This window comes from Zea mays, chromosome 10 (assembly GCF_902167145.1).
Source record: "Zea mays cultivar B73 chromosome 10, Zm-B73-REFERENCE-NAM-5.0, whole genome shotgun sequence".
Lineage (NCBI taxonomy): Eukaryota > Viridiplantae > Streptophyta > Magnoliopsida > Poales > Poaceae > Zea > Zea mays.
Genome location: NC_050105.1, coordinates 145,230,045 through 145,300,968, shown reverse-complemented (window position 1 = coordinate 145,300,968; position 70,924 = coordinate 145,230,045). Strand labels below are relative to the sequence as shown.

The following is a 70,924-nucleotide window of genomic DNA, read 5'->3' as shown; positions in this document are numbered from 1 at the left end:
AAAGAAACTTTGAAAAGGATTTACAAAATTGTTTGCAAAAACAAAACATGTGGTGCAAGCGTGGTCCAAAATGTTTAAAAACAAAGAAACAATCCATGCATATCTTGTAAGTATTTATATTGGCTCAATTCCAAGCAACCTTTGGACTTACATTATACAAACTAGTTCAATTATGTACTTCCATATTTGCTTTGGTTTGTGTTGGCATCAATCACCAAAAAGGGGGAGATTGAAAGGGAATTAGGCTTACACCTAGTTCCTAAATAATTTTGGTGGTTGAATTGCCCAACACAAACAATTGGACTAACTAGTTTACTCTAGTGTATAAGTTATACAGGTGCTAAAGGTTCACACTTAGCCAATAAAAAGACCAAAAGTTGGGTTCAACAAAAGAGCAAAGGGCCAACCGAAGGCACCTCTGGTCTAGCGCACCGGACTGTCCGGTGTGCCACCGGACATGTCCGGTGCACCAGAGGACTCCAACGCAAACTCGCCACCTTCGGGAATTTCCAGAGGCACTCGCGCTATAATTCACCGGACTGTCCGGTGTACACCGGACAGTGTCCGGTGCGCCAAGGAAGAGCGGCCTCAGGAACTCGCCAGCTTCGGGAATCTCCAACGGCTAGTCCGCTATAACTCACCGGACATGTCCGGTGTGCACCGGACTGTCCGGTGCAACTCCGGAGCAACGGCTACATCGTGCCAACGGCTACCTGCGACGCATTAAATGCGCGCTGCGCGCGCGCAGAAGGCAGGCGCGCTCCTACTGGCGCACCGGACAAGGAACAGTAGATGTCCGGTGTGCACCGGACATCCAGGCGGGCCCACAAGTCAGAAGCTTCAACGGTTAGAATCCAACGGCAGTGATGATGTGGCAGGGGCATCGGACATGTCCGGTGTGCACCGGACTGTCCGGTGCGCCCATCGCCAGCAGCTTCTCCAACGGCTACAAAATTGGATGGTGGCTATAAATACCACCCCAACCGGCCACTTCAACGGGTGGGAGTCCAAGCAACATTCCAAGTCATCTAGTTGACATACTCAAGCCCTCCCAACCACCTATATTCATTGATACATCCTATACACAAGATCTAGCCCACTACAACCAACACAAGTGCCACAAAAGAGAGAGCGAGCAATTGAGAGCTACTCAATTGAGTTTAGCCCTAGTGCCTTGTGAGATACATTGAGAGATAGTGTGTGCTTCATCCTTGTGTTCATTTGCTCGTGGAGTTTTGACTCCCATTCAAACTTCCTCCAAAGTGTTGGAGGCTTGTAAAAGCTAGCAAGAGACTCCAAAGAGTGTGGTGGTCCTTGCGGGATCGAGAGTGATCCTTGAGAAGAAGAAGAGCTCACCGATCCTTGTGTGATCGGTGGAGAGAGGGAAAGGGTTGAAAAAGACCCGTCCTTGAGTGGACTCCTCAACGGGGACTAGGCCTTCGAGGGCCGAACCTCGGTAAAACAAATCACCCGTGTTCATTGTGTTTCTTGCTTGTGATTTGTTTGCTTTCCCTTCTCTAAGTGTTCTTGCGCCATTCTCCGCTAACATCTTTTGGTGTTGCTTCAAGTTTAATTCTCATTTGGTGGAGCAACCCTTCGCAAGAAAGAACTTTACTTATTGCTCTTCTCATCTAAGCCTTCTTGCTTTACTATCCATATATCTAGTAGTTGTATTGTTTATCAATTCCGCATTATTTCATAGCAACTTTGGTTACAAGCAAAGGACTTAGTTCTTATACTCCGATAATCATATATCTTGTTCTAACCACTAATCAAAGGATCTAGTTGGGGATAAAGTTTTAATCTACAGGCTTCGCCTATTCACCCCCCCTCTAGGCGACTTTCACTTACGTGTACTCCGTCGTTTTCAGGATCCACTTTTCGAAGTAGTCAAAAAGCACGAAAGATATTCTGGCAGAAGAGATCTTTTTTCGAGGAAGATTTCAACGCAGAGGGGGTTCGTCCCCTTTTAGCCCCCGAGGGAGGGTCGGGCTTTGCCGAGGCGAGGCCGACCCTTCCTTGATGACTAAACTTTGCGTGGGTGCGAGGTATATGAACAACTTGAAAACATCTTAAGGGTAGAAGCGACGTAGCTGTTGGATGTTCCAAGCGTTGCCGTAGACCTCGCCTTGACTGTTGGCCAGCTTGTACGTTCCGGGCTTCAGAACTTTGGCGATGACGAACGGTCCCTCCCAGGGGGGCGTGAGCTTGTGCCTCCCTCGGGCGTCTTGTCGCAGCCGAAGCACCAGGTCGCCCACCTGGAGGTCTCGGGACCGGACCCCTCGGGCGTGGTAGCGTCGCAGGGACTGTTGGTACCGCGCCGAGTGTAGTAAGGCCTTGTCCCGAGCCTCTTCCAGCTGGTCCAGCGAGTCTTCTCGGCTAGCTTGGTTGCTTTGATCGCTGTAGGCCCTCGTCCTCGGGGAGCCGTATTCCAGGTCTGTGGGCAAGACGGCCTCAACCCCGTAGACTAGGAAAAACGGCGTGAAACCCGTGGCTCGGCTCGGCGTTGTCCTCAGGCTCCAGACCACCGAGGGGAGTTCCTTCATCCATCGCTTGCCGAACTTGTTGAGGTCGTTGTAGATCCGAGGCTTGAGCCCTTGTAGAATCATGCCGTTGGCACGCTCTACTTGCCCATTTGACATGGGATGAGCCACAGCGGCCCAGTCCACCCGGATGTGGTGATCCTCGCAGAAGTCCAAGAACTTTCTGCCGGTGAACTGGGTGCCGTTGTCGGTGATGATGGAGTTTGGGACCCCGAGGCGATGGATGATGTTGGTGAGGAACGCCACCACCTGCTCGGACCTGATGCTGTTTAGAGGTCGGACCTCGATCCACTTGGAGAATTTGTCGATGGCGACCAAGAGGTGCGTGTAGCCCCCGGGTGCCTTCTGCAAGGGGCCGACGAGGTCCAGACCCCACACAGCAAAGGGCCAGGTGATGGGTATCGTCTGTAGAGCCTGAGCGGGCAGGTGGGTCTGCTTCGCATAGAATTGACACCCTTCGCAGGTGCGGACAATTCTAGTGGCGTCGGCCACCGCTGTCGGCCAGTAGAAGCCTTGTCGGAAAGCATTCCCGACAAGGGCTCGAGGTGCTGCGTGATGGCCGCAAGCCCCCGAGTGTATCTCCCACAGGAGTTCCTGACCTTCGGTGACGGAGATGCATCGCTGGAGGATGCCTGAGGGGCTGCGGTGGTAGAGCTCCTTTTCTTCGCCCAGCAAGACGAACGACTTGGCGCGCCGCGCCACCCGCCGAGCCTCGGCTCGGTCGAGGGGTAGCTCTCCTTGGTGGAGATATCGCAGGTACGGGGTCTGCCAGTCTCGATCAGGCGTGGCCCCGCTTCGCTCCCCCTCGACGCGCAGTGCCTCACCCTCGGGGGCCGAGGGTACCTCGGGCTGAACCGAGGGCGCCTTGGGCCGAGCTGAGGGTGCCTCGGGCTGTGCCGAGGGTACCTCGGGTTGGGCCGAGGGTACCTCGGACTGGGCCGAGGGCGCCTCAGGCTCGGGCGTGTCGTTGATCTTGATGGAGGGTTGGTGCAGATCCCGGGAGAAGACGTCCGGGGGAACAGTTGTTCGCCCCGAGGCTATTTTAGCCAACTCGTCTGTAGTCTCGTTGTAGCGCCGAGCGATATGGTTCAGCTCGAGCCCGTAGAACTTGTCTTCCAAGCGCCGAACCTCGTCGCAGTAGGCCTCCATCTTCGGGTCGCGGCAGTGGGAGTTCTTCATGACTTGGTCGATGACGAGCTGCGAGTCACCGTGGGCGTCGAGGCGCCGGACCCCTAGCTCGATGGCGATCCGCAACCCGTTGACCAGAGCCTCATACTCAGCCACATTGTTGGACGCCGGGAAATGGAGGCGTAGCACATAGCGTAGGTGTTTCTCGAGGGGCGAGATGAAGAGTAGGCCCGCGCCGGCTCCCGTCTTCATCAGTGACTCGTCGAAAACATGGTCCAGAGCTCCGGTTGGATCGGATCCGTCGGTAGCTGGGTGTCGACCCATTCGGCCATGAAGTCCGCCAAAACCTGGGACTTGACGGCCTTCCGAGGGGCGAACGAGATTGTCTCGCCCATGATTTCCGCCACCCACTTTGCAATCCTACCCGAGGCCTCTCGGCACTGGATGATCTCCCCCAGGGGGAAGGATGACACCACAGTTACCGGATGAGACTCGAAGTAGTGTCACAACTTCCGCCGCGTCAGGATCACTGCATACAGCAGCTTCTGAACTTGTGGGTAGCGGATCTTGGTTTCGGACAGTACCTCACTGACGAAGTAAACTGGCTTCTGAACGGGCAATGCATGCCCCTCTTCTTGCCTCTCGACCACAATCGCGGCGCTAACCACCTGAGTGGTCGCGGCGACGTAGACCAAGAGGGCTTCTCCGTCAGCTGGAGGCATCAAGATAGGCGCCTTTGTGAGGAGCGCCTTCAGGTTCCCTAGAGCTTCCTCGGCCTCAGGGGTCCAAGTGAAGCACTCGGCCTTCCTTAAGAGGCGGTACAGAGGCAGACCTCTTTCGCCGAGGCGTGAGATGAAGCGGCTCACAGCCGCGAGGCATCCCATGACCCTCTGCACGCCTTTCAAGTCCTTGATGGGCCCCATGCTGGTAATGGCTGTGATCTTCTCCGGGTTGGCTTCGATGCCCCGCTCGGAGACGATGAACCCCAAGAGCATGCCTCGGGGCACCCCGAAGACACACTTTTCGGGATTGAGCTTGACGCCTTTCGCCTTGAGACATCGGAATGTCACTTCAAGGTCGGAAAGGAGGTCGGAAGCTTTTCTCATCTTGACTACGATGTCATCGACGTAGGCCTCGACCGTGCGGCCAATGTGTTCGCCGAACACATGGTTCATGCACCGCTGGTACGTCGCGCCCGCATTCCTCAAGCCGAACGGCATGGTGACATAGCAGTACATGCCGAAGGGCGTGATGAAAGAAGTCGCGAGCTGGTCAGACTCTTTCATCCTGATTTGATGATACCCTGAGTAGGCATCGAGGAAAGACAGGGTTTCGCACCCAGCAGTGGAATCCACGATTTGATCGATGCGAGGCAGAGGGTAGGGAACCTTCGGACATGCTTTGTTGAGACCAGTGTAGTCTACACACATCCGCCATTTCCCCCTTTCTTTCTCACAAGCACGGGGTTGGCAAGCCATTCGGGATGGAATACCTCTTTGATGAACCCTGCTGCCATTAGCTTGTGGATCTCCTCGCCTATCGCTCTGCGCTTCTCCTCGTCGAATCGACGCAGAGGCTGCTTGACGGGTCGAGCTCCGGCTCAAATGTCTAGCGAGTGCTCGGCTACATCCCTCGGTATGCCGGGCATGTCCGAGGGACTCCACGCGAAGACGTCGACGTTCGCGCGGAGAAAGTCGACGAGCACTGCTTCCTATTTGGGGTCGAGCCCGGAGCCGATCCGGATCTGCTTGGAGGCGTCGCCGCTGGGGTCGAGGGGGACGGCCTTAACCGTCTCCACTGGCTCGAAGTTGCCGGCATGACGCTTCACGTCTGGCACCTCCTTAGAGAGGCTTTCCAGGTCGGCGATGAGGGCCTCGGACTCGGCGAGGGCCTCGGTGTACTCCACGCACTCCACGTCGCATTCGAACGCGTGTTTGTACGTGGGACCGACGGTGATGACCCCGTTGGGGCCCGGCATCTTGAACTTCAGGTAGGTGTAGTTGGGGACGACCATGAACTTCGCGTAGCATGGCCTTCCCAGTACCGCGTGGTAGGTTCCTCGGAACCCGACCACCTCGAACGTCAGAGTCTCCCTTCGGAAGTTGGAGGGTGTTCCGAAGCACACGGGAAGGTCGAGTTGTCCGAGGGGCTGGACGCGCTTCCCGGGAATGATCCCATGGAAGGGCGCAACGCCTGCTCGGACGGAGGACAGATCAACATGCAGGAGCCTGAGGGTCTCGGCGTAGATGATGTTGAGGCTGCTGCCTCCGTCCATAAGGACCTTGGTGAGCCTGACGTCGCCGATGACAGGGTCGACGACGAGCGGGTATTTCCCCGGGCTCGGCACGTGGTCGGGGTGGTCGGCTTGGTTGAAGGTGATGGGCTTGTCGGACCAGTCTAGGTAGACTGGCGCCGCCACCTTCACCGAGCAGACCTCCCGGCGCTCTTGCTTGCGATGCCGAGCCGAGGCATTCGCTGCTTGCCCACCGTAGATCATGAAGCAGTCGCGGACCTCGGGGAACTCTCCTGCTTGGTGATCTTCCTTTTTGTCGTCGTCGCGGGCCCTGCCACCCTCCGCGGGTGGCCCGGCCCTGTGGAAGTGGCGCCGAAGCATGACGCACTCCTCAAGGGTGTGCTTGACGGGCCCCTGATGATAGGGGCACGGCTACTTGACCATCTTGTCAAAGAGGTTGGCACCTCCGGGGGGTTTCCGAGGGTTCTTGTACTCGGCGGCGGCGACAAGGTCCGCGTCGGCGGCGTCGCGTTTTGCTTGCGACTTCTTCTTGCCTTTCTTCTTGGCGCCGCGCTGAGTCGACGCCTCGGGAGCATCTTCCGACGGGCGGCCCTGGGGCTGCTTGTCCTTTCGGAAGATAGCCTCGACTGCCTCCTGGCCGGAGGCGAACTTGGTGGCGATGTCCATCAGCTCGCTCGCTCTGGTGGGGGTCTTGCGACCCAACTTGCTCACCAGGTCACGGCAGGTGGTGCCGGCGAGGAACGCGCTGATGACATCCGAGTCGGTGATGTTGGGCAGCTCGGTGCGCTGCTTCGATGTAGCATCCCAAAAATTCAAATCCTGAAATTTTCTCAAACTCGCTCTAAATTCAAAATGAATTTCAAAATTCATTTCAAAATGTTTGTTTGCGAGTTGATATCAGTAAATAAATTATAGTGGTCTATATTCTCTCCAAAATCCTCCTCAAAATATCCTACAAATGTTTCTCCAGTGATCCCCCTCGAATTCTTTCCAGAAATACCGCCAAGATATTTCCCCAGTAATCCCCTCAAGTTCCTTCCAGAAATACTGTCCAAATATTCCACCGATATATCTCCAAGTATTTTCTTCTTGAGAAATACCTTCAGAATGATTTTTCAAGTCACTACAAATATTTTCTTCAAAACTTTCCTCATGCTCATACGTATACGTATGCCTCCAGTGTCATACGGTGAGCTCTACAAGCAAATCTCACTTATACAAGGCAAATACATGCTAACCTCCCACTAATCCTCTCATCCCTCCCCCTAATCCCCCCACCATGGCTATAAATAGAGCGGCAAGGGCCTCCTCTCTTCCCACCCCAAGCCATTTCATGGCAACTCTCTCCCCCCCCACACACACCCACTCCATGTTCCACACAAGCACACACTAGCACGAGGATCGTTCGATCGTTCTTCGATCGTTCGTCCCCTGTTCTTAGTTTGTTCGTTCGTTCATCCAATCATTCGATCGTTCGTCCGATCGTTCATGGTTCGTTCGTCCGTTCGTCCGATCGTTCGATCGTTCATCCGTCCGTTCGTCCAAATAATCTTTTTCCTACCGTTATGCTGCCGAAATTCCGATCGTTCGTTCATTCGATCATTCGATCGTTCATCGTTCGTTCATAGTTCCTATTCATCGTTCATCGTTCGTTCATTGTCCCTATTCATCGTTCTTCCAGATAATCTTTGTCCTGTCGTTATGCTGCCGAAATTCCGATCGTTCGTTCGTTCGATCATTCGATCATTCATCGTTCGTTCATAGTCCCTATTCATCGTTCATCGTTCGTTCATAGTCCTTATTCATCGTTCTTCCAGATAATCTTTGTCCTGCCGTTATGCTGCCGAAATTTTGATCGTTCGTTCGTACGATCATTCGATCGTTCGTCCGTTCGTTCGTCCAAATAATCTTTTCCTGCCGTTATGGTGCCAAAATTCTGATCGTTCGTTCGTCCGATCATTCGATCGTTCGTCCGTTCGTTCATAGTTCCTATTCATCGTTCATCGTTTGTTCATACGAACTATTCACTATCACTATTCATCATTACTATTCACCATTACTATTCATCGTTACTATTCACATATACTATTCATCATCGTTACTATTTATCATTACTATTCATCATCGTTACTATTCATCGATGATATCTATAATTTCTTTTCCATCGCCACTATTCATCGTTACTAATCATCGTTACTATTCATCGGTCATCTAGTCATCCCAAATTTTAACTACTCATACATCATGTTGTCCAGTCCACCTAAGACCAGCCAGACCCATATTCCAGTCATACGAACTCCAGTGACTGTGATTTTCCTTCCAGTGGGAACTTCCCATCTGGTCACCCATCCCAGGTTTCTCCAAGTTGAGCACGCTTAACTTTGAGATTCCTTCGAACCAGGCTCCCAAACTCAGATTCCAAATAATTCTCGTTTCTAAATTCTTATCAAACTATTCCCTATCCAACCATGTCATCCCTTAAGCATGGTCCATATTCCAGAAAACTCCCAAAATACTCTTGTCCCATATTCTGCCTATAACTCTCTTGTTCATACTAAGTCAGACGATTCATTCGTCACTATTCTCACCAACAGTGAACTTCACTGTGCTACACCACATACACCCAGCTATAAATACACCCAGCTACCCTGTCCCTCTCCACACACACTCAACACCCTCGGCCAAGGCAAACACCCCACCCACTCAGTTACTCTGCTCTCCCGGCTACACGCCTAGTGTCGCTTCGCCTCCAGTCCACCCTCCTGGTAAGCACCTCCGCTCCACCACTAGTAGTATCTCAACACCACATGACACAGATTCTACTCAAGACTCTACCCATCCATATATCGCTATTCTGACCACTATACTAAATATTTGTTGCTATACTTGTTGGTTTGTATGTTTGCTTGTTCATGTTGCATAGTTATCGGAGCGTTCGTGTCGTCTCGTGGAGGCCAGATCTGCAAGTCTACGCTAGGCGGTGGAGCCAGAAGCCAGTTCCGCGAGCTCCCCTTCCCCCTTCGCCGAATAAGCACGGCAAGCTCACTGGATCCCTTTGGTGCATAAATTACCTATGATTTTTTAACCACAACCCTCAGCCTGTTATTTTATGCATGATATGATTTTGAGACAAGTTATTATGGCCACCCAGCCGCTTGCCGCAATCAATCCCTAATATATATGTTCTAAATGATTTGAGAACAGGTGTGAGTTTTCAAAAGAAAATGCTTTTCAAAATGTGTGTGATGAAGGGTTTTCACCCTTATCACCTTGTGAGTGGGATAATCAGGGACTCCCTGGTTTAGGGGAGGGCCTAAGGTGTTGGCTCAGCTGGTTTAGGCGTGAGCAGAAGGATTGTCCCCTCATATAAGGACCGGTTTGTCATCTTCACTACCTGTACTCTTTAATAGTACAACCACTCGAGACTGTGTGGGCAGTCACTCAATCTGAACTCGTGCGGTCCGACCCCAGGGTTATGAAGGCTGGGGAGCACCGGAAGGATAAGGAGGGGGAAAGTTTTGTCCGGTTTGGACATGGCGGTGGCCTGACTCCTTCCGGATAACCGTTAAGGTTAGGACGTGCGAGGAAAGAAAGAGATTCGGATTCGGGTCTCACTAGCTATGAGATCGCAGAGCCGGACTAGTGGGTAAAGTGTACACCTCTGCGCAGAGTTTGAAAACCTATTCGAATAGTCTGTATCCACAGGAATGGACGAGTCTGGTATGGTATGGCAATTAATGTTTTGTTTTCCAAAAAAGAGATGCTTTTGAGAAAAGTGGTTTCTAAAAAGGTTCGGCGATTGAGCCGTGAGCTACGGTGGACGGGAAGTCCAGTAGCTGTTTTTGAAAAGGAAAACCAGTGGGAAACTGCTGAGATACCTGGATGGTTTAGTCCAAGGGATTTTGTTATAATACTAAAAAACTTCCTGCTCCTTTTGGAGAGGATGCGCTTTGCAAAAATACAAAATGTTTTTCAAAACAACTCTGCATAAAATATTGTTGTTTCTACAAAATATCCTGAGCTCCACATATTCCATGCATTATATCTGATTTCCCCATTCCGCGGGTGAAGGTGGACTGCTGAGTACGTTTGTACTCACCCTTGCTTATTTGTCGTTTTTCAGAAAAAGGAGATCGGGTAAGAGTTACGACTGTTCCCAACCTTGCCTGTGGCTGTTGGACCGCTGATTTGCTTCGCTGCGTATATCGGGCTGCTTCAGCCCCACTCTGATGATATGTCCCGAGTTGTGGACCAACTCTTAAAGTTGTTCGCCACCTTTGTAGGTTTGTCTCGTTTAAGCAGATCTGAAATCATCTGATGTATAAATGTGTTTACTAGCCTCCTGGGACTAGTAATTGTATCACATTTGAGTCCCAGAGGATTGGGACGCTTCAGGTGGTATCAGAGCTGTTAGGTTGGCCGCAGGACGTAACCCTTAGCCTGATCCAAAAGTTTTTGAGTCCAAACTATTTTCTTAAAAAAAATTCTTGCTCTCATCCCTTCATTTCAAAAATGCTTTCCCCCTTTCCTTCTCTCAGAAGTCAGATGGAGGTCCACTGCCAAATTAGCTTTTGCCAGAATAAAGATGGTTTCCCCAAGTTGCTGAGAGCATGCACAGTTCGCCTCGAAATCAGGAGCCAACCAGAGTATGATGGTCGTGAATTCGTCGAGCAGGGCACAAAGAAGTGTGTCGTGACTGTATACATTGGTCCAGTCCACACCATGTGGAATGGAGTGTCACTGCTGCTGGGCACAGATTGAAAGACACCTGCCAAGTCGTCGCTCGCAAGGCATTGAGGGCCCTGTGTCAGATCTACGAAGAAGAAGTGGCCGACACTCCGCTCAGATTCTTTCCGCCCTTTCAGAGAGACCGTCCCGCTTGGATGGCCAGGATGCGTGCATTGGAAGGACAGCAGCTGCTTGAGGATGACCCCACAGTCGTGTACCTCACTGCATACCTGCTCACCCTTGATGCACAGTATGATTTCTTGGCTCGGCACCACCGTCAGATGATTGCCCGAGCAGAAGATGCAGAGAAGCGCAACCGTCAGCTGCATGTGGATCTCACCACAGCTCAAGCCCGTGCAACTGCCTTGGAGAGTCATGAAGTCATTGCTATTGAAGCCCTGAAGCAAGCCAAGGATGAGCACGTCCAGAAGTTGATGGAGGCCTACTTGGTGACCCATAACCAACGTACAGCCCTGCGGATCCAAGAGCCCGCTTCATCCAACCCAGTTCAACCCAGGAGAGTAGAAGACCCCCAGATTCTTGAAGGTCACCCGGTCTCTACCAGAGGAGAAAAGAAGGCTTGGGAACTCCCGGAAGGAGCCATAGTCTTGGAAGGAATTCCAGTCTTCCCTCAGGCTATGGATAAGCAAGAGCACCCTAAATCCTCCCAAGATCCCCCGCCAGAGTTGTTTGAGCCCCTCACCATGAAGAAGATTCCAACACCATCCCTTGAGGTCAAGGAAGAAGCTGCAAGCACCCAGCCAGCACCACCGCCCTCTGAGGAGCTACAAGAGCCAGTCCCGCTTGAAGAAGAGTTCGACCCCGTGCTGCCATCTCAGTCGCTGCCAGAAGAAGTCATCAACATCAGCTCCATGTTGACCCATCCAGGAGATGTCTCAGATTGAAGTTGTGTGCCAGCCCTGCCAGAAGAGAAGTTGTCTGGTCTGAAGTTAGTTATGCCCAGTCCTCTGCATGCATTGGGTAGTGAAGTTTTTCTTCACTTTGGCTAGAGCCCTGCATGTATGAGAGGTAATCGTGTAGACTCGTGTTTTGAAAAACTCTAATTGTGTTGCCCCCTAGGGCATTTCAAAATGAATTTCGCTTGATGTTTTCCTCCCTTTTGAGAGCATATGTGATGCTTTAACGTTAGTGATCATAAGTCCTGGTTAGCATAGTTCTCAATTCAGGAGCCGAGCAATAGTAGTTATGCTTAGCCCCCGAATCTGAGTAATCCGTGCTTTGGAAAAACTCTATCCTTCCCTTATTCAAAACATTCGATTTGTTTGTGCTTATCATTGCTGAGCTTGTGTGTTTTCTTTTTTTTAAGAAAGGTTTTCTCTAAAAACATAGATCACAAATTAGATCTAATCCTCACCTTATGCTTCCATTCTCATCTTAACCCATCTCAAGAGAAAAGTGCCTTACCCAAGAAGATACCGGGAAGCTTACCCTTGAAACATGGAATAAGCTACAGAAGAAACCACTCCAGCCGCTCAGTCAAAAGGACCGACCGTGAGAATCAAAGCACTGCCCCTCAGTCAAAGTAAACAGGAAAAGAGGACAGAAGGAGTTATTACCATACAGAGAGGCAAAGATTCTTGGAACCAGAGACCACAAACATCAGGGTCATTGACCCCACCACTCACCCGTGCCCCCCCGCACGCGTGCCTGCCTCCATGCGCACTACCACCGCCCCATGCCCCCTTTGCAGCGCACTACCACCGCCGCCCCGCCCCCTTTGCAGCGCACTACCACCGCCGCCCCGCCCCCTTTGCAGCGCACCCACCGCCACCATTGTCGTCGGCAACACCAGGCCCCCCCCTTCCCCTCCATCGCATCTGCTGCCACGTGGCACCTGCTCCATCACCACCACTCCGCACCCGAGCACCACCTCACATACCGCTCGCCTATAACCCCCCCCCACCAGCTCCCTCAACTCACATCTCGCTCAAAGCAAAGCACACTCTAGATAGACCCCCTGCCAAATAGCAAGCAACTCCATTTTCCACTCCCTCGCCCCTGAGATCACAATGCTTGGTGATTCTTGGGTTGAAGACTGTTGTATATGGTTCAACGTCTTTGGTTTCCTCCTCTGTATGATGGTAATACTCATCGATAGAATCCTCCAGTGGGAAGAGCAAAGAGAAAGAAAGAGGCAGTGAAAAGTGAAAAGTGAGAAGAGAAAATAAGATAGTGAAGAGAAGATAAGAAGAAGGTTCTCCAAGAATCAACCCTGTGCTAGTCATCTCTCCGCAGCCTGGTCAAGCAGCAACAGCAGCAGAAGGACCCGTAACACACTTGTTATGTGGTACTTCAAGGAGTTCAAATCCCCAAGATTCAAGAGTTCTACCCTCATTCTTTTTAAGTGGGGTAGTATTCCAGTAAGGTTCCTGCTATGGAGAAAAAGAAGAAGGCCTATAGCAAGCTTGTGGAGGACCAGATCGTCGAAGCTTATAAGTTTCTGGATGAGAAGTGGTCACCCAACTTTTGTTGATGAAGCACCAGAAGACCAATCAAGGAAGGAATCCATGTGGGAGTTCGCAAGAGAAAGGTTTGCGTGTTGGCATCGTTGCTTCTTTAGTAAGCTAGTCGCCAAGCAAAACCTAGAAGCCTGAAGATGATCTTTGAGTAGCCAGAATCAGCATTTGCAATCGGCAACCAGATGCTCCTCAAAGGCCGGATTTTGTTGAAGTTCCATCTCCTCGAAGAGTTGCAAAGTGAAGATATGTAGCTGAAGTAAAGCTATACCCATAACCCTTCTAAGCCGAATCTCGAGGACGAGATTCCTTTTAAGTGGGGTAGATTTGTAGCATCCCAAAAATTCAAATCCTGAAATTTTCTCAAACTCGCTCTAAATTCAAAATGAATTTCAAAATTCATTTCAAAATGTTTGTTTGCGAGTTGATATCAGCAAATAAATTATAGTGGTCTATATTCTCTCCAAAATCCTCCTCAAAATATCCTACAAATGTTTCTCCAGTGATCCCCCTCAAATTCTTTCCAGAAATACCGCCAAGATATTTCCCCAGTAATCCCCTCAAGTTCCTTCCAGAAATACTGTCCAAATATTCCACCGATATATCTCCAAGTATTTTCTTCTTGAGAAATACCTTCAGAATGATTTTTCAAGTCACTACAAATATTTTCTTCAAAACTTTCCTCATGCTCATACGTATACGTATGCCTCCAGTGTCATACGGTGAGCTCTACAAGCAAATCTCACTTATACAAGGCAAATACATGCTAACCTCCCACTAATCCTCTCATCCCTCCCCCTAATCCCCCCACCATGGCTATAAATAGAGGGGCAAGGGCCTCCTCTCTTCCCACCCCAAGCCATTTCATGGCAACTCTCTCCCCCCCACACACACCCACTCCATGTTCCACACAAGCACACACTAGCACGAGGATCGTTCGATCGTTCTTCGATCGTTCGTCCCCTGTTCTTAGTTTGTTCGTTCGTTCATCCGATCGTTCGATCGTTCGTCCGATCGTTCATGGTTCGTTCGTCCGTTCGTCCGATCGTTCGATCGTTCGTCCGTCCGTTCGTCCAAATAATCTTTTTCCTACCGTTATGCTGCCGAAATTCCGATCGTTCGTTCATTCGATCATTCGATCGTTCATCGTTCGTTCATAGTTCCTGTTCATCGTTCATCGTTCGTTCATAGTCCCTATTCATCGTTCTTCCAGATAATCTTTGTCCTGCCGTTATGCTGCCGAAATTCCGATCGTTCGTTCGTTCGATCATTCGATCGTTCATCGTTCGTTCATAGTCCCTATTTATCGTTCATCGTTCGTTCATAGTCCCTATTCATCGTTCTTCCAGATAATCTTTGTCCTGCCGTTATTGAAAGTCGCCTAGAGGGGGGGGGTGAATAGGGCGAAACTGAAATTTACAAATATAAACACAACTACAAGCCGGGTTAGCGTTAGTAATAAAGAAACGAGTCCGCGAGAGAGGGCGCAAAACAAATCCCAAGCGAATAAGCAAGTGAGACACGGAGATTTGTTTTACCGAGGTTCGGTTTTTGCAAACCTACTCCCCGTTGAGGAGGCCACAAAGGCCGGGTCTCTTTCAACCCTTCCCTCTCTCAAACGATCCACGGATCGAGTGAGCTTTCTCTTCTCAATCACTTGGAACACAAAGTTCCCACAAGGACCACCACAAGTTTGGTGTCTCTTGCCTCAATTTACAAGTGAGTTTGATTGCAATGAAAGAATCAAGAAGGAAGAAAGCAATCCAAGCGCAAGAGCTCGAAAGAACACAAGCAAATCACTCTCTCTAATCACTATGGCGTTGTGTGGAATTTGGAGAGGATTTGATCTCTTTGGTGTGTCTAGAATTGAATGCTAGAGCTCTTGTAGTAGTTGGGAAGTGGAAAACTTGGATACAATGAATGGTGGGGTGGTTGGGGTATTTATAGCCCCAACCACCAAAAGTGGCCGTTGGGAGGCTGTCTGTGCGATGGCACACCGGACAGTCCGGTGCACACCGGACAGTCCGGTGCCCCCTGCCACGTCATCACTGCCGTTGGATTCTGACCGTTGGAGCTTCTGACTTGTGGGCCCGCCTGGGTGTCCGGTGCACACCGGACATGTATTGTTCCTTGTCCGGTGTGCCAGCATGGGCGCGCCTGACTTCTGCGCGCGCTGCGCGTGCATTTAATGCGCCGCAGGTAGCCGTTGGCGCGGAGGTAGCCGTTGCTCCGGAGTTGCACCGGACAGTCCGGTGCACACCGGACAGTCCGGTGAATTATAGCGGAGACGTCGTTGGAGTTTCCCGAAGCTGGCGAGTTCCTGAGGCCGCTCCTCCTTGGCGCACCGGACACTGTCCGGTGTACACCGGACAGTCCGGTGAATTATAGCGGAGTCGCCTCTGGAAATTCCCGAAGGTAGCGAGTTTGAGTTGGAGTCCTCTGGTGCACCGGACACTGTCCGGTGTACCCGGACAGTCCGGTGCTCCCAGACCAGAGGGCCTTCGGTTCCCACTTTGCTCCTTTATTGAATCCAAAACTTGGTCTTTTATTGGCTGAGTGTGAACCTTTTACACCTGTGTAATCTATACACTTGGGCAAACTAGTTAGTCCAATTGTTTGTGTTGGGCAATTCAACCACCAAAATTAATTAGGGACTAGGTGTAAGCCTAATTCCCTTTCAATCTCCCCCTTTTTGGTGATTGATGCCAACACAAACCAAAGCAAATATAGAAGTGCATAATTGAACTAGTTTGCATAATTTAAGTGTAAAGGTTGCTTGGAATTGAGCCAATATAAGTACTTTACAAGATATGTATGGATTGTTTCTTTCTTATATAACATTTTGGACCACGTTTGCACCACATGTTTTGTTTTTGCAAAAAATTTTTGTAAATTAATTTCAAAGATCTTTTGCAAATAGTCAAAGGTAAATGAATAAGATTTTGCAAAGCATTTTCGAGATTTGAAATTTTCTCCCCCTATTTCAAATGCTTTTCCTTTGACTAAACAAAACTCCCCCTAAATAAGATCCTCCTCTTAGTGTTCAAGAGGGTTTTGATATATCATTTTGAAATACTACTTTCTCTCCCTTTTGAACACAAAAGGATACCAATTGAAAATATTCAACACTTAAGGTTTTGAAATTGGTGGTGGTGCGGTCCTTTTGCTTTGGGCTCTTACTTTCTCCCCCTTTGGCATGAATCGCCAAAAACGGAATCATTAGAGCCCTCGAAGTGCAATCTTCCCCTTTGGACATAAATAAATGAGTTAAGATTATACCAAAGACGAAGTCCTTTTGCTTTGGGCTTACTCTCTCCCCCAAAGACGAAGTCCTTTTGCTTTGAATTCTCCCCCTAAAGATGGAGAGAAGCGCGGAGTGGCGGCGAAGGATGAGTTACGGAGTGGAAGCCTTTGTCTTCGCCGAAGACTCCAATTCCCTTTCAATATACCTATGACTTGGTTTGAGATAGACTTGAAAACACATTAGTCATAGCATATAAAATAGACATGATCAAAGGTATACAAATGAGCTATGAGTGCAAGTTAACAAAAGAAATTCCTAGAATCAAGAATATTTAGCTCATGCCTAAGTTTGTTAAAAGATTGTTCATCAAGAGGCTTGGTAAAGATATCTGCTAATTGATCTTTAGTATTAATGTATGAGATCTCGATATCTCCCTTTTGTTGGTGATCCCTCAAAAAGTGATACCGAATGGCTATGTGTTTAGTGCGGCTATGCTCGACGGGATTGTCGGCCATTTTGATTGCACTCTCATTATCACATAGCAAAGGGACTTTGGTTAATTTGTAACCGTAGTCCCGCAGGGTTTGCCTCATCCAAAGCAATTGCGCGCAACAATGGCCTGCGGCAATATACTCGGCTTCGGCGGTGGAAAGAGCGACCGAATTTTGCTTCTTTGAAGCCCAAGACACCAAGGATCTTCCCAAGAACTGGCAAGTCCCCGATGTGCTCTTCCTATTGATTTTACACCCCGCCCAATCGGCATCGGAATAACCAATTAAATCAAAAGTGGATCCCCTAGGATACCAAAGCCCAAACTTAGGAGTATAAGCCAAGTATCTCAAGATTCGTTTTACGGCCGTAAGGTGAGCTTCCTTAGGGTCGGCTTGGAATCTTGCACACATGCATACGGAAAGCATAATATCCGGTCGAGATGCACATAAATAGAGTAAAGAACCTATCATTGACCGGTATACCTTTTGATCCACGGACTTACCTCCCGTGTCGAGGTCGAGATGTCCATTAGTTCCCATGGGTGTCTTGATGGGCTTGGCATCCTTCATCCCAAACTTGTTTAGAATGTCTTGAGTGTACTTTGTTTGGCTAATGAAGGTGCCCTCTTGGAGTTGCTTCACTTGGAATCCTAAGAAATACTTCAACTCCCCCATCATAGACATCTCAAACTTTTGTGTCATAATCCTACTAAACTCTTCACATGTAGATTCGTTAGTAGACCCAAATATGATATCATCAACATAAATTTGGCATACAAACAAATCATTTTCAAGTGTTTTGGTAAAGAGTGTAGGATCGACTTTTCCGACTTTGAAGCCATTAGCAATAAGGAAATCTCTAAGGCATTCATACCATGCTCTTGGGGCTTGCTTGAGCCCATAAAGCGCCTTAGAGAGTTTATAGACATGATTAGGGTACTTACTATCTTCAAAGCCGGGAGGTTGCTCAACATAGACCTCTTCCTTGATTGGTCCATTGAGGAAGGCACTTTTCACGTCCATTTGATAAAGCTTAAAGCCATGGTAAGTAGCATAAGCTAGTAATATGCGAATTGACTCAAGCCTAGCTACGGGTGCATAGGTTTCACCGAAATCCAAACCTTCGACTTGGGAGTATCCCTTGGCCACAAGTCGAGCTTTGTTCCTTGTCACCACACCATGCTCATCTTGCTTGTTGCGGAAGACCCATTTGGTTCCTACAACATTTTGGTTAGGACGTGGAACTAAATGCCATACCTCATTCCTAGTGAAGTTGTTGAGCTCCTCTTGCATTGCCACCACCCAATCCGAATCTTGGAGTGCTTCCTCTACCCTGTGTGGCTCAATAGAGGAAACAAACGAGTAATGTTCACAAAAATGGGCAACACGAGATCGAGTAGTTACCCCCTTATGAATGTCACCGAGGATGGTGTCGACGGGGTGATCTCGTTGGATTGCTTGGTGGACTCTTGGGTGTGGCGGCCTTGGTTCTTCATCCTCCTTGTCTTGATCATTTGCATCTCCCCCTTGATCTATGTCGTCATCTTGAGGTGGCTCATTTGATTGATCTTCTTCTTCATCAACTTGAGCTTCATCCTCATTTTGAGTTGGTGGAGATGCTTGCGTGGAGGAGGATGGTTGATCTTGTGTAGTTGGAGGCTCTTCGGATTCCTTAGGACACACATCCCCAATGGACATGTTCCTTAGCGCTATGCATGGAGCCTCTTCATTACCTATCTCATCAAGATCAACTTGCTCTACTTGAGAGCCGTTAGTTTCATCAAACACAACGTCACATGAGACTTCAACTAGTCCAGTGGACTTGTTAAAGACCCTATATGCCCTTGTGTTTGAGTCATAACCAAGTAAAAAGCCTTCTACAGTCTTAGGAGCAAATTTAGATTTTCTACCTCTTTTAACAAGAATAAAGCATTTGCTACCAAAGACCCTAAAATATGAAATGTTGGGCTTTTTACCGGTTAGAAGTTCGTATGATGTCTTCTTGAGGATTCGGTGTAGATACAACCGGTTGATGGCGTAGCAGGCGGTGTTGACCGCCTCAGCCCAAAATTGATCCGAAGTCTTGTATTCATCAAGCATGGTCCTTGCCATGTCCAATAGAGTTCGATTCTTCCTCTCCACTACACCATTTTGTTGTGGCGTGTAGGGAGAAGAGAACTCATGCTTGATGCCCTCCTCCTCAAGGAAGCCTTCGATTTGAGAGTTCTTGAACTCCGTCCCCGTTGTCGCTTCTAATTTTCTTGATCCTTAAGCCGAACTCATTTTGAGCCCGTCTCAAGAATCTCTTTAAGGTCTCTTGGGTTTGAGATTTTTCCTGTAAAAATAATACCCAAGTGAAGCGAGAATAATCATCCACAATAACTAGACAGTACTTACTCCCGCCGATGCTTATGTAAGCGATCGGGCCGAATAGATCCATGTGTAGGAGCTCCAGTGGCCTGTCGGTCGTCATTATGTTCTTATGCGGATGATGAGTGCCAACTTGCTTCCCTGCTTGGCATGCACTACAGATCCTATCTTTCTCAAAATGAACATTGGTTAGTCCTAAAATGTGTTCTCCCTTTAGAAGCTTATGAAGATTCTTCATCCCAACATGGGCTAGTCGGCGATGCCAGAGCCAACCCATGTTAGTCTTAGCAATTAAGCATGTGTCGAGTTCAGCTCTTTCAAAATCTACTAAGTATAGCTGACCCTCTAACACACCCTTAAATGCTATTGAATCATCACTTCTTCTAAAGACAGTGACACCTACATCAGTAAATAGACAGTTGTAGCCCATTTGACATAATTGGGAAACAGAAAGCAAGTTGTAATCTAAAGAATCAACAAGAAAAACATTGGAAATGGAATGGTCAGGAGATATAGCAATTTTACCCAAACCTTTGACCAAACCTTGATTTCCATCCCCGAATGTGATCGCTCTTTGGGGATCTTGGTTTTTCTCATATGAGGAGAACATCTTTTTCTCCCCAGTCATGTGGTTTGTGCACCCGCTGTCGAGTATCCAACTTGAGCCCCCGGATGCATAAACCTACAAAACAAGTTTAGTTCTTGACTTTAGGTACCCAAATGGTTTTGGGTCCTTTGGCATTAGACACAAGAACTTTGGGTACCCAAACACAAGTCTTTGAACCCTTGTGCTTGCCCCCAACATATTTGGCAACTAACTTGCCGGATTTGTTAGTCAAAACATAAGATGCATCAAAAGTTTTAAACGAAATGTTATGATCATTTGATGCACTAGGAGTTTTCTTTCTAGGCAACTTAGCATGGGTTGGTTGCCTAGAGCTAGATGTCTCACCCTTATACATGAATGCATGATTAGGGCCAGAGTGAGACTTCCTAGAATGAATTCTCCTAATTTTGCTCTCAGGATAACCGGCAGGGTATAAAATGTAACCCTCGTTATCCTGAGGCATGGGAGCCTTGCCCTTAACAAAGTTGGACAATCTTTTAGGAGGGGCACTAATTTTGACATTGTCTCCCCTTTGGAAGCCAATGCCATCCTTGATGCCCGGGCGTCTCCCATTATAAAGCATGCTACGAGCAAATTTAAATTTCTCATTTTCTAAGTTGTGCTCGGCAATTTTAGCATCTAGTTTTGCTATGTGATCATTTTGTTGTTTAATTAAAGCCATATGATCATGAATAGCATTAATATCAACATCTCTACATCTAGTACAAATAGATACATGCTCAACAATAGATGTAGAGGGTTTGCAAGAATTAAGTTCAACAATCTTAGCATGAAGAATATCATTTTTATCTCTAAGATTGGAAATGGTAGCATTGCAAACATCTAGTTCTTTAGCCTTAGCAATTAAATTTTCATTTTCTACTTTAAGGCTAGCAAGAGAAATGTTTAATTCTTCAATCCTAGCAAGCAAATCATTATTATTATCTCTAGGATTGGGAATTGAAACATTACAAACATGTGAATCAACCTTAGCATTTAAACTAGCATTTTCATTCCTAAGGTTGTCAATCATCTCACGGCAAGTGCTTAGCTCACTAGATAATTTTTCACATTTCTCAATTTCTAGAGCATAAGCATTTTTAACCTCAACATGTTTCTTATTTTCTTTAATTAGACAATCCTCTTGGGAATCCAAAAGGTCATCCTTTTCATGAATAGCACTAATTAATTCATTTAATTTTTCTTTTTGTTCCATGTTAAGGTTGGCAAAAAGGGTACGCAAATTATCTTCCTCATCACTAGCATTATCATCACTAGAGGTTTCATATTTAGTGGAGGATCTTGATTTTACCTTCTTTTTGCCGTCCTTTGCCATGAGGCACTTGTGGCCGACGTTGGGGAAGAGGAGTCCCTTGGTGACGGCGATGTTGGCGGCGTCCTCGTCGTCGGAGGAGTCGCTAGAGCTTTCGTCGGAGTCCCACTCCCGACAAACATGGGCATCGCCGCCCTTCTTCTTGTAGTACCTCTTCTTCTCCTTTCTTCTCCCTTTCTTGTCGTTGCCCCTGTCACTATCACTTGATAATGGACATTTAGCAATAAAATGACCGGGCTTACCACACTTGTAGCAAACTTTCTTGGAGCGGGACTTATAGTCTTTCCCTCTCCTTTGCTTGAGGATTTGGCGGAAGCTCTTGATGACGAGCGCCATTTCCTCATTGTCAAGCTTGGAGGCGTCTATTGGTTGTCGACTTGGAGTAGACTCCTCCTTCTTTTCTTCCGTCGCCTTGAATGCGACGGGTTGAGCCTCGGATGTAGATGGATCATCAAGCTCGTTGATCTTCCTCGAGCCTTCGATCATGCACTCAAAACTTACAAAATGCCCGATTACTTCCTCGGGGGTCATTTTAGTATATCTAGGATTACCACGAATTAATTGTACTTGAGTAGGGTTAAGGAAAATAAGAGATCTTAGAATAACCTTAACCATTTCATGGTCATCCCACTTTACGCTCCCGAGGTTGCGCACTTGGTTTACCAAGGTTTTGAGCCGGTTGTACATGTGTTGTGGCTCCTCCCCTTTGCGAAGCCGGAACCGACCGAGCTCCCCCTCGATCGTTCCCCGCTTGGTGATCTTGGTGAGCTCATCTCCCTCGTGCGCGGTTTTGAGCACATCCCAAACCTCCTTGGCGCTCTTCAACCCTTGCACTTTGTTATACTCCTCTCTACTTAAAGAGGCGAGGAGTATCGTTGTCGCTTGAGAGTTGAAGTGCTCGATTTGGGCCACCTCATCCTCATCATAATCCTTATCCCCTACGGATGGTACCTGTGCACCAAACTCAACAACATCCCATATACTTTTGTGGAGTGAGGTTAGATGAAATCGCATTAAATCACTCCACCTAGCATAATCTTCACCATCAAAGGTTGGTGGTTTGCCTAATGGGACGAAAAGTAAAGGTGTATGTTTAGAAATGCGAGGATAGTGTAGGGGGATCTAACTAAACTTCTTACGCTCTTGGCGTTTAGAAGTTACGGAGGGTGCATCGGAGTCGGAGGTTGATGTTGATGAAGTGTCGGTCTCGTAGTAGACCACCTTCCTCATCCTCTTTTGCTTGTCCCCACTCCGACGCGGCTTGTGGGAAGAAGATTTTTCCTTCTTCTCTTTGTGGTGAGAAGAAGATTTCTTCTCCTTCCCTTTGTTGGAGGAGATCTTCTTCTTCTCCTTCCTCTTGGTGCGGGACTCTTCCGATGAAGTGCTCCCGTGGCTTGTAGTGGGCTTTTCGCCGGTCTCCATCTCCTTCTTTGGCGTGATCTCCCGACATCACTTCGAGCGGTTAGGCTCTAATGAAGCACCGGGCTCTGATACCAATTGAAAGTCGCCTAGAGGGGGGGGGTGAATAGGGCGAAACTGAAATTTACAAATATAAACACAACTACAAGCCGGGTTAGCGTTAGTAATAAAGAAACGAGTCCGCGAGAGAGGGTGCAAAACAAATCCCAAGCGAATAAGCAAGTGAGACACGGAGATTTGTTTTACCGAGGTTCGGTTTTTGCAAACCTACTCCCCGTTGAGGAGGCCACAAAGGCCGGGTCTCTTTCAACCCTTCCCTCTCTCAAACGATCCACGGATCGAGTGAGCTTTCTCTTCTCAATCACTTGGAACACAAAGTTCCCACAAGGACCACCACAAGTTTGGTGTCTCTTGCCTCAATTTACAAGTGAGTTTGATTGCAATGAAAGAATCAAGAAGGAAGAAAGCAATCCAAGCGCAAGAGCTCGAAAGAACACAAGCAAATCACTCTCTCTAATCACTATGGCGTTGTGTGGAATTTGGAGAGGATTTGATCTCTTTGGTGTGTCTAGAATTGAATGCTAGAGCTCTTGTAGTAGTTGGGAAGTGGAAAACTTGGATACAATGAATGGTGGGGTGGTTGGGGTATTTATAGCCCCAACCACCAAAAGTGGCCGTTGGGAGGCTGTCTGTGCGATGGCACACCGGACAGTCCGGTGCACACCGGACAGTCCGGTGCCCCCTGCCACGTCATCACTGCCGTTGGATTCTGACCGTTGGAGCTTCTGACTTGTGGGCCCGCCTGGGTGTCCGGTGCACACCGGACATGTATTGTTCCTTGTCCGGTGTGCCAGCATGGGCGCGCCTGACTTCTGCGCGCGCTGCGCGCGCATTTAATGCGCCGCAGGTAGCCGTTGGCGCGGAGGTAGCCGTTGCTCCGGAGTTGCACCGGACAGTCCGGTGCACACCGGACAGTCCGGTGAATTATAGCGGAGACGCCGTTGGAGTTTCCCGAAGCTGGCGAGTTCCTGAGGCCGCTCCTCCTTGGCGCACCGGACACTGTCCGGTGTACACCGGACAGTCCGGTGAATTATAGCGGAGTCGCCTCTGGAAATTCCCGAAGGTAGCGAGTTTGAGTTGGAGTCCTCTGGTGCACCGGACACTGTCCGGTGTACACCGGACAGTCCGGTGCTCCCAGACCAGAGGGCCTTCGGTTCCCACTTTGCTCCTTTATTGAATCCAAAACTTGGTCTTTTTATTGGCTGAGTGTGAACCTTTTACACCTGTGTAATCTATACACTTGGGCAAACTAGTTAGTCCAATTGTTTGTGTTGGGCAATTCAACCACCAAAATTAATTAGGGACTAGGTGTAAGCCTAATTCCCTTTCAGTTATGCTGCCGAAATTCTGATCGTTCGTTCGTACGATCATTCGATCGTTCGTCCGTTCGTTCGTCCAAATAATCTTTTCCTGCCGTTATGGTGCCAAAATTCCGATCGTTCGTTCGTCCGATCATTCGATCGTTCGTCCGTTCGTTCATAGTTCCTATTCATCGTTCATCGTTCGTTCATACGAACTCTTCACTATCACTATTCACCATTACTATTCACCATTACTATTCACATATACTATTCATCATCGTTACTATTTATCATTACTATTCATCATCGTTACTATTCATCGATGATATCTATAATTTCTTTTCCATCGCCACTATTCATTGTTACTATTCATCGATCATCTAGTCATCCCAAATTTCAACTACTCATACATCATGCTGTCCAGTCCACCTAAGACCAGCCAGACCCATATTCCAGTCATACAAACTCCAGTGACTGTGATTTTCCTTCCAGTGGGAACTTCCCATCTGGTCACCCATCCCAGGTTTCTCCAAGTTGAGCACGCTTAACTTTGAGATTCCTTCGAACCAGGCTCCCAAACTCAGATTCCAAATAATTCTCGTTTCTAAATTTTTATCAAACTATTCCCTATCCAACCATGTCATCCCTTAAGCATGGTCCATATTCCAGAAAACTCCCAAAATACTCTTGTCCCATATTCTGCCTATAACTCTCCTGTTCATACTAAGTCAGACGATTCATTCGTCACTATTCTCACCAACAGTGAACTTCACTGTGCTACACCACATACACCCAGCTATAAATACACCCAGCTACCATGTCCCTCTCCACACACACTCAACACCCTCGGCCAAGGCAAACACCCCACCCACTCAGTTACTCTGCTCTCCCGGCTACACGCCTAGTGTCGCTTCGCCTCCAGTCCACCCTCCTGGTAAGCACCTCCGCTCCACCACTAGTAGTATCTCAACACCACATGACACAGATTCTACTCAAGACTCTACCCATCCATATATCGCTATTCTGACCACTATACTAAATATTTGTTGCTATACTTGTTGGTTTGTATGTTTGCTTGTTCATGTTGCATAGTTATCGGAGCGTTCGTGTCGTCTCGTGGAGGCCAGATCTGCAAGTCTACGCTAGGCGGTGGAGCCAGAAGCCAGTTCCGCGAGCTCCCCTTCCCCCTTCGCCGAATAAGCACGGCAAGCTCACTGGATCCCTTTGATGCATAAATTACCTATGATTTTTTAACCACAGCCCTCAGCCTGTTATTTTATGCATGATATGATTTTGAGACAAGTTATTATGGCCACCCAGCCGCTTGCCGCAATCAATCCCTAATATATATGTTCTAAATGATTTGAGAACAGGTGTGAGTTTTCAAAAGAAAATGCTTTTCAAAATGTGTGTGATGAAGGGTTTTCACCCTTATCACCTTGTGAGTGGGATAATCAGGGACTCCCTGGTTTAGGGGAGGGCCTAAGGTGTTGGCTCAGCTGGTTTAGGCGTGAGCAGAAGGATTGTCCCCTCATATAAGGACCGGTTTGTCATCTTCACTACCTGTACTCTTTAATAGTACAACCACTCGAGACTGTGTGGGCAGTCACTCAATCTGAACTCGTGCGGTCCGACCCCAGGGTTATGAAGGCTGGGGAGCACCGGAAGGATAAGGAGGGGGAAAGTTTTGTCCGGTTTGGACATGGCGGTGGCCTAACTCCTTCCGGATAACCGTTAAGGTTAGGACGTGCGAGGAAAGAAAGAGATTCGGATTCGGGTCTCACTAGCTATGAGATCGCAGAGCCGGACTAGTGGGTAAAGTGTACACCTCTGCGCAGAGTTTGAAAACCTATTCGAATAGTCTGTGTCCACAGGAATGGACGAGTCTGGTATGGTATGGCAATTAATGTTTTGTTTTCCAAAAAAAAGAGATGCTTTTGAGAAAAGTGGTTTCTAAAAAGGTTCGGCGGTTGAGCCGTGAGCTACGGTGGACGGGAAGTCTAGTAGCTGTTTTTGAAAAGGAAAACCAGTGGGAAACTGCTGAGATACCTGGATGGTTTAGTCCAGAGGATTTTGTTATAATACTGAAAAACTTCCTGCTCCTTTTGGAGAGGATGCGTTTTGCAAAAATACAAAATGTTTTTCAAAACAACTCTGCATAAAATATTGTTGTTTCTGCAAAATATCCTGAGCTCCACATATTCCATGCATTATATCTGATTTCCCCATTCCGCGGGTGAAGGTGGGCTGCTGAGTACGTTTGTACTCACCCTTGCTTATTTGTTGTTTTTCAGAAAAAGGAGATCGGGTAAGAGTTACGACTGTTCCCAACCTTGCCTGTGGCTGTTGGACCGCTGATTTGCTTCGCTGCGTATATCGGGCTGCTTCAGCCCCACTCTGATGATATGTCCCGAGTTGTGGACCAACTCTTAAAGTTGTTCACCACCTTTGTAGGTTTGTCTCGTTTAAGCAGATCTGGAATCATCTGATGTATAAATGTGTTTACTAGCCTCCTGGGACTAGTAATTGTATCACATTTGAGTCCCAGAGGATTGGGACGCTTCATTCGAGAATCGCCGGATGTAGTCCCGGAGAGACTCTCCCGGCTGCTGCCGGCAGCTTCGGAGGTCCCAGGAATTCCCGGGGCGCACGTACATGCCCTGGGAATTGCCGACGAAAGCTTGGACTAGGTCGTCCCAGTTGGAGATCTGCCCCGGAGGCAAGTGCTCCAACCAGGCGCGAGCGGTGTCGGAGAGGAACAAGGGGAGGTTGCGGATGATGAGGTTGTCATCGTCCGTTCCACCCAGTTGGCAGGCCAGGCGGTAGTCCACGAGCCACAGTTCCGGTCTCGTCTCCCCCGAGTACTTTCTGATAGTAGTCGGGGGTCAGAACCGGGTCGGGAACGGTGCCCGTCGGATGGTCCGGCTGAAGGCCTGCGGACCGGGTGGCTCGGGCGAGGGACTCCGATCCTCCCCGCTGTCGTAGCGTCCCCCACGCCTGGGGTGGTAGCCTCGGCACACCCTCTTGTCGAGGTGGGCCCGACGGTCGCGGTGATGGTGCTCGTTGCCAAGGCGGCCCGGGGCCGCAGGCGCGGTGTTGCGCGTGCGCCCGGTGTAGACCGAGGCTTCCCGCATGAATCGGGAAGTCGCGGCATGAGGTTCCGAGGGGTACCCCTGCCTTCGGGAGGCAGAGCTCTCGGCCCGTTGGACCGCGGCGCCTTCTAGGAGATTCTTGAGCTCTCCCTGGATTCACCGACCCTCGGTGGTTGATGGCTCCGGCATCGCGCGGAGAAGCATCGCTGCTGCAGCCAGGTTCTGGCCGACCCCACTAGATGCGGGTGGTGGCCTGACCCTGACGTCGTCGGCGATGCGGTGCTGGAAGCCCTGGGGCAGATGACGTATTTCTCCGGCCGGGGGTTGGCCCGCCCATGCCTGCCCGACGTCCCGGCGGATCGGCTCAAGCGCTCCTGCTCCCTCGTCGAGCCTGGCCTGCACCCCGCGGATTTGCTCGAGCTGTGGGTCATGGCCCCCCGCCTGAACGGGGACCACAGCTAGCTCCCGTGGGATGTCAACGCGGGGCACCGGCCTAGGGAGATCACCGTCCTCCGGCATGCCGAGATGATTGCCTTCGGAGGGACCCCCTAGATCGACGTGGAAACATTCGCGGCTTGGGCCGCAGTCCTCGTCGTCGAGGCTGCGGCTACCGTCGGAACAGTCGGAGAGGTAGTAGTCACACGCGGTCATGAAGTCCCGCATGGCACTGGGGTTGCCAGGTCCAGAGAAATCCCAACAGATGCTGGGCTCGTCGTCTTCCTCGGACCCAGAGGGCCCGTAGGTCGAGACGTCCGTCAGCCGGTCCCAAGGCGACCGCATGCGAAACCCCAGAGGGTTCGGACTCGCCTCTACGAGAGCACCCGCCAAAGCGAGGTCGCTAGGCGGGTTGAGGCTGAATCCAAATGACGTGGGATGGGAATCGATCGGTACCTCTCGGTCGACGAGCGGCGATAAAGTCACGTCGGGGACTGACTGCACCGTCGTCTCAGGTACGAGGGCGACGTCCAACAAGCTTTTCGCAAGCGCGCTGGCGTCGTCCGCTTGCTCGAGATTGGCGTGTCGCGGGGAGACGGCGCTCGTCTTCGTCTCAAACGCGAAGTCGATACCCGGTGCGCCCCCCGTTGGGGTGCCGGCGCCGTCGACTTGCTCGACAGCCGACGAGGCACTGCCTCCTGCTTGGCCTTGGTTGCCCTGCCTTCCCCTTCGTCGGCGGGGAAGAGGGCGGGATGAGCTCGAAGGTTGTTCTTCCACCACGCGGGGAAGACGTCGTCGATTTCGCCGCCGGCGGGCGGGCTGTCGGTCGCCATTGTCGTCGTCGCGCGGCGGGGGAAGGAGTATCATGTCGTAGCTGCCGTTGAAGGACATGAACTCAAGACTCCCGAAACGGAGCACCGTCCCGGGTTGGAGAGGTTGCTGGAGACTGCCCATCTGGAGCTTGACGGGAAGCTGTTCGTCAACATGCAGCAGACCCCTACCCGGTGCGCCAACTGTCGGCGTTTCGAGACCGGGGGGTCCCTGGGCCGACGAGTGAGTGTCGCCGCGTGCCCCAGCCTAGATGGGTCGAGCGCGAAGGGGGGAGAGCGAGGCGGCCGGAGACCGGCGTGAGAGAGGTGGGAATCCCGCGGCCTTCGTGTTCGTCCCGCGCCCAGGTCGGGTGCGCTTGCAGTAGGGGATTACAAGTGTCCACGCGGGAGAGGGAAGCGAGCGGCTCCCAAGCGAGCGCCTGTCTCGTCCTCGTCCCCGCGCGGCCAACCTCCTTTAAGAGGGCCCTGGTCCTTCCTTTTATAGACGTAAGGAGAGGATCCAGGTGTACAATGGGGGGTGTAGCAGAGTGCTACGTGTCTAGCGGAGGAGAGCTAGCGCCCTAAGTACATGCCGTCGTGGCAGCCGGAGAGATTTTGGCACCCAGCTGGTGTGATGTCGTGGCCGTCGGAGGAGCGATGGAGCCTGGCGGAGGGACAGCTGTCGGAGCGGTTGGGTCCTTGCTGACGTCCTCTTGCTTCCGTAAGGGGGCTGAGAGCCGCCGTCGTCATAGAGTATGCGGGGCGCCATCATTGCCTATCTGGCGGAGCTAGCCAGATGGGACGCCGGTCTTGTTCCCTGCGGCCCGAGTCAGCTCGGGGTAGGGTGATGATGGCGCCTCCTGTTGACGTGGCTGGCCCGCGCCCTAGGTTGGGCGATGTGGAGGCTCCTCCGAAGCCGAGGTCGAGTCTGTCTTCCGTGGCCGAGGCCGAGTCCGAGCCCCTGGGTCGGGCGAGGCGGAGGCCGTCGACTGAGGCCAGGGCGGAGTCCGAGCCCTGGGGTCGGGCGAAGCGGAGTTCGTCGTCTTCTGGGGTTGAGCCCGAGTCCGAGCCCTGGGTCGGGCGGAGCGGAGTTCGTCGTCTTCTGGGGCTGAGCCCGAGTCCGAGCCCTAGGTCGGGCGGAGCGGAGTTCGTCGTCTTCTGGGGCTGAGCCCGAGTCCAAGCCCTGGGTCGGGCGGAGCGGAGTTCGCCGTCTTCCGGGACTTAGCCCGAGTCCGAGCCCTGGGTCGGGCGGAGCGGAGTTCGCCGTCTTCCGGGACTTAGCCCGAGTCCGAGCCCTGGGTCGGGCGAAGCGAAGCTTCCTATGGTGCCTTCGGCAGGGCCTGACTGCCTGTCAGTCTCACTCTGTCAAGTGGCGCTGCAGTCGGAGTGGCGCAGGCGGCGCTGTCCTTCTGTCAGGCCGGTCAGTGGAGCGGCGAAGTGACGGCGGTCACTTCGGCTCTACCGGGGGGCGCGCGTCAGGATAAAGGTGTCAGGCCACCTTTGCATTAAATGCTCCTGCGATTTGGTCGGTCGGTGCGGCGATTTAGTCAGGGTTGCTTCTTAGCGAAGGCAGGGCCTCGGGCGAGCCGGAAATATGTTCGCCGTTGGAGGGGGGCCTCGGGCGAGACGGAAATCCTCCGGGGTCGGCTGCCCTTGTCCGAGGCTAGGCTCGGGCGAGGCGTGATCGAGTCGCTCGAATGGACCGATCCCTGACTTAATCGCACCCATCAGGCCTTAGCAGCTTTATGCTGATGGGGGTTACCAGCTGAGAATTAGGAGTCTTGAGGGTACCCCTAATTATGGTCCCCGACAGTATCGCTTAATGATCTTGGTTACAGAGAAGTATGGATCTAAATAAAAGATGACTACGTCTACCGGGAGGGCTCTACTTTTTCATAGGAGGTGCTTCTTCTGCATTATGACAATTGTATTCGAGTTTCACACATGGCCCGCACGATCGTTACCGGTCCATCCCAATCTACGAAACAAGCTCCGACTTATTGGGGAATCAGTGAGACTTTAGGAAGCACGTCGTACCCTCTACATGCGCGAGATTCGCTTCATGCGCTTTCGTGCCCACGTAGCCGCGCTTCCTTGTCTGCTTCTGGTCGCGCTTGGCTAACTGGCTTGTAAAGCCTAGACGCCCGACCCATCGAGGCCTTTTTGACGCCCCACATATCGTAACCGGGGTCAAGACAAGCTGAGGGATATTTACCCCCCATGGTCAGGCGTGACCAAACCGATTCTTGACTTAGTCATCATGACTAGAACACATAGACCAAAGCTTCCTTGGCCTATTAACCCTGACATGGTTATCTTGACTAGGTCGGACTCAGTCATAGCGAGCCTAATCTAGATATTACAACCAGATCGATCATGACCTTGGACACGTTGAGCAGCCTCGACATGATCACGTCGACCATGCCAAACCTAACATCAATCGCTCTAGGTGGTATGATTGTTAGCCAGAACACGAATAGTTAGAGAGGTTCGAACAAAGTGTATGTAATACAATATATTTTCTTATCAACCGTCGATCATGAACACAAAAGTGGATAATGTTACAAATCATATGGCACAACTAAGCATCAAAACCTTGTAGCGCTCCTTCACCCTTTGATTGCGGTGGGAATTATACCCTAATGGTTCTAATCCACCTTTATGTTTGCTTTATATGTAGAATGAATACAACCAATTTGAGAAGCAATCAGGTCTAACCTAGGATTGAACTTGTTGAACCCTCTGAAACATTATTGTCCACCCCTTTTATAGGGCAAGGGATGGGGGAGGTTACATAACCCTCAAATTCCTCCTGCTAAGACCCAACTACCATATTCTTATTTTTTATAAGATTTTTTCTATTAGATTACTATATTTGATAGTTATTTAGATAAGTTGCTGGAGAATGTTTTTTACGAAAATTCTGTTTATATGGATCAGGAAGAATATAGAGAATCTCTTGGAGTTGCTCTAAGTTATGAGGGGCTGTTTGGTTTGCCCACCGTCGAAATCGCCTGGCCCAAACAACGCTTCCAAGCGTTTGATTTTGAGTGTCTGGGGCTGGGATCGGCTTCCTGCGAGGGCATGAACCAAACAATCCCTGAATCTTGACACTGGATCCAACTTCTCGAACTAGAGATGGCAATGGGTAGAAACTCGTTGGGTATCACTTGCCTAAACTCGTACCCATGAAGAAAAAATATGTCCGCTAAAAAACCCATACCCATGGCGGGTATAAAATTTTACGCAAACCAATGCCCATGCCATGCGGGTCTTGGGTACCCAACGAGTTTCCCATACCCACTAACATCAACATAAAAAAATCATCATGTAGATTTTAGATAATGGAAAAATCATTCAACCTTGGCCTCAAATGAGGTTACGACCATTTATTACAAAAAACGACAACATATTGCCAAAACTCCTCCTATGACCACACCAGAGAACACAAACTAGCCATACCAAAAACTTCAGTTACCGAACCACAACTACTACATAGTTAAACGCAACGCAGACCCCCATCCAAAATTGCTGAAGAACTATAGTAGCACCCTCTCCACATTACGACATGAAGACTTTATTAACTCTTGATCCTCCCTTCTAGGCTGAAGATGAGACCAGATGTGGCACCAATATGTTACCCTAAAGGCTACCTGCACACATGATTTAGGAGATGAATTATTGAACACCACATCATTCATACTTAACCAAAATAGCCCAACAAATTGTTGATGTAACGGTTAATAGTAAGTTGCGAACTCTGGGAAGCCTCCCACTCGCCCAAACCCCAAACAAATCATTAACATCCCAAGGAGGTCTCAACCCCGTGCTTATCTGAATCAACCGCCAAATGAATGACACATACAAACAACTGAAAAACATGTGCTTTATTGTCTCCGGTCTGCTACAAAAGCAACATATCTTATTACTATTCCAATGTCTCCTAGCCAAGTTATCTTTTGTTAATGTTACCCCTCTTTTGAGGTACCACATACAAATCTTAATTTTAAAGGAAGCTTAAGTTTTCAAAGGTCCTTATTATGCACCCCACCCCATTGTTGAAAGATGCCAGATACAGAGACTTAACCGTAAACATCCCATTAGCGGTCAAGTTCTATCTGAACGAGTCCCTATTTGAATCCAATTCGGTATGCGCTACAAGTGAGACCAAATGAAACCATTGGACCCTCAACTATTGAGACAAACCACTACGATGTAGACGATAGTTAATATATTAATGAGGCAGGATAAAAGAAACAAGTGATAACTATCTTTAGCTTAAACTTTATTACATGAAGTTTATTTCAACGAGAACATATTCAATTAATAATACTATAAGACTTATATTTATAAGTTATGTTGATTTTAAGTCTTGTTTTAAAAACCTATGAATTTGCTAGTATGGGTAGTGGAGAAACAAATCTATACCTACATATTTATTGTGTTTCCATTTCAACTCATTGATAGAAAAATTTGTCTATACATATGCTCTAATAGAGCAAAAACTACTGGATTTCGGGTAGCGGCGCCGGCTAAGGCTATCCGCAACCGTTACCTCTAAATTTTCCCCCTATTCCCCCCTATTTTTTCATCTTCCACAGCGGTTCCCCCTAAATACTCCCCCTATACCCCACTACAACCATAAAATATCATTTTCTATACCTACTTTTTATCCACTATCAATTTTTCATCCACTAATAATTCATCGCGGGCCCACAACACAGTGCCAAACAGTGCAAGGACGCATGAACAGTGAACCGCCAGGAGTGGAGGGAGAGAGAAACGCTCCCCTCGGTAGGGGGCTCCGTAGAGGCAGGCGCTGCACCGTTGTTGTGAGTTGTGACCCTAAATTGCTACAGGATTAGAGGAGGGGAGATGTAGAGTGAAGCTTTGCAACTAGTCTAAGACTTACTTCAACGCTTTCCGCCAGGCGCCCCCTCCCCTTGGTTTAGGGTGTGTAGAGCAACCCTACGTGCTGCAGCGTTTGCCTCTAAAACCTCCTCTACCAGCTACAGTTAAAGAGGATAGCACAGTGCTACACCAGATTTAGGGGAGCGGTAGCCGGCCCCCTGCCCTCGAACGCTGTGCACGATAGTGGTTTTGAGTAGACAGAAAATTGGTAAAGGGTGAAGAATAGTTATAGAAAATAATATTTTATAGTTATAGTGGGTATAGAGGTTTGATATAGGGAGAACCGCTGTAGAGCGTGGAGATATAGGGGGAAAGAGAACGCTGACGTGGCACGTAAGTGGGATATAGGGGGAGAAATTTAGGGGGAACGGTTGAACACAGTCTAAGGCTACCCGCAGTGGGAAGCTGTGAGGAATACGCTATGAGGATAGCGTTAGATATAAAGTAAAAGAATGCTGCAGTGAAGGACTCTAAAGTCGGCTGTAAATTTAGAGCGGACCGGAGGAACGCTATTTACAGAGTCCTACTCGAAACTTTCTCGTGCGCGTATTGGATGGTAGACGCATGCTGTGCACGGCTGCATGCACATGCATGCACGCGTAGGTGGTGGAGGCGGGCCCACATGCATGCTGACGGTATAGAAAAGTGGAGAAAAAATATAATATAATATATGGTAGTTGGTATATGGTAGATATATAGAGTAATTGTGACCGCGGAGAATTGTTAGATAGAGTAGAAAACCTCGCTGACCAGGATAGAATATTCCTTTTAGGGTAGAGAAATAGAGTAGTATGAGTGCGGATAGCCTAACCATTGCCATCTCTATCTCCGACCAGACCACACGGCCCATACAACTTGTCGCTGATCTGGCCGGCCACGTGCGCAACGTGTCCGTCCCACGCGCCGATGCGCCACACGCCGGCCGCCGCCGTTCCCTTTCGAACCGTGGGCGTCCGTTCCCTCACTAAATTCCATCCAAAACTGTGAGCAGACAATCTCACCCCGCCATGTGGATCCCACGCACTCTTGGACCCACTCGACATTGGCCAACGCGGCAAACAACAGCGTACTCCTGGCACCTCGAGCAAAATTTTCCCTCCCAAAGGTCGCGCTCGCGCCTCCCGCTCGCCCAGCCCGCCTTCAAAACCCCCCGCTCGCCCCGCCTCCACCGCAACCGCAACAAGCGTCCAATCCATTCCGTCTGCGGTCTGCCTATTCACCCCCACCAACATCCGGGCTCCACATGGCTGCCACCCGCAAGCTCCGCCGCTCCCCGTCCGCCGCCGCCGCCAGCGGGGACCACCTCCGCTTCCTCCGTCCCGGGGCCCTCGCCCGCCTCCGCGACGACAGGCTCCGCCGCGCCACTCGCCTGCCCCCGCCCTCATCGCCTGCGCCTGCGCATGCGCCTGCGCCGGCGTCCTCCTCATCGCCTCTTCCTGCTTCTGGAGACGGCGAGGGCGTCGCGGCCGTGCCGTGCTTCGCGCCCGCCTCGAGGCTCCTCGCGCCCCGGTGCCCCCAGCGGAAGAAGATCGCGGCGGCCAAGTCCGTGGTGCTCTTCGCTCTGTCGCCTCCAAGCACCGATCTGCCCATCGATGCGGTTATCGAGTTCCTCAACGCGCCTGACATGGTGGTCGCCGCCCACTAGTGTCTCGCCGTACTGTTGTATTAGCCTTGTAGATCTCTATTCGTCGTTTATCTTGTTAGCTTAGTGTGCTACTGTGCTATAAAGTTTTCGTTGTTTGTTTGCACTGATCTGGATGTGAAAGCAAAAACATGTACAGAGGGCATGCTTGCTATTTAGTAATACAAGATACTATAAATTTGGTAACGAAAATTCATGATGTCCAATTCCTGTTAGGTTATGCTGTATACTTTGTGAATTGAGATCATTTAGCTTATGGTTCTTACATGGGCATATGTTTATAGAACTAGTCTCATTCAATTGATCGCTACGCGTGAATGCGACCATGTGATCAGATGCCTGCGGTTTCTGGTTGCTCTTCTACTCTGAATTTGGTATGGTTTATCGGATGCCACTTCAGAAATATGACAGCCAAGTGGCATTGGTGATTAGTCTGACTTGCCTATGGTTGACCATTGCTCATCTTCTCTTTTTATATTTGACCACATGATTTGTTGATATACTATTTCAACATCTATTTTGTACGAACTCTTTAATTAACAGTTCCTTCACATCTTATTGCTACTTAAGGTGTTTTTTCCTCCTACCTCAAGATGTTATTCTAGCGCTTGCCACCTGTCAGGCGATTGACATACACTCAACATTTTAGTTTCCTTGTTTGTTTGATGACAATTTTGGTATAATTCTAGCTTCATTATGATCTTTTTGATGAAGTGTCAACTAGGCTTATTCAATGACTTCTCCCATCCTCATCTCATGTTAACAAGGCCAGTTACCCACTACCTACAAGAAAAATTCACACTATTATGTTTGATCTTTTTGACGAAGTGTCAACTAGACTTACTCATTGACTTCTACCATGCTCATCTCAAGTTAACAAGGCCAGTTGCCCACTACCTGTAAGAAAAATTCACACTACCATGTTTAGTTCGTCTTGTGATATGTTGAATGATCTATGGACTGAATTCAATTTGCTTATGGTTCTTACATGGACACATGGATTAGAACTAGGATCATTCAATTGATGGTTACATCATTACATGTGAATTTGATGATCAGATGCAGTTTTTTTACTGCTGTGAATTTAATATGTCTACCAGACCGCACCTCAGAATTCACGTCAAGTGACATTAGTGATTAGTCAGAGTTGCCTTTAGTTGAATTCCTTGTGTGTTCATTTTCTTTCCTTGCTCTACTTTTTGGATTGGAAAAGAAAGAAGAGCGAAGTAAAACAATGAGTACCTGCCCTATAGGCAACAAAAGCCCTCAATATTTTTTTTTCTTTTTTCTATTTGATGACCACCATTTTTTTTCTTATTTCAACGTTTCTTCATAGAAACGACTTTCATCGGTTCGACATTAGAAGGAAAAGAACGATGAAATTTTCCAACTTACTTCACTCAGAGTAGACACTTCATCCTCCTAGCGAGCCAGCCGAACTCAACCTTTTCTTATCTAGAACTGCCAATAGTGGAAAGCATACCACATTATCTCCATTCCATTTTGAGTCCACAACCCAGGGCTTTTTTTAAAAGCGGCTATCGCCCGAAGAATCCTTGCATTTTGTTGAAAGGAATTTACTGGCCTCCTTGACATGATTTGCACGACCGAGGTCTTACTCTTTCGTTATGCTTTAACACTTCTATTTTAAATCTGAGTTTGATCCTGGCTCAGAAGGAACACTACCTATATGCTTAACACATGCAAGTCGATCATTGTTTTCGTGGAGCTGGGCAGAAGGAAAAGAGGCTCCTAGCTAAAGTTGTCTCGCCCTGCTTCTACATGGCGCGCGCTACGACTTTGACCTAACGGCCTCCGTTTGCTGGAATTGGAATAGTTGAGAACAATGTGGCGAACGGGCAGTTCAGGCCAAATCATGAAGAAAGCTATTGAGATATTCTTCCTATTAAGATATTGAATTGGGTCTTGGTCGTGGGGGAATGATGATCGATTCCGCTGGACGCAAATGTGCCGTAACTAAACTCTCCCTTTCTTTATCGATATACAAGAGCTGGCTTGCCTATAATCAGGGGTTGGCTACGGCTACTAAGTAGTTTACCAATTAATAGAACCTTGTTGGGTACGATTCCAGCTGCCTTCCACTGAACTTCACAGAGCACGGTCAATATGCTATCCTTCTTCCTTCTTTTCCTATTCTTTCCGCAATCAAACCAACCCATCTCTTCTCCATAGGCACTCAATCCTTATTTGAGAGAGCAAGACTGACCTATTATTTATTTGCACTTCCCCATTTCAAGAGGTTCTTACTTATCTTTGACCAGTAAGACACGAATGATCTACTCATCAAGGGATGTGATGGCCCATCAGGATCTTACGACGACTGGATCATCCCTATACTTAACTCAGCCCTGTGCCCCAAAAGAGAAAGGGAGACTTAAAGATAAATATGTGGGCGTATTGGATCAAAATAGAAGTTCAACAATCAAACTTTCCTTCAGTAGGCTCGCCTCCCGGTGGAGCCGCCAGCCCGCTCAGAAGTGGATTCGAACCACCGACACCATGGTTCGTAGCCACATGCTCTAATCCTCTGAGCTACAGGCCCACCCCGTCTCCACTGGATCTCTTCCCGGGGATACCCCCACCCTCACCTTTCTTAGGACCTCAGAATTTACGTCAACAAGTGATATTAGTGATTAGTCAGAGTTGCCTTTAGTCGAACACCACTCATTTTCTCTTTTATATTTGACTACTCTATTTGTTGATATGCACGAACTCCTTAATTAGAAGTTCCTTTACCTCAAGATGCTATTCTAGTGCTTGCCACCTGTTAGACGATTTGACGTATGTTCAGCATTTTAGTTTCCCTTTTTGATATTATCATTTCTGGTATATTCTGGATGTTCCCGTTTCTTCTTCTATTATGATCTTTTCAGTGACGTGTTGCCTAGGCTTACTCAGTTACTTAAATTCAGTTGCAACCATCATCTGCATCTAAAACTAACATGTCCACTCTCTGAGTAGAGGTGAATGTATATCCTGTGCTATTAGTGTCGAATTATGCCATTAATGGTTCATATCATTAGCATTCTTTCACCTCTGTTTTAACTTCATACTAGCTGTTTTCAGTTTCTGATGGACTGCGTAACGTCATCTTCTCAAAAGACGGCAACTGTGAGTGTTACTACTTTCCTTGTTACACATATCTTGTTATTTTATTAAAAAACAATTGCATAGTGAACCAGTGGGATTTCATCCTACCACCTTACCCCCCCCCCCACCCACCCACACATTACTCGAGTTGAATATAATACTGTCTTGAGTTATTTGTTTGCTGTTCATTGCTGTACTTTCCGTCAGAGGTTGATGCTCAGAAGTTCTCCAACTAAATGTAGTTGATATCCTACTAGACTACCATCGTGTTCAATCACTCAATCAGCCAAATAAATAGCTCAGTTTGTTTTCCTGCCATAACAAAAGTACTGACTACTTTTGTTAGGCACAAAGTATTGGGGTCATTTCCATGACTTTCATACTAGTAACTGTTCCATGCCTATTACTTTTTTTTCCGTCTAAGGGCTTGTTCGGTTATTCCCAATACACATGGATTGGATGAGATTGGAAAAAATTAAGAAGAAGTTTGACTTGTTTGGGATTCAAACCCATCCAATCCCACTCAATCCATATGGATTGAGAGCTAACCGAACAAGCCCTAAACAATTTATTCTCTCCTGGTAGTATAATCCATGAGTGGAACTAGCTGTGCTTACATTTATTGCTTTCTCCATAACCATTGCAACAAATCTCAAGTTCAAGTTTGAGTATAGCTTTGTTAACAATGTTAGAACTTGACATGCCATGAAACTTATTGAGAACTATGTTTTCTAGTTGAACTGTTTCTTGTTTGGGATGAAATATTTATCTTCTTGTGAACCAGCTATGTCGATATGCCCTTGAGTAATACTGATGGGATGATTTGACACCTGTTTTTTTGTGCTTTGATGGTCGTCATCTCTATAGAGCAATAAAAGGTTTTCAATAGAGCGGCACCAAACTATTCTTTTTTCTCCACTTTCCCTCTTACCTCCACTTCATAAATAATTAGGTAGGGTGATTTGGTCATTCTATGTTTGCTCTGTTGCATTTATTGCAGAGTGTTCTATACTCCTTGTGCATTAGCTATATTGCTGCACTGGTTGCTTTATGATCTGCTTGCTGAATTTGCCAAGCCGTCTTCTGATCAAAGAAGATACTGTTACTAGCAGTATTCAGTAAACGCTGCTGCTTTCATGGTCTTGGATTCTCTGATATCTGATATTGTTATGACCGGCAATGTGTACAGCCGGAGGTCTAAAAGGCCGACTGGCCGGCCCATTGTAAGGGACGGCGCAGATAAAGCATAGAGAGTTATTAGCAATTTCTGTTGCAAACAGATTAGATAAGTCCTAGAAGTAAGGAGCTGTTAGAGGGAGTTTGTTAGGATAGGGAGTTTGTTACAGATTAGATAAGTCCTAGAAATAAGGAGTTGTTAGGGGAGTTTGTTTCGATCAGGGACTATATAAGTCCTATCTCTGTAACCAGGATGGTCAGCGAGAAATTAATCTAAAGAAGAGATTATTTCCTTGCCTCTCATTGTGCCCAGCCGTGCGACAGCACGGCGTCCTCTCGCCCCCGTTCTTCCAGCCTGCGCTCTACCCCCCACCACTCATACAACCTAAGGAGTAGAGATCATACCAATCTGGTATCGGAAATGCCAGGGTCCAACACCGGCGATAGTTTGGCCTCCGCCACGGTGCCGCCATCGTTGGAGTCGATCACCACGATGCTCGCCGACATGCAGCGCCAGCTGGGGGAGTTCAACTCCCAGATGTCCTCCATCTCATCTCGCGTCACGACCATGGAAAAAAATCCAGGAACCTCAGCTGATACACCTCCATCTGGCTGCCCCTACGGCATGCCAGGGTACGGCGGCCTGCCGCCAACCACACTAGTCCCTGAGGGATCCTTACCCCCGCAGCCCATCCACACCTCTGCCGCCGCATACACAACCACCACCACACCCCTGCCAATCCACCTACTGCCCTTGCCGCACTCGCCATCACCTCGGCCACAAATGCCAAACATTCCACAGCACATGCCCAACAACCCATTCCCACCATCCATGGTCGGCGTTCCCCGTTTCCACCGACTGGAATTCGCCACTTTTGATGGCAAGGAGGACCCCATCCAGTGGTTAAACCGGTGTGACCAGTTTTTCGATGGCCAATGCACGATAGAAGAGGAGAAGGTCTGGCTGGCCTCATATCACATGACAGGGGTCGCCCGAACCTGGTATGGACAGCTCCAGCGTGATGCACCGCCATTATCATGGTCTCATTTCAAACAGCTCTGCCAGCAAAGGTTTGGACCGCCACTTCGCAACAATCCATTGGGTGAACTGGCACGACTACCCTTTCGCACGACAGTGGATGATTATCAGGAAAGATTTTGGGATCTGCTAGCCCAAACAGCACCTCTCTCCCAGGAGCAGCAGGTGCAACTATTCACTGCAGGACTACCGGATCGGATCAAGATCGATGTGGAGCTTATGGCGCCACGAGACCTTAATCAAGCGCTGAGCTTAGCGCGAGCATATGAAAGGAGATCCCAGGCCCTGGACATCCATCCAGCAGCAACACCCAGCAAGGCTCTGCGACAGCCCCATCGCCCATCAGTACCTGTCCCGACACTACAGCCACAAATTCCAACAGCAGTTAGTACAGCGCCGCAACGATCATTCAAGAAGCTGACACCGGCTGAGATGGCCGAGCGTCGACGTCAGGGGCTCTGTTACAATTGTGACGAGCAGTATGTCAGAGGACACCGATGCCCTCGGCTGTTCTATCTAGAGGTCACTGATTTTGAGGAGGGGGAAGCCATGGAGACCGATCTTGAGGGACCAGAACCAGTGATATCACTGCATGCTTTGACTGGTATTCAATCTGAGGGCACAATGCAGCTAGAGGTATCTATCAGAGGACATGCTCTCACAGCACTACTGGACACGGGTTCTACTCACAACTTTATCAACTTAGGCACTGCAAGCACTCTTAAACTGGAGTACAATCCCAACCAAGGTCTCCATGCTACGGTGACAAGGTCTCCTGCTGCAGGTTCCCAAACAGCATTAGCATGACTATCGGCCTCGAGGACTTCCTAATGGACGCATATGCCATTCCACTGGACTCCTTCGATATTATCCTCGGAGTCCAGTTTTTGCGCACCCTGGGGCCAACCCTTTGGGATCTGGAAGACTTGTGTCTTGCCTTCTGGAGACGAGGCAAGCGGATTCTATGGAAAGGCATGGGCTCCTCACGAGATGACATTCACATGCACCCGGCAGTTCGAACAGTCAATGCAGCAAGTGAAGATTCAAAACCTATGATGGACCGCTTGCTACAACAGTTCCAGGAAGTGTTTACCACACCTAGTGGGCTAGTGGCCTTCCCCCAGCTAGAAGGTGTGATCACAGGATCCATCTTCTGCCAGGAACAGTACTAGTAGCAGTTCAGCCATATAGGTACCCACAGCTTCAAAAGGATGAGCTTGAGGCACAGTGCATGACCATGTTAGAGCAAGGCATTATCAGATATAGCACCTCAGCTTTTTCAGCACCTGTCCTTCTAGTAAAGAAACCAGATAATTCATGGCGTTTCTGCATTGACTACAGGGCACTCAATGAGAAAACAGTCAAGGATAAATTCCCTATACCAGTGGTCGATGAACTACTAGATGAGCTTCAAGGGGCAAAATTTTTCACTAAGTTGGACCTCCGTTCTGGCTATCATCAGGTTCGGGTTCACCTAGATGATGTCCACAAAACTGCCTTCCGGACGCACCATGGGCACTTTGAGTTTTTGGTTATGCCATTTGGCCTCTCAAATGCCCCAGCAACATTTCAGGCTTTAATGAATGAAGTATTGGGAGGGTTTCTCCGTCGTTTTGTCCTCGTATTCTTTGATGACATTCTCATATACAGTGCAACATGGACAGAACATCTAATACATGTCAAGGCAGTCCTAGAAACGCTACACACCAACAAGCTCTTTGTCAAAGAGTCCAAGTGTAACTTCGGGGCTACATCTGTTGCTTATTTGGGACACATAATATCAGCCAAAGGGGTGGCCATGGACAGTAGCAAGATTGAGGCAGTAACATCATGGCCAATCCCAAAATCACCAAGGGGTCTGCGAGGATTTTTGGGACTAGCAGGCTATTACCGGAAATTCATCAAGGATTTTGGAGTAATCGCTGCTCCATTAACAAAGCTCCTCAAGAAAGAAGGCTTCAAGTGGTCAACCGACACAGACTCAGCATTCCAAACACTTAAACAGGCACTCTCCTCAGCGCCAGTACTGCAGCTCCCAGATTTCGAGTGCCCTTTCATAGTGGACTGCGACTAGGGATGAAAACGGTTTCGGAATTTTTCGGAATTCCGGAAACCGTTTTCGATTTTTTTCGATCGGAATCGTCGGTATTGGTTTTTCTCGGAATCGGAATCGGTCATCGGAATTTGACATCGGAATCGGTATCGAAATCGGTACAGCCCTTTACCGACCGTATTCTTCGGTTACCGTTTTGGATCGGAATTTACCGAATTCAAAATTCGGAATTTACCGAAATTCATGGCCCAGCCCAAATTCTAAAATGTAAAAATCTAAATTCAGAACTTATGGCTCATGGGCGGCCCATGGAGCAAGGCAGCAAGCAGCCCAGCAGGCGCCGTCGGTCTCTGCCTGTCTTCCACTTCCGTCGCTCGCAGTCTCTCTCGCAGAACAGAACCAGCAGGCGGCGGCACACAGCAAGCAGTCAAGCACCAGCCGCCACCGCCCACCGCCGGTCGCCAGTCGCCACTGCTCCATGGCGTGCCCCCAAATCCCGTGACGGGCTGACGGCGTGACTCATCTTCCTCCTCTCCTCTCTGTAACAGTAAGTAATCTGTAATCCCTAATCCCTAATCTAGCTTTATGGCCATGGATGCACTCATGCACGCACGGCGCACCCACTGGCAGACTGTCCGGTTTAGATGCCGAGCCGCCATGGATGCCTTAATCACTTCATCTCGATTGGATAGAAGCCGCCATGGATGAGTGATGCAGGTTTAGTCGATCTCGATTGGATAGAAGCGCACCAGGTAAGTGTAAGTCCGCCTCCGACTGCGTTGTTGCTGTCAGCCTGTCACCGCGACAGCATTATTAGAAAGAGTCCCAGCACAACACTCAACCAAAGCTTAAACAGCACGAAATGGTGGCTGAAAACAACGCCTGAAATGGCCAGACCGTTCCCAGTTCTCTGTGTTCTCCAGAGTTCAGAAAAATCATACTGCATGTAGCTAGACAAGTCGTGGATTTGTTGGCCACAACCACAAGCCACGGTCACCACTCACCAGGTAGACAAGTCATAGTCATAGTCATCTGGTGCCACAACCAGAGACCTGCAGATGGAGCACGCCTTCAAGAAATGGAGCTAGACAAGTCATAGTCATCTGGTGCCTCACGTCGTGGATTTGTTGGCCACAACCACAAGCCATAGTCACCAGGTAGCTTCATCTGCAGGTCGTCCTTGATGCTCAGCAACGGCTGCATGCACCAGCAGTCCAGCACTGTCTCACTGTCGGGCTGCACACACTGCCACACTGGCACACTGCACAGACGCACACTAATGTAATCTGTAATGCACCAGCACGAATCTGTAATGCACCAGCAGTCCAGCTCTAATGGCTACTCTAATGTCGTAATTTTTAATTGCAGGTAAAAACTGTGATCCGCTGTAATGGCTAGTGAAGGTGAAGCTTCACCTCCACGAAAGCGTATGTTGTTGGAGTTACCTAGTGAACATCAAAGTCAGAACTTGACATCCTCACCTCATGCAAATACAACTCAACCTTTTGGTGTGTCTGCATCATCATCAACACCTGCTGCAACATCTCATGAACAAGGTGCAAATCCAGAAGAAGGAATTAATTTGGATGAGGATGATCCTTCAAAATTGAAGCAAGCAAAGAAGTCCACTTCAAATGTTTGGCAGTATTTTGAAAAGTATGAGGTTGTCGTAGAGGAGAATGGCAAATCTGTGAAGCAAGTTTGGGCCAAATGCAAGTATCCGGGATGCAAAAACAAGACTAGCAAAGCTAGGGCTGAAAGTAGTAGAGGAACAACTGCATTTTGGTCTCATTTGAAAAATTATCATAAGATTGTGAAGGGGCAACAAGAGCTCAAGGCAGAAAAGGATCATGGCACAGGTATATGCATTGTCCAGCCATATAAATATGATGAAGAAACCAGTTTGAGAAAGTTTTATACAGCTATTATCATGCATGAGTATCCATTTAACATTGCTGAGCATGAATACTTTGTGGAATTCATTAAATCATTAACTTTTTAATTGCATGAATGCTTTTAGTGCGGGTGGTCGTGTACTTGATCCATTTCGTACTCGCCTTGACCCTACCATGGTAGAAGCGCTTGTCTGCACCAAAGATTGGATAACTGGAGCAAGAAAAGGTTGTATAACAGTAACTTATATTTATTTACAATTTATTTAGTCATTAACTTTTTACTAATGCACTAATTGATCTTTATATTTCTAGGTTCCAAGGCTAAGAGTGTTGCTATTCCTAATATGGTTTGTGAAATGGAGGAACTTGAGGCTCTTGCTAGAAATCTTTCACTTGAGGTTAATTTACCTTCATGTTCTATTCTATTTTGCATAAAACATTAGCTATGATTTAACTATATATTCCTTTAACAAAATGTAGGATGAAGACCTAGATGATGATCATGATGATGGACCAGAGGCATCGTTGTAAGCTTGTTGATGAAGACCTAGATGATGATAATGCAACATGAATGCTCTGAATGTTTTTATTGTACTTGTTGCGTAATGCTTTGTGATCTTGCGAACTTGGGACTTGTGGACTTGTGGCTGTGTACTTTGTGATCTGTGTGATGAACTTGTTATATTGTGAACTTGTGATCTGTGTGATCCACTTATTATATTGTGAACTTGTGATCAACTTGTTATATTGTGAACTTGTGATCTGTGTGATCCACTTATTATATTGTGAACTTGTGATCAACTTGTTATATTGTGAACTTGTGATATTGAAAATTGTGAACTTGTGTTTTTGTGATATTTGTAAACTTTGTTGTATTGTGATATTTTCATATTGATATGGTTACCGATTGTATTTTAGATTCCGACCGATACCGATGTTTTTTTGTACCGAACTTCCGTTTCCGATGATTCCGAAATACCGATGTCGTTTCCGTTTCCGGAATTACCGTTTCCGATTTCGTTTCCGATAAAAAATATGAAAACGGCAACGGTTTTAGTGTTTTCCGATCGTTTCCGACCGTTTTCATCCCTAACTGCGACGCGTCAGGGTCAGGATTTGGTGCTGTCCTACACCAAGACCAGGGACCTATAGCCTTCTTCAGCCGGCCCTTTGCAGCACGCCATATAAAGCTAGCAGCCTATGAAAGAGAGCTCATTGGATTGGTACAAGCAGTACGCCATTGGCGTCCGTACTTATGGGGTAGACAGTTTGTGGTGCGTACTGACCATTTTAGCCTCAAATATATGCTGGACCAACGATTGTCAACAGTACCACAACATCAGTGGATTAGTAAACTGTTTGGATTTGACTTCAAGGTAGAATATAGGGCAGGAAGACTTAACACAGTGGCGGATGCATTATCGCGTCGTGATACAACCAATGAATCAATTTATGCTCTGACAGCACCCACTTTCCAACTGTACAAAGATCTAGAAGAAGAATGTGCACACAGCGAGGAAGGGCAGCAGCTCAGTGCACAAATCAAAGAAGGAAGCTTGGGGGATCCATGGCATACACAGGAGGGACTAATAATGCATGGCAGCCGGGTGTTTGTACCAGCCTCCTCCACACTCATTCCAGCAATACTAGAGGCCGCACATTCTGCAGGACACGGTGGAGTACAAAAGACACTACATAGGCTCAGATCAGACTTCTTCATGCACAAAGACAAGGCACTAGTAAAGGATTGGGTGCGCTCCTTTGTCATCTGCCAAAAGAATAAAACCGAGGCTCTTCAACCAGCAGGCCTGCTTCAACCTTTAGAAGTACCACGACAAGTATGGGCAGATATTGCAATGGACTTCATTGAGGGTCTGCCAAAGGTCCATGGAAAATCGGTAATATTGACAGTGGTTGATCGGTTCTCTAAATATGCACACTTCATTGCCATGAATCACCCATACACCGCAGCCACAGTAGCTCGAGCCTTCTTTGAGGGCATAGTAAGACTACATGGCTTCCCAAGTTCCATAGTCAGTGATCGGGATCCGGTGTTTACAGGAAACGTTTGGAAAGATCTCTTCAAACTTGCAGGGGTGAAATTGAAGATGAGTACAACATTTCATCCCCAAACAGATGGTCAGTCTGAAGTAGTCAACAAAACCATTGCCATGTATTTGAGATGCATCACGGGGGATCGACCTAGGGCTTGGGTGGACTGGCTAGCCTGGGCTGAGTATTGCTACAATACATCATACCATTCAGCACTGAAAACAACTCCGTTTCGTGTAGTTTATGGAAGAGATCCTCCACCACTTGTTCCATATCAACCTAGGACTGCTGAAACTCAAATTGTGGACCAGATGCTTCAGGAACGTGACCTGTTCCTTGGGGAGGTCAGAGACAGGCTACTACAAGCTCAAGAACACGCACACAGGTTTTATGATGGGCGACACTGTGAGCTCGAGTTCAGCATTGATGATTGGGTTTGGCTCCGTCTCCTACATCGAAATGCCCAGTCACTAGTCGACCACCCTAAAGGGAAGCTGGGACCACGATATGCAGGACCATTCCGTGTGATTGAAATGGTGGGCACTGTGGCGTACAGACTGGAGCTGCCAAAAGGGACACACATTCACGACGTCTTCCATGTAGGACTCCTCAAGCCATTTCGGGGTAGTCCCCTCTTACTGCCTCCAGCCATGCCACCGATGGAAAACGGTCGACTGCTGCCATCTCCAGAGAAGATTATCAGAGCCCGATTGAAGAGAGGACAATGGCACGTGCTAGTGCAGTGGAGTGAAGCAAAGCCAGAAGATGCAACATGGGAGCCCCTGCAGCAGTTCACAGCTTCATACCCTCAATTTCAGCTCGAGGACGAGCTGTTCGTCGAGGGAGGGAGAGATGTTATGACCGGCAATGTGTACAACCGGAGGTCTAAAAGGCCGACTGGCCGACCCATTGTAAGGGACGGCGCAGATAAAGCATAGAGAGTTATTAGCAATTTCTGTTGCAAACAGATTAGATAAGTCCTAGAAGTAAGGAGCTGTTAGAGGGAGTTTGTTAGGATAGGGAGTTTGTTACAGATTAGATAAGTCCTAGAAATAAGGAGTTGTTAGGGGAGTTTGTTTCGATCAGGGACTATATAAGTCCTATCTCTGTAACCAGGATGGTCAGCGAGAAATTAATCTAAAGAAGAGATTATTTCCTTGCCTCTCATTGTGCCCAGCCGTGCGACAGCACGGCGTCCTCTCGCCCCCGTTCTTCCAGCCTGCGCTCTACCCCCCACCACTCATACAACCTAAGGAGTAGAGATCATACCAGATCTCTACCTGGTTAACTTGCACATAGGAAAAAATCGTTCAGAGGCAGAGCAACATGTCTTCTCTTTGATTATTTTTTTTTCAGGATTCTGAATTTCTGCTAATTGTGAGTGAGACGAGTTTACCAAGCCTATATCCTTCTTTTATTTGATAAAAAAAGGAGTTCGCCAAGCTGAAACATATAACATATATTTTTTCAAAGGCTTGTTCATACCATCATATTCTCCCATTCTCTGAGTTTCATTGTCATAGTGTGCATCTGACAGAATAAAATAGTCAGATTTCCAGTTTCCTTCGGATTATGGGTTTAATTGGGTTTGTTTGTCTTGATATGACATGTAGAAGCTGTCCTGGTCCTTGTAAAGTACTCCATTCATTCTAAATTATAAGATATTTTATATTTTTTAGATATATAACTTTTATTATGCACTTAGATATATATTGTGTTTAGATGCACAGTAAAATAAATGTATCTAGAAAGTCAAAATGTCTTAAAATTTGGGACGCAGTGACTATGATTTCTTTTGCTTAACTACAACATGCATTGATACCATCATTTACATTAGACAAGATGAGATCTAAGCAGGTTCTACAATCTACAGTACACAAATAAAACAATTTTCTTATTATAGGATGCCACATGTATAATTTTGTTCACCATGTGCTTGGATACGTTCAAGAACATTCTAATATCAGTATATCATGTTGTCTTGGCAGATGTCACGTAATGTTGCCTCCGCTTAAATGGATTTCGTCAGGTTTGTTTGTGTTGTATAAATGCAGAAGCTTTCCTAATCCTTTGAAAATATGGTTACCAGTAAATGAAAAACATTCAGCCTCAGAGGCTCAGACACATGCACAAAACTCTACCTCCATTTTTAGATGCTACTAGTAATATCTTTGTCCGATTGGGATGATAGACAACTGAAATATTTCTGAGAAGATGAGTAGGAGTATATTTTTGATGCTACACAGTTTTTATGATGAAGGAAGCTAATGATTTTGAAAGAATGTTCTTCTTCTTGCCACTCTTAGGTAGCGTTTTTGGTTCGGGAGTATTATGGTTGTGGAACGGAGCCGCTCTGTTTCTATTTTTTTTTGTTGTTTGGGTTGATTTCATATATAATGGAGTGGTTCTAAAAATAGAAAATTATGTTCAAAATGTTGAATTATTTGGCTCCCAAAATCTGTCGGACGAAACCGCTCTCTGGGACAGGTCGCTTCATCCAAACTGGTTCCGGAATTAAACACTGTCTTAGGCTCCCTTCGGAATACAGGATGGATAAGAAACACTTGCATCCATTTGCCATTTTTTTTCTGACAACTGGCGAGAAGAAGCTAGAGCTATTGAATGATGGTCAAGAAGCAGACAGCTCTGCAAGGAGAAGGAACAATTGGACAAACATTCTAGAACCAGAGGTGAGTCGACACTCGACAATCAGCTGATTCAGCTCACACCGCACTGTCTGCTAGTACTAATTCTACATAAACCTGTTTTTGTTAATACAGGATGCCACGTGTCTAATTTCCTGCATCATGTGCCTGGATATGCTCAAGAACACTGATCTCCGGTAGCATCTCAGTAGTGGTCACATACTCACATGCATGGTTCGTTCCTGATAACCCTAAACCAGTGTTACCCTTCGGATAGGCAGGGTGTTATTGCAATTTTTTTATTATTAAAAACCGGTGAGATCTAAGCAGAATGTTCCAGAATTCGGCAGGGCCGAGCAGAGGCATCAGCATCCGCAGGCGGCAGGCAGGCGAAAGCAACACGACTCGTCCTTGGCTCCTTGCACCTTTGCTCCGTTGATGCCGTGGCCGGTGGGCCCGTTCCCATATCTTCCTCGACCAAGAGCAGCCGTCCGTCGCGCAACCCTGGACCCACACCCCCTTTTTTTTTAACCTTGAATCGCGATCGCGAGGCAGAGAGCTAGAGATCCGGGTCCCCGAGTCGAGAGTCTGGAGCCGCAGCCGCTTTGGATCCACCTCTCTGCGCGCGGGGCCGCGCCTGCACTTCGCACAGTGGCAGGCGGCAGCCCCCAACGCCATCCACACATCCCCCGGCAAAATCCTTACCCACCGAAAAAAGGGAAAAATGGAGGCAGGCAGGCGGCACTGCGGCAGTCACACATGCGCACGGGCACGGTAAAAGTACGAGCCACCTTTTCCCTCTCGATCGAGCGGCCGAGGAGGAGGAGAGCCTCTCTGTCTCTGGCGAGGGGCGACTGGGCGAGCGCTTCGTCTAGACAGCCCAGCTGCGCATTTGGATGCAAATTACGTGTGGAGGATGGAGTAAAATACTGAGCAAGGGAGAGGGAAGAGGAGACGGTCTTTTCTTTTCTTGAGCCGAGGAGGGGGATCAGGTGGAGTGAGCGAGGGGGAGGTTTTGCCGCCGGCAATGGAGATGAATCTCCGGGCGGAGAGCCCACTCTGCTCCCGGGGCCGCCCCGCCCTCGTCGTGCGCCCGGCCGCTGCAGCCACTGGCCTCGCGCTGGTGAGTTACGGCTTTTCCCGTTCTCCTTTTCGCTTTCTGGTCCGTGTCGTTCGTTGCTGGATATTCTGATTGGTGGGTGGTTTCCGGAAAAAGCTTTTGATCCGTGGGAAATTGTGGTTTAGCAGCCTGCGTCGAAAAACAAAATGATTGGTTACAGAACTTGTTGTGATACCGAAGGATCAGTTGTGGAGCTCGTAACGCTGACACCTTTATACCTTCGTCTGCTGTTACAGTCTGTCGTAAGGTGCAGCAGATTTACGAGAGGCGGGCTCGTTCGATGCATGGTATCAAGTTCAGGTTTGAGGAATGATTCTGGTTACAGCAATCTCACTGCTCCTACTGCTTAGCTCATGTTTCTTGTTTTTTCTTTCTTCCTGACATTGCGTTACTCAGATTATCCCAAGAGGAATCCGAGGAGGGCATCGACTTCTAAGAGCAAGGGCGTTGCCTCTGGAGGGTATGCTTCGAGACCTACTGCTGAATCCAGTACGAAGAAGATAGAACAGAGCAGGAACAATGAAGGTGATTTCAGCAGAGCCAATGGGTCACTCTATGGCGAGGCAGCAGAGCAGGCAAGTACTGCTGAAGAATCGTCTCAGGTTTACATGACAGGAGACATTTTAAGTGGCGCAGAAAGGGACGGAGCTGGTACCGAAGAAGAGGCTGACCAAAATCAATCTTCAGCGTTGCCTTCCGCGTCCATGGATGATGACTCAATCGACCGGCAACTTGATGAGTACCGTGGTAAAATAAGTGCTCTAGTAAGTTCCAAACCTGAACCTTCGTCACTTGCAAGTGTTGCTGGACAAAACGAATCAGTTGGCGGTTTTCACGGCCAGCACGAACCAATAACTGGTTCTGAGGAACATGGCAGTTCAATTGTTGATGCACCAACAAAAGGCAGGCTATTTGCTGAGGCCGTTGTGGGTCATAAGGATTTTACTGAATCAGCAGCAGGAAAGGCAAGCAGCGAGAATGAGGAAGGGCAAGCTGTCTCGTTAGAAGATGATGTCGGGATAAGTACAGACGCAGATGAAGAGCTTCCGGTATCTGAAGATGATCCAGAAGTGCTACTGAGGAGGCTTCAAGAGCTTGCTGATGAGAATTATTCGACTGGGAACAACTGTTTTGTTTTCCCTGAAGTAGTGAAGGCTGATTCGATGATTGATCTTTACTTAAACCGCAGCATGTCGGCCTTAGCTAGTGAGTCCGACGTTTTTGTAAAAGGAGCATTCAATGGTTGGAGATGGAACCGTTTCACTGAAACAATGCATAGAAGCGAATTAAGAGGGGATTGGTGGTGCTGCAAGCTCTACATTCCCAAGCAGGCATACAGACTAGACTTTGTATTCTTTAACGGTGACACTGTCTATGAAAATAACAATCACAACGATTTTTTCCTGGAAATAGAAAGTGACATAGATGAACACTCATTTGAGGACTTCTTGGTTGAAGAAAAGCGAAAGGAACTCGAGAGGCTTGCTGCAGAAGAAGCTGAAAGGAAAAGACAAGCTGAGGAGCGGCACAGGAGAGAGGAAGAAAGGGCCGCGATGGAAGCTGACAGGGCACAAGCAAGGTCTGAGGTCGAGATGAAGAAAGAGAAATTGCGCCAGATGTTGAGTTCGGCTAGCAGATATGCTGAGAACTTATGGTACATAGAACCTAACACCTACAGAGGAGGAGACAGAGTTAGATTGTACTATAATAGAAGCTCGAGATCACTAATGCATAACACTGAGATTTGGATGCATGGAGGTTATAACAACTGGATTGATGGACTCTCAATAGCTGAAAGACTTGTCAAATCTCATGAAAAGGAAGGCGATTGGTGGTATGTAGAAGGTACACATAGTTACTTTTTTCGTACCTTAGGATTTATGTTACCCTTTCTATTCATTTACAAATTGTTGAATGCATAAAAGAGGTATGGTAGCCTGAAATCCTTATGCCTATAAGTTACCTACTGAAGGTTGTATCTTTAAGTACATACTTATCTCATGAATGAATCTGAAGATCTGTCATTTGCTTGATCTTTGGAGTTTAGTTGCTCTTTTGTCTGTTATGCATAAATCTTACTTTTGACTTCATGACATGTATATAGTTACATTACCTGAAAGGGCATTGGTGTTGGATTGGGTTTTTGCTGATGGACCACCTGGGAATGCATGGAATTATGATAACAATGGAAGGCAGGATTTTCATGCCATCGTTCCTAATAACATATCGGATGATATCTTTTGGGTGGAAGAAGAACATAGGATCTTTACAAGGCTTCAACAAGAGAGAAGAGAAAGGGAGAGTGCCGAAAGAATAAAGGTTAGCTCATAATAGACTTTATATATACTAGGAGCAATGCTTAGTTGTACCTAGTAACCTTGATACTTATCAAACAAGAAAGAAGCAATCCTTTTGGCACTCTTTCAACTACAGAACTGTCAATAAAGGCGAATTCATTGTTGCTTTGTTTCCCCCAATAGGCTGAGAGATCTGCAAAAATGAAGGCTGAGATGAAGGAAAAGACTATGAGAGCGTTTCTGCTCTCACAAAAACATATTGTGTATACTGAGCCACTCGAAGTACGTGCAGGAACCACTGTGGACGTTCTTTATAATCCTTCTAACACAGTGCTGAATGGAAAGTCAGAGGTTTGGTTCAGAGGTTCCTTTAACCGTTGGACTCATCCAAGTGGTCCCTTACCACCACAGAAGATGGTAAAGGCTGAGAATAGTTCACACTTACGAACAACAGGTGTGCAAAAAATACAACATATTGCAACTTTTTCATGGACAAATTTTTATATAATTAATATTACTATCTATCAAGTATTTCTAGGTGGCCTTCAAAAGTATTTTTTTACCCTAAGCTACTTGTGTAATCTATCCTGTATGGTTGAACTAGTTGGTATATTTTGGTATTGGATATGTCTCTATAAATCTAGGGTTTGAAAACTCTTCAGCACTTCAAACTCCTCACTGTTAACAGTAGCTCTAAGAGCCAATAATATGTGTGTGTGTGTATTGTGATAATCGTAAGGGCCAAATATACAAGCAATCTATTTGTACACATGTATGGAACCCTCCGCAGTCCTGAACTATGAGGAAATACAAACAAGTAAATATGTGATCTAATACTCGCATCTTCCCTGGTTATCAGAAGGGATATTGTAGGCATGTGCATATGTTATCGAGCTAAAACTAAAACAGACTTTTATTTTCCTCAAACCTTTTGAATTCATGTTCATCACATTGTTGAATCACTGTTGCCAATATTGGTCAATGTTTACTGATGTCCTTCTCTGAGTTCTCTCTAATTTATTTGTTTGTTTTTTCCCAGTCAGTGTTCCCCTGGATGCATATATGATGGACTTTGTTTTCTCTGAGTCGGAAGAAGGTGGAAGATATGACAATAGGAATGGGATGGATTATCATATTCCTGTGTCTGATTCGGTTGCAAGGGAACCTCCAATGCATATTGTGCACATTGCAGTGGAAATGGCTCCTATCGCAAAGGTAGATTTACATTTTATATTTTGTGACACAAATGATGATACTACTTGACAACTACCAATATCAATCAACACAGGTTGGAGGCCTTGGTGATGTTGTTACAAGCCTTTCACGAGCTGTTCAGGATTTAGGCCATAAAGTTGAGGTTATTCTGCCGAAGTATGATTGTTTAATCCTAAGCAGTGTAAGTTTTTCTATTGGTGTAAAATATCCAGCGTTTCTTTTCTTTCCTTATTTATCTATCTGTTAGAGAAACTGAAACCCTAACTCTAACCAGGATTGAGAGATGTATTAATAAAGAGGCAGTTGGGCCTAGCCACCTAGGCCCATTACATAGACAACACCCACATAATCGCAATCACAGCCCATTACGCTAATCAGTACACAGTAGCTCTAACACTATCTCTTCTCCTTTCTTTATTTTCCAATTTTCAATTTTGTGGTGCCTTTTTCACTTTAATGAAGTTAACCTTGTTTATAATTTAAAAGCACATGTATCTAATGGAGTGGCCGAGTGGGATTATTCTCAATGATTGCTCCTTCATATTTAATCTTCAGTGCCTTTTTTATATTATTTATGTAGAGAGGTTCATGTGTATGTAATAGATCCTCGCGTGTAAGGTTCTGTGCAGCTGGTTTGGGGCAGTTGGTTTGGCTTGACACTCGCAAACCTGACCGCACTGCTCATTGCCACCTGTGGATTCTCGCTGTAATTCTGTATCACATTTCATCTTAGGTCCGTTTGTTTCCCTTCATTTTGAGGAATTGGAATCTAACTAATGGAGTAGGCTATTTTTTTAGAATGTGACATTCCACAACTTTCCAAAGTTTATATATAAGTTTATCTCAAATTCATGGTGTGAGAGCTGAAAATTTTCTGATGTACAAATTATATCACACTCTTCTAATGGCTTGTCTATAGCATAAGTGTAGTGTATAACTATCTCTCTCATATGATTTAGGGTAATATACAAATATATTAACCTAATTAGTTTGTGTCTAAATTATGATTATTAGAATGAAATCCAATTCCAATGAAACAAACGGGGCCTTAATGAAATATGGGCACGTGAAAAAAGCTTTCATGTGTATGAAAAAAGCTTTCACGCGAAACAAACCTGTTTCTTCAGCAGCTTCAATACACCTCGGATATATTGGAGCACGTTGGCACGTTGGATTATAATTTATGTGCGACTTCGATGGACATACAAGCGAAGGTCTCCGATGATGGCCCTCTCGTCGGTGATCCTAGTGCCTTTCGGAGCCTTGCCGTTGCCCTCTAGTATCTCACCTTCACCCGACCTGATATCTCTTATGCTATCCAGCAGGTATGTCTTCACATGCATGATCCACATGAGCGATACTTAACATGCATGACCCACATGAGCCATACTTAACAGTTGTCAAGTGAATCCTTTGGTACCTGCATCGTACACTCGACTGCAAGCTTCTTTTTGGCGCTCCACTACCCACGAATTTGTCGTCTACACCGACGATGACTAGGCAAAGTGCTCGGACACCCGTCTATTCACCTCTGCCTATGTTGTGTTCCTTAGGGCCAATCTCATCTCTTGGTCCTCCAAGTATCAGCTCGTCCTCCCCGCTCCAGCGTCGAGCCTGAGTACCACGCCGACGCCAATGGTGTCCCTGAGGCATGTTGGCTCTGATAGCTCCTTTAGGAGCTTCACATCCCGCTCACCATGAGCGCCCTTCTCTGCTGTGATAATGTCAACGCCATCTACCTCCGCATCAACCCGGTTCAGCACCAGCCCACGAAACATGTTGAGGTTGATCTTCACTTTGTCCATAAGCGCGTTGCTGTTAGGGTTGTTCGTGTTCTCTATGTTTCAACGACCTCACAGTTGCTGACATCTTCACTAAGGACCTTCTATCCTTAGTGTTTTTAGAGTTCGGGTTCACACTTAATATCTGTCATGGCTAGAGTTTCGAATGTGGGAAGGGGGGATGTTAGACTGTGTATGACTAATATGTGGTTGTGTGTGTTATGGGCCTAGTCCAGCCCATGTAGTCCATTAGGGTTAGGAGATATATAATGTAACCACTACACCCAACCAAGGACATGGAATTTTCCTCCAATAGTGGATATCAATTTCCTTAATTATGTTGGCTTCCTTCGGTTGCAGGTGAAGGATTTACACTACCAACAAAGTTTTGCTTCGGGTGGCACAGAGGTAAAAGTATGGTTTGGAAAGGTTGAAGATCTGCCAGTTTACTTCTTGGAACCACAAAATGGGTATGCAGTATTTCACACTCTATTTTACAGGCATACTTGATTTTCAGTTCTCATTGGCTGAATAGTATTTTTATATATGTAAATGGCATTTTACTTTGTTTTAATTTCTTTATTTTTTTACTTGTGATTACTGGTTCCTTGTCTTGTGTTTCAGTATGTATTTAGATTAACTGTCACATTGTTAGACCAGCTCAAGTAAAAGGTGTTGATGGTGGCATCAGTAAAGTCTGAATATTGTCGTCTTATATTTTGCCAAAAAAGAATTCTGCTACATTGTACTATTTTCTGTAAGATCCAAATTTTCTGTTCCAAGTAGGTTCTTTTTTTTTGGGGGTTTTATCGTTTGTTGCCATGCAACAAATTTTGGAGAGGTGTAGCAATTTAACTTTAGGCTTTATTTGGTATTTCTTTCTGCAGCATGTTTTGGGTTGGATGTGTCTATGGGAAGAATGATGAGAGTAGATTTGGCTTCTTCTGTCATTCTGCTCTGGAGTTTCTGCTCCAAAAAGGATCTTCTCCTGTGAGTACATGATCGTTCAGCAAAAAATCACTTTAAGTATCATGGCTTACCATTTCTACCACATTTGCTCTTTTTTCATGCTGCTGGTGTATAATGGCAGTTAGTTTATTATGTTATTTGATATTATGGTAATAACACAGTAGTTTTTCTTTCATTTTGTACTTGCCAAGTTATTTCTAACAGCAGCTATCTTTCTCTAAGATGTGGAACATTTAACATGTGCTGCATACCAGGATATCATACATTGTCATGACTGGTCAAGTGCTCCCGTTGCTTGGCTATACAAGGAACAGTATGCTCTTAATGGGATGGGAAATGGTCGGATTGTATTTACCATCCACAATCTTGAGTTTGGAGCGCATCACATTGGCAAGGCAATGGCACATTGTGACAAGGCTACAACTGTGTGTACATAGTTTTCTTTATTGTTGTGTTTGTTGGACAAATCCTTCAATTATCAGCTGTGCTTCTGTTTGTCTGATCTAAATTTTAAACTGTTTTGGCCATCCCTTCCAGGTCTCTGATACATATTCAAAGGAAGTGGCTGGACACGGAGCTATTGCACCTCACTACTATAAATTCCATGGAATTCGAAATGGAATTGATCCTGACATTTGGGATCCATATACTGACAGATTTATTCCGGTACACTAATGATCACGGAGTGTTTTCATGTATATATTTTTATTGATATACATTTGGCCTTTACTACCTCATTGGACTTGTAAGCTTGCCTCAAGAGTGCAGTTCTAGTTAAATTTACCTTTTTATTTTATCCTATGGAACAGCTTACATGTTTGCTAATTTTCTTGGGACATCTTGGGTTATGCGAGGCTAGATAACTATGTCGCAATTAATTTGAATTAGATGTTTGTTGTACCACTACCACTGGGCACTGGCATACTTCATTTACATGGGTTGGAGGAAGATGCTCTTTAGCCAGCTTGGTTCAAGGGCTACTTTCTTGCTTGCTGCCATGCTACTAGCTAGACGTTGTCGCCAAGTAGTTTGTCTGTAATAAAAACCGAGTGAGCTCAGGTTGTTTGGCTCGGTAATCACCAATTACCATCCAAGCTTTGTATTGTTAAACTTTACTTCTGCTTAATGAAAACGTGCCTCGGCACGATTGAGAAAAGGTAACATTATGATCAGTTTCTGGCTCAACTCTTTTTTGCTGCATTCTATTTCAGGTTCATTATACATCAGAGAATGTTCTTGAGGGCAAGAGTGCTGCAAAAAAGGCATTGCAGCAGATGCTTGGATTACAGCAAACTGATAGCCCTGTTGTTGGAATCATCACTCGTCTAACAGTGCAGAAGGGAATCCACCTTATCAAACATGCAATGCATCGAGCTCTTGAACGCAATGGGCAGGTCTTATCTTTTTCTTGCTCAGGAATTGCAAGTTTGTTATGTTTCATCCACACTATGTTCATATTTCTCAGAACTGATGTGTGTGTGTTTCTACATTAGGTGGTTTTACTGGGTTCTGCACCAGATCATCGCATACAAGGTGACTTTACAAATTTAGCCAGTAAGCTGCATGGTGAATACCATGGCCGGGTGAAGCTATGTTTAACCTATGACGAGCCACTGTCACATTTGGTTAGTTTCAGATCTCCTGCTAATAGCCCTGTGTATTACAATTAAAAAGTTGATGGGTGCTGAAGTTATGATCCTGTTGTAGATATATGCTGGCGCAGACTTCATTCTTGTTCCTTCCATCTTCGAACCTTGTGGTTTAACACAGCTTATTGCTATGCGCTACGGATCCATCCCGATTGTTCGGAAAACTGGAGGTCCGTATACAAAATGTATTAGTGATATTCTGTTGGAATTGCGTTTCAATTTGGCATTAAAAGGTTGTTCCATGCATGCTGCAGGCCTGTACGACACCGTCTTTGACGTCGACGATGATAAGGATCGGGCTCAAGCACAAGGCCTCGAGCCAAATGGATTCAGTTTCGAAGGAGCTGATAGCAGTGGCGTAGATTATGCTCTCGACAGGCAAGTATAAACAACCCATCTGAAGTTGCGTAAACTACAGTGCTGTAACACACTAACGCTTCTTATTCCACCTGCCCGTCATTTTATCTCAGAGCTATAACCGCGTTTTATGATGCCCGCGACTGGTTCAACTCCCTTAGCAAGAGGGTAATGGAGCAAGATTGGTCATGGAATAGACCTGCACTAGACTACATGGAGTTGTACCATTCTGCTCGCAAAAACTGATACATATTATCACAAGAGAAAACAGGCTCAGTTTGCCCAGTTTATGAGCATCTCAGCCTCTCAGGCCTCTGTGCAAATTCAATTTGCACACTGGGAAGAAAAAGAGTACTGATTGGCCTTGTGGTTGTGCATGACCGCCGTCCAAGGTCCAACGATGCAACACAGAGTGTATAGTTAGAGAATGTCACCCGTTGTACGTTACTGCCGTTACATGCATGTGTATACACATCAGGTAGTTTGCAAAACAACATTACGCGTATCCCGGCCGGCTACCCTGCCATAGGCTCTGTCTCTTTCAATTTCAATTAAGAAGAATGTAATTGACCTAGTTTTAGAAAAATTGGCTCCAAAACCTACACAGGCCCTACCAACAAACTAGACAACAATAGCCTGATACACAAAGCTCATCCAACGTCGTTGTCAAGACGAATAGCTTTAAACTGCTTAACACAAGAGACAAACAACTCTGAACTCTCAAAACGGGCCACACAAGGCCAAAGGAAATCGACTTGAACCAAACACTAACAAACAAGGAGAAAGAGACAACCCCACGCGAGATAGCACTGATCCTTCACCATCCAACCTTGATCCTCTGCGTCGCTTCTGGCTTTTGCCCAACCTCCGGAACAATCTAGTCCACGAAGAAGGGGAGTCGTCTCATGTTATCGTTGTCGAGCCATATCCCCTAACGTAGCACCTCCGACTCCACGAAGCAAGACCCAACATCCAGCCGCATACTGAACGATGAGAAGCGAAAGCATCAATCGAAGAAGACATCATGGCTAAGACGAACTTCAGCAACGACACCTTCAGGAAGGGAGCGATGTCAGGGACGCCACCGCCACCCGTCCGAGATGGATCTAGCTTTCACCCATGGAAGACCGTACTGGGGATTGCGACGAACTCAACAACGCTTTTGCCCAAGATGCCCCAGCACAAACGTCAGGCCAAGACCCTGAGACATAACATGTTGTCTCCGTCGTCTTTGCTCAGACATCCCGCGCAAACCCTTTCAGAGGGGCATTGACATGCCAGCTGCCGCAAAGCTGTGTCAGACGCCAACCCCTCTGGCTGGGCACATGGATCCGGGCAACACCTTGCCACATGTGTCATATTGTCACGCGTCGGAGCCAATGCCGGACCATGGGCAACACCACCGGCGCTGCCCTCTAACCTAGGGGCACCGGATCCAGCCACCAGGGTAGGTCCTAGCCACCGCGTCGTCGTAGTTGCATCATGTGTCACCGCGCTAAGAGCTCACCTACACATAGCCCTGTCCCTCCCAGTCAAAGGACGACGGTGCTAGCCACAACTGCCAGGCGTCGGTCGCTCGGGCGGACGTCCCCAGGCCCCATCTCCTCCCGCCGCCATGCCAACCGACACAGCCAGCTCGCCACCATCTCCTCACATGCCACATACACCAAATCCGGAGCTCGAGCCACCGGCCACGACGGCGGCGGCGCTCGTGTAGCGCCGTGGCGACCAATCCGCTGCTGGAGATTCTTCATCACTGCATCGCTAACGTGGAAGGAGTAGCACGCCATGACGTGGCCCACGGTGACCAGCCAGAGGTCCACGATGGGGCCGATCGGTTTGACGGAGCGCGGAGCCGCCGCACCCGCGTGAGAATGTCTCTGCAACGGTTGGTACCGCGGGGTGAGGGCGGAGGCATCCGACTTCTTGCCGCACAGGATCTGCGCCGGCCCACTTGTTGAAGCAGTCGGCGGCCGATAGGATGACGTTGAAGAGGTGCGCACAATTGAAACACCGTCCTAGCAGGGGCGCGCGGGAAGCGCCGCCGCCCTGCTCTGGCAGCGGCGAGGCCGTGGGTTGAGCAGAGGGGAGGTGGCGGGCGTTCGATGTGTTAGAACCTTTATGAGGTATCTTGGTCTGGTCCTGAGGCATATATATAGGCTATAAGCTTATGCAAAGCTTGTATCATTGATTGTACTCTGTTTTGCCCTCTATTTAGGGGAGAAGGGAGTAACATTATATGTGTTTTACAAGTAGTATTTCTTCTCCAGAAACACCTGCAGAAGATCTGCATCGTAGCAACAATAGATAATCAACAGGGTTTTCAAATATAAAGGAAAAATAAAAGCAACTATAGATTCACGTTTTTTTTTTTGAAATATTCTATAGATTCACGTTTGTGACCATAACCATGATCATGAGGGTTCATAACTGGATTTGTATGTGTTGAGACTCAAAAGGGTCCTAGTATATAAATCGATAAGGTCCGCTACAAATTCGGCTAGGTTGGATGTCACCATGGCAAAGTTGGCTAGGTTCTCAAAGTTGGTCAGGTCATCACCGCAGGTCCGTCGACCGACTTTCTCTACCAGGCCGGCTACGATGGTCGACTTTCTCGTGAATATCTGGTCTAATTGACTTCGGTAGTTGGTTAGGTTGATTTTTGTGGGGTTTTTTCGTTCGATTTGTTCTCAAATCAGTTTTTTTTGGAATTGGAATGGAAACTTGTCTAACACGTCTTGGAGTTGTTCTCTGCTAGGACAAGATCTATGAGAGATCCCGAGCGATAAGGGTATCTAACATCCAATTGAACAAAAACCAATCTATTATCTCCTTTTCAATCTCTATGTTATTGTTCATCGTTTCAGGGGCGAAGCCAGCATTTGAGACTGAGGGGGACAAATCAGATTGAGGGAGACTGTTAAGAGGTATTTTACATTATTTATATGGTGATTAGCTAAAAAAATTAGTAGCTTCTATGGAATTTGGAGAAGATTAGGGGTAGAGATGTCAATGGGGAATTCCCCACCGGGTTATAGCATCTCATACACATCCTCATCATGTTTCATCCGTTCCTATACCCATCCCCATACCCATCATGGGTGCAAAACTCATCCCATACCCATACTTATTTAGGTTTCGGGTCCCCAATGGGTCCCATCACCAATTAAGGGATAACTAGGTATTAACATTGTCGGCGTTTCGAGACCGGGGGGTCCCTCGGGCCGACGAGTGAGTGTCGCCGCGTGCCCCAGCCCAGATGGGTCGAGCGCGAGGGCGAGCACGAAGGGGGGAAGGAGCGAGGCGGCCGGTGACCGGCGTGAGAGAGGTGGGAATCCCGCGACCTTCGTGTTCGTCCCGCGCCCAGGTCGGGTGCGCTTGCAGTAGGGGTTTACAAGCGTCCACGCGGGAGAGGGAAGCGAGCGGCCCCAAGAGAGCGCCTGTCCCGTCTTCGTCCCCGCGCGGCCAACCCTCTCTAAGAGGGCCCTGATCCTTCCTTTTATAGGCGTAAGGAGAGGATCCAGGTGTACAATGGGAGCGTAGCAGAGTGCTACGTGTCTAGCGGGGGAGAGCTAGCGCCCTAAGTACATGCCGATGTGGCAGCCGGAGAGATTTTGGCACCCAGCTGGTGTGATGTCGTGGCCGTCGGAGGAGCGAGGGAGCCTGGCGAAGAGACAGCAGTCGGAGCGGTTGGGCCCTTGCTGACGTCCTCTTGCTTCCGTAAGGGGGCTGAGAGCCACCGTCGTCACAGAGTATGCGGGGCGCCATCATTGCCTATCTGACGGAGCTAGCCAGATGGGACACCGGTCTTGTTCCCTGCGACCCGAGTCAGCTCGGGGTAGGGTGATGATGGCGCCTCCTGTTGACGTGGTTGGCCTGCGCCCTAGGTCGGGCGATGCGGAGGCTCCTCCGAAGCCGAGGTCGAGTCTGTCTTCCATGGCCGAGGCCGAGTCCGAGCCCCTGGGTCGGGCGGGGCGGAGGTCGTCGGCAGAGGCCAGGGCGGAGTCCGAGCCCCGGGGTCGGGCGAAGCGGAGTTCGTCATCTTCTAGGGCTGAGCCCGAGTCCGAGCCCTGGGTCGGGCGGAGCGGAGTTCGTCGTCTTCTGGGGCTGAGCCCGAGTCCGAGCCCTGGATCGGGCGGAGCGGAGTTCGTCGTCTTCTGGGGCTGAGCCCGAGTCCGAGCCCTGGGTCGGGCGGAGCGGAGTTCGCCGTCTTCCGGGACTGAGCCCGAGTCCGAGCCCTGGGTCGGGCGGAGCGGAGTTCATCGTCTTCTCGGGCTGAGCCCGAGTCCGAGCCCTGGGTCGGGCGGAGCGGAATTCGCCGTCTTCCGGGACTGAGCCCGAGTCCGAGCCCTAGGTCGGGCAGAGCGGAGTTCGTCGTCTTCTGGGGCTGAGCCCGAGTCCGAGCCCTGGGTCGGGCGGAGCGGAGTTCGCCGTCTTCCGGGACTGAGCCCGAGTCCGAGCCCTGGGTCAGGCGGAGCGGAGCTTCCTATGGTGCCTTTGGCAGGGCCTGACTGCCTGCCAGTCTCACTCTGCCAAGTGACGCTGCAGTCGAAGCGACGCAGGCAGCACTGTCCTTCTGTCAGGCCGGTCAGTGGAGCGGCGAAGTGACGACGGTCACTTCGGCTCTGTCGGGGGGCATGCGTCAGGAAAAAGGTGTTAGGCCACCTTTGCGTTAAATGCTCCTGCGATTTGGTCGGTCGGTGCGGCGATTTAGTCAGGGTTGCTTCTTAGCGAAGGCAGGGCCTCGGGCGAGCCGGAAATATGTTTGCCGTCGGAGGGGGGCCTCGGGCGAGACGGAAATCCTCCGGGGTCGGCCGCCCTTGTCCGAGGCTAGGCTCGGGCGAGGCATGATCGAGTCACTCGAATGGACTGATCCCTGACTTAATCGCACCCATCAGGCCTTTGCATCTTTATGTTGATGGGGGTTACCAGCTGAAAATTAGGAGTCTTGAGGGTACCCCTAATTATGGTCCCCGACAGTAGCCCCCGAGCCTCGAAGGGAGTGTTAGCACTCGCTTGGAGGCTTTCGTCGCACTTTTTTGCAAGGGGACCAGCCTTTCTCGGTTGCATTTTGTTCTGGTGGGTGCGCGCGAGCGCACCCGCCGGGTGTAGCCCCCGAGGCCTCGGAGGAGTGGTTTCACTCCTCCGAGGTCTTAATGCCTCGCGTAATGCTTCGGCTGGTCTGGTTGTTCCCTCATGCGAACTGGCCGTAGCCCGGGTGTACGGTCGGGGCCCAAGTTCTCGGGTTGGTATGTTGACGCTGTCAATGGTTCGGCCGGAGCCGGGTTTGCGAGAGCAGCCCCCGAGCCTCCGCACAGGGCGAGAGGGCGATCAGGGACAGACTCGGCTTTTTTACATACGCCCCTGCGTCGCCTTTCCGCAAGGAGGAGGGGGAAAGCGCCATGTTACCCTCGATGGGCGTCGAACATGGTGTCTCCGGTGAGCTGCAAGCGGGTAATCCGAGTGGACGTCCGTGCCCCGTTCGTTAGGGGTCGGCTAGGGGCCCAGAGGCACGCCTAAAAGTACCTGCGGGTGATCTGCCGGACCCGGTCCCCTGGCGACGGGGTCCGAGGGCTCGATGCCTCCCTCTGATGGGATTCCGTTACAAGATCGCTCCCGCTGGTCTCGAAAATATCCTAGGGTACCTCGGGAGCGCAGCCCGAGCCTTGGTTATGTATCGAACGTACCCCTGGTCATCCCTCGCTCGGCGTCTGAGGCGGCTGTGAACCCTTCGGGGGCCAGCCTTCGAACCCCTGATCAGTAATGGGCGCGGAGCCCGAGTAGCCTGAGGCGGCCGTGGAACCCTTCAGGGGGCCGGCCTTCGAACCTCTGACCAGTAGTGGGTGTAGGGCCCACGCGATCTGAGGCGGCTGTTGAAACCCTTCGGGGGGCCAGCCTTCGAACCTCTGATCAGTAAGGAGGCTCGGAGCCTGGTTCCTTCACGGGGAAGGATCCTTTTCGGGGTATCCCCCTTTCCCGGTCCCTGTTGCAAGAGATAGAGAAAGAGGAAAAAAGGAAAAGGATACGAAATCGAACGACGCGACGTACCTTTTTTGGCACGGTTATTACGGCGAAGGCGAAGCGTCGCCCGCTGCTCCTGCCAGAAGCGCCGCCTGTCCCGCTGCGGAGTTAATGCGACGGGGCGAGTGGTTGGCGGGGCGGCCGTTGCGCGTGCGCGAGCCGTTCGAGGAACGGATCACGGGCGCGTTGTTTTCACGCCGTGAGAGGGGGTTCTCTTGCTGCCCCCGGATGGGACGTGAGCTTGACTGACGACGTGACCGCTGCTTCCGCCCGCCTGCCACCGTCATTACTGCCGGCCCACTTTTGGCCGCATTGACCGCCGCGCCAGGCTGGCGCTGCTGGGTCGTGCGCTGGGTCGCCTCGAGTCGCGGTATTGGTTCCGCAATCGAGGAGGCGCGGTGGTGGCGCAAGTGGCGGTGCAGTTGCTTGCATGAAGCATCCGGCGCGCCGGTTGCGTGACGCGTGGGTCGGGGCCCCCATGCTAGGCGTGTCAGGAGTCGGAGAAGCGCGTCCACTTGGCGCGGTTGCATGCCGCCTGCATGGCTGTCCGCCTCTTTCGCCCGTTGGTCTGGGCAAAAGTGGAGGGTCACTTGTAACCGCTGGGCGGTCGTGTGCACCACGCGCGGCGGTTTGGCTTCTTCTGCTCTGAGCCGGCTTGCATGACATGCGGGACCCAGCCCCCGCGCCGCAGGGGAGGGCCCTCGAGCGTGTTGGAGAAGACTCAGCCCGTGACGGTTAGGGCGCAAGTAGGGAGAGTTGCCTTTAAAAGGAGGGCGACCCCTTTCGGAAGGCGACCATGTCTTCTCGCTCCCTTATGCATCGTGTCTTTCCACCTTCCAAGCCCCCGGATGGGGGAAACCCGCCGTCTTTTCGCCTCATCGTTGGAGGAACGCAACTCCGTGGGAGTTGGTACCTTTCAGCCATCGTTCGGCTTCAAGGATTTTCATCATGCAGCCCGGCTGGACCCCTCCACCGGCGGTCACCCAAGATGGTGACCTCCAGCTTGATGGTGGGGGAAAGTGAGCCGGGCTGCGGCCTCTGCCCCTCCCTCAGCCTCAAGGATTTTCATCACCAGGGCTGGGGAGGGGAGTGTGCCGAGTTGGGGTCGTCCCCTGCGTGGGCGGTGGCCTGCTCCTTCACTCAGTGATCGGAGGGAAGGGCGGTCGTCGTCTGTGGCGCCGGCAGCTGCACCGTGCCTGGCTTTCGGACGCGAGTGGCTTCGGAGCCGCTCGCGGCGCCGGCGTCTGCCACGGCAGCTGGAAGAGGTTCTTCCGCCGGCGAGATAGCCAGGGCCGGCCACAGACCGACCTCCAACTCTACGGCCTTCTGCCCGTCCTTGCCTCACGAGTTTGGGCATGGGCGGGGGCCTCCTGGCAGCAACATCCGCCCTGAGGTCAGTGCTGCCGCTGTTCGGCCCCCCGGAGCAGAAGTCGTCGTCGTCGCTGCTGCTGGAGCGGGTGACAGCGCGCCGTTCGTCGGTCTTCTGTTGCTCCGCAGGCCCACCCCTATCGAGTGGGGTTGTTCGTAACTGCGGAGGGGGAACCGGAGTTCCGTTTGTAATGACACTTTGAATGCCAGTGTTTTTGTTCAATATGGCTGTCGGGGCCTGAACATGTATGTAATTTTGGCACGGAGCCGTGTTTTTCCCTCATTTTCGAGCACTAAGACTCGCCTATTGATTATCTGAACCGCTTCACCAAGCATGAGTCGCCCCGTGTCAAGGTGACGAGTGAGGTATCCGTATCCCGGAGGCGTAGGAGTCCCTCGGCTCGGTCGGCCTTGTTGTCTGAGGCTCCTCTAGCTTAGTTAAAGGGACCCCTTGGCCGCTCTTCGACGAGCCGAGGCCAGGGGTAGCGATATCAGCATGAACAGAGGCGGAGTTGGCTCGAAAATGAAACCTGGTTGGCCGGAGCCTAGCCGGGTTGTCCGTTAGCGGGACCGACGCCGGAGTTGATCAGCCGAGGCCTCGGGTCGGGCTGGCGCCCTTGGAAGATGGTCGGCCGAGGCCCCAGGGGTAACCGGCCGAGCCGCCTGCTCGGGCCGGATTCCCGGAGAAGTCCCTGGCAGCGATTGCCCGGGCGTGGCGATGACGTCGTCCTCCAGAGTGGAGATCCTCGGACCGCGTCGCCGTCCGAGGCTAGGTCGGACCTCGCCGAAGGCGTCGTCGATGCCGAGGGTGCTACTGCCCCCGTCCGGCGTCAAGACCCGAGCCTGCAGGATCAGAGTGTCTTGTAGCGTGTGCCTTCTGCGGCCGCTGAGGCCAGAATACACACCCTCGCTATGTTGTAAAGTTGTGTCTCCTTTCCTCTTGTTTCGAGTATCTGGACTTTTTTGTCGGTAACAGGGATGTTTGTGCGAGCGAGAGTTGCTTCTCGCGGAAGGTGATGAGTGAGGTATCCGTATCCCGGAGGCGTGGGAGTCCCTCGGCTCGGTCGGCCTTGCCGCTTACGCGCACTTTCACCCGTCCATGAGGCCCTGTCACCGACTCAGTCGAGAAGGCTCGAAGGATCGCTTCGGCAGAAGAGCTTCCGAACATGAAGACTTGTTCGGTCCGCGGAATCACTTTATCCGAACGCGAGTTACTTATCGCAGAAGGTGATGAGTGAGGTATCCGTATCCCGGAGGCGTAGGAGTCCCTCGGCTCGGTCAGCCTTGGCTGCTTACGTGTACTCCGTCATTTTCAGGATCCACTTTTCGAAGTAGTCAGAAAGCACGAAAGATATTCTGGCAGAAGAGATCTTTTTTCGAGGAAAATTTCAACGCAGAGGGGGTTCCCCCCCTTTTAGCCCCCGAGGGAGGGTCGGGCTTTGCCGAGGCGAGGCCGACCCTTCCTTGATGACTAAACTTTTGTGTGGGTGCGAGGTATATGAACAACTTGAAAACATCTTAAGGGTAGAAGCGACGTAGCTGTTGGATGTTCCAAGCGTTGCCGTAGACCTCGCCTTGACTGTTGGCCAGCTTGTATGTTCCGGGCTTCAGAACTTTGGCGATGACGAATGGCCCCTCCCAGGGGGGCGTGAGCTTGTGCCTCCCTCGGGCGTCTTGCCACAGCCGAAGCACCAGGTCGCCCACCTGGAGGTCTCGGGGCCGGACCCCTCGGGCGTGGTAGCGTCGCAGGGACTGCTGGTACCGCGCCGAGTGTAGTAAGGCCTTGTCCCGAGTCTCTTCCAGCTGGTCCAGCGAGTCTTCTCGGCTAGCTTGGTTGCTTTGATCGCTGTAGGCCCTCGTCCTCGGGGAGCCGTATTCCAGGTCAGTGGGCAAGACGGCCTCGGCCCCGTAGACCAGGAAGAACGTCGTGAAACCCGTGGCTCGGCTCGGCGTTGTCCTCAGGCTCCAAAGCACCGAGGGGAGTTCCTTCATCCATCGCTTGCCGAACTTGTTGAGGTCGTTGTAAATCCGAGGGTTGAGCCCTTGTAGAATCATGCCGTTGGCACGCTCTACTTGCCCATTCGACATGGGATGAGCCACGGCGGCCCAGTCCACCCGGATGTGGTGATCCTCGCAGAAGTCCAAGAATTTTCTGCCGGTGAACTGGGTGCCGTTGTCGGTGATGATGGAGTTCGGGACCCCGAAGCGATGGATGATGTTGGTGAAGAACGCCACCGCCTGCTCAGACCTGATGCTGTTTAGAGGTCGGACCTCAATCCACTTGGAGAATTTGTCGATGGCGACCAGTAGGTGCGTGTAGCCCCCAGGCGCCTTCTGCAAGGGGTCGACGAGGTCCAGACCCCACACAGCAAAGGGCCAGGTGATGGGTATCGTCTGCAGAGCCTGAGCGGGCAAGTGGGTCTGCTTCGCATAGAATTGACACCCTTCGCAGGTGCGGACAATTCTAGTGGCGTCAGCCACCGCCGTTGGCCAGTATAAGCCTTGCCGGAAAGCATTCCCGACAAGGGCTCGAGGCGCTGCGTGATGGCCGCAAGCCCCCGAGTGTATCTCTCGCAGGAGTTCCTGACCTTCGGCGACGGAGATGCATCGCTGGAGGATGCCTGAGGGGCTGCGGTGGTAGAGCTTCTTCTCATTGCCCAGCAAGACGAACGACTTGGCGCGTCGCGCTACCCGCCGAGCCTCGGCTCGGTCGAGGGGTAGCTCTCCTTGGCAGAGATATTGCAGGTAGGGGTGGATATCGAGCCAGCTCGGCTCGGCTCGACCGAGCTCGAGCTGGCTCGTTAAGGAAACGAGCTGGCTCGGCTCGGCTCGTTAAGCAACCGAGCCAGAGAACCAGCTCGGCTCGGCTCGTTTGCGAGCTCGAGCTGGCTCGTTTAGCTCGCGAGCCAGAACAAAAAATATTATACATATATATATACAACAATATAATCAATTGCTAGTTAATTTCATACTAATTTAACACTAGAAAAGACTAACAATACTCATAATTTTATATATCACATCATTTAAACCCTAAACTAACATAGTTCATCACTTATTAATTCATCCAATACAAGTATAGACTTTGTTTTACAGATAAATTCTAGCTCATTCGAGCTAACGAGCTGGTTCGAGCTCGTGTCGAGCTGGCTCGTTAACGAACCGAGCTAAGATGCTAGCTCAGCTCGTGATAAAATTGAAACGAGCCGAGTCGAGCCGAGCCGAGCTGGCCACGAGTCGAGCGAGCTCACGAGCCACGAGTATTTTGTCCAGCCCTAATTGCAGGTACGGGGTCTGCCAATTTCGATCAGGCGTGGCCCCGCTCCGCTCCTCCTCGATGCGCAGCGCCTCACCCTCGGAGGCCGAGGGTACCTCGGGCTGAACCGAGGGCGCCTCGGGCCGAGCTGAGGGTGCCTCGGGCTGTGCCGAGGGTACCTCGGGCTGGACCGAGGGCGCCTCAGGCTCGGGCGTGTCGTCGATCTTGACGGAGGGTTGATGCAGATACCGGGAGAAGACATCCGGGGGAACCGTTGTTCGCCCCGAGGCTATTTTTGCCAGCTCGTCCGCAGTCTCGTTGTAGCGCCGAGCGATGTGGTTAAGCTCGAGCCCGTAGAACTTGTCTTCCAGGCGCCGAACCTCATCGCAGTAGGCCTCCATCTTCGGGTCGCGGCAGTGGGAGTTCTTCATGACTTGGTCGATGACGAGCTATGAGTCACCGCGGGCGTCGAGGCGCCTGACCCCTAGCTCGATGGCGATCCGCAACCCGTTGACCAGAGCCTCGTACTCAGCCACATTGTTGGACGCCGGGAAATGGAGGCGTAGCACATAGCGTAGGTGTTTCCCGAGGGGCGAGATGAAGAGTAGGCCCGCGCCGGCTCCCGTCTTCATCAGCGACCCGTCGAAAAACATGGTCCAGAGCTCTGGTTGGATCGGAGCCGTCGGTAGCTGGGTGTCGACCCATTCGGCTACGAAGTCCGCCAAGACCTGGGACTTGATGGCCTTCCGAGGGGCGAACGAGATTGTCTCGCCCATGATTTCCATCGCCCACTTTGCAATCCTGCCCGAGGCCTCTCGGCACTGGATGATCTCCCCCAGGGGGAAGGATGTCACCACAGTTACCGGATGAGACTCGAAGTAGTGTCGCAACTTCTGTCGCGTCAGGATCACTACATACAACATCTTCTGAACTTGTGGGTAGCGGATCTTGGTTTTGGACAGTACCTTGCTGACGAAGTAAACTGGCCTCTGAACAGGCAATGCATGCCCCTCTTCCTGCCTCTCGACCACAATCGCGGCGCTAACCACCTGAGTGGTCGCGGTGACGTATACCAAGAGGGCTTCTCCGGCAGCTGGGGGCACCAAGATAGGCGCCTTTGTGAGGAGCGCCTTCAGGTTCCCGAGAGCTTCCTCAGCCTCAGGGGTCCAAGTGAAGCACTCGGCCTTCCTTAAGAGACGGTACAGAGGCAGACCTCTTTCGCCGAGGCGTGAGATGAAGCGGCTCAGAGCCGCAAGACATCCCATGACCCTCTGTACGCCTTTTAAGTCCTTGATAGGCCCCATGCTGGTGATGGATGCGATCTTCTCCGGGTTGGCTTCGATGCCCCGCTCGGAGACGATGAACCCCAAGAGCATGCCCCGGGGCACCCCGAAGACACACTTCTCGGGATTGAGCTTGACGCCTTTCGCTTTGAGACATCGGAATGTCACTTCAAGGTCAGAGAGGAGGTCGGAAGCTTTCCTCGTCTTGACTACGATGTCATCGGCGTGGGCCTCGACCGTGCGACCGATGTGTTCGCCGAACACATGGTTCATGCACCGCTGGTACGTCGCGCCCGCATTCCTCAAACCGAACGGCATGGTGACATAGCAGTACATGCCGAAGGCGTGATGAAAGAAGTCGCGAGCTGGTCGGACTCTTTCATCCTGATTTGGTGATACCCTGAGTAGGCGTCGAGGAAAGACAGGGTTTCACACCCAGCAGTGGAATCCACGATTTGATCGATGCGAGGCAGAGGGTAGGGAACCTTCGGACATGCTTTGTCGAGACCAGTGTAGTCTACACACATCCGCCATTTCCCCTCTTTCTTTCTCACAAGCACAGGGTTGGCAAGCCATTCGGGATGGAATACCTCTTTGATGAACCCGACTGCCGTTAGCTTGTGGATCTCCTCGCCTATCACTCTGCGCTTCTCCTCGTCGAATCGGCGCAGAGGCTGCTTGATGGGTCGGGCTCCGGCCCGAATATCCAGCGAGTGCTCGGCGACATCCCTCGGTATGTCGGGCATGTCCGAGGGACTCCACGCGAAGACGTCGGCGTTCGCGCGGAGAAAGT

At 49.2% G+C, this 70,924-nt stretch overlaps 2 protein-coding genes, 1 long non-coding RNA gene and 1 pseudogene across 5 annotated transcripts; 3 read left to right on the top strand and 1 right to left on the bottom strand.

Annotated features, from left to right (window-relative positions):
- Positions 1-34,341: 34,341 nt before the first annotated feature.
- Positions 34,342-35,059, top strand: LOC103642070 (uncharacterized). The gene has a single exon (XM_008665390.3). It carries the CDS (start codon positions 34,446-34,448, stop codon positions 34,845-34,847), a length of 402 nt encoding a protein of 133 aa, XP_008663612.1. The 5' UTR covers positions 34,342-34,445; the 3' UTR covers positions 34,848-35,059.
- Positions 35,060-42,613: 7,554 nt separating this feature from the next.
- On the top strand, positions 42,614-44,855 carry LOC100502208 (zinc finger BED superfamily - hAT dimerization domain pseudogene; annotated as a pseudogene). The gene is made up of 5 exons (NR_157180.1): positions 42,614-42,770; positions 43,592-44,082; positions 44,244-44,344; positions 44,431-44,516; positions 44,599-44,855. The product of NR_157180.1 is annotated as a zinc finger BED superfamily - hAT dimerization domain pseudogene (transcript).
- Positions 44,856-49,295: 4,440 nt separating this feature from the next.
- On the top strand, positions 49,296-58,708 carry LOC100101527 (starch synthase IIIb-1 precursor). Of its 2 annotated transcripts, NM_001112545.2 has the most exons (16): positions 49,605-49,938; positions 50,172-50,235; positions 50,332-51,780; positions 52,040-52,254; positions 52,416-52,686; positions 53,272-53,447; positions 53,521-53,628; positions 55,589-55,698; positions 56,116-56,218; positions 56,452-56,622; positions 56,735-56,863; positions 57,409-57,591; positions 57,691-57,822; positions 57,905-58,016; positions 58,101-58,224; positions 58,317-58,697. In NM_001112545.2, the coding sequence occupies exons 1-16, from the start codon at positions 49,843-49,845 to the stop codon at positions 58,447-58,449; spliced, it is 3,576 nt and encodes a 1,191-aa protein (NP_001106015.2). In that variant the 5' UTR covers positions 49,605-49,842; the 3' UTR covers positions 58,450-58,697. The 2 variants fall into 2 exon arrangements, with proteins under 2 accessions (XP_008661280.1, NP_001106015.2); XM_008663058.3 differs by lacking the exons at positions 52,040-52,254; positions 52,416-52,686 and having other exon boundaries at positions 49,296-49,938; positions 58,317-58,708.
- Positions 58,709-58,731: 23 nt separating this feature from the next.
- On the bottom strand, positions 58,732-60,531 carry LOC103642071 (uncharacterized). Its single transcript, XR_560626.3, has 2 exons — positions 59,257-60,531; positions 58,732-59,186 (listed from the first exon to the last, which is right to left on the bottom strand). It is a non-coding gene; the product is annotated as an uncharacterized lncRNA (long non-coding RNA).
- Between the last annotated feature and the right edge of the window lie 10,393 nt (positions 60,532-70,924).

Bases quoted from the DNA above. Each gene is read 5' to 3' on its own strand.
- LOC103642070 (XM_008665390.3), top strand. From the start codon at position 34,446: ATGGCTGCCACCCGCAAGCTCCGCCGCTCCCCGTCCGCCGCCGCCGCC.
- LOC100101527 (NM_001112545.2), top strand. From the start codon at position 49,843: ATGGAGATGAATCTCCGGGCGGAGAGCCCACTCTGCTCCCGGGGCCGC. The intron at 53,448-53,520 runs GTAGATTTACAT...CAATCAACACAG, and splicing joins AAATGGCTCCTATCGCAAAG to GTTGGAGGCCTTGGTGATGT. The intron at 56,623-56,734 runs GTGTGTACATAG...CATCCCTTCCAG, and splicing joins ATTGTGACAAGGCTACAACT to GTCTCTGATACATATTCAAA.